A 72089-nucleotide genomic window follows, 5' to 3' on the forward strand; every position below is an offset into this window, starting at 1 on the left:
TACAATTATGTATTCGGAAATTTCTTTTGCCTCGTTGCACCACTCACTCAGAGAAGCGACTCGAAAGCCATTCATAAATTTAGTAAGTTTATCACAGGCATATCATTTTATTACATACAACAGGTCATCAACCCACATCGACAATGAGGATACATTATAAATACTAAAGTTTTCACCACACAACAAATAACAAGCCATGAAATGAACTTCAACTCAACCATTCCTCGGCGTTGGAAACGCTTGCTTTGAACCACAAGTGATTCTCTAGGACGGGCCATCCGTTGTCGATCGGGAGACCAACGCAGGACTGATCATCCAGGCTGAAGCGGCCTACTATATCAGTACCAGGGTAGGGAACCACCCAAATTTCTGAGGTATAGAGACAGTTGCTTCTCATAAATGTGTCAACAGCAGTTGGATCGCCTTTCACCATCATCGGATAGTTTTTTCCAAGGAAGAGCGAGTTTTCTCCAAGACTATCAATTCTATGCCAGGGAGAAGGAGTTGGCGCTAGCACACTAGTATCCATCCTGAATACCATGCAACGGGTGTTGGAATAGGTCCGGAGAGTGCGACCATGGGAGACACCTGCTTCCTTAGCAGTAACATCATCAGTGGGCTATATACACACAAGAAGAGGTGATCCATCGGGATTAGTTGCCAGGCGCCACAGAGTATATGGGCGCTGCTCGTGATCATCACCATCGGCATCTCCCCCTTGGTTATAAAAATTTTCAAGTATAGGTGGTGGGATGTTCACAGGACCTTGGAAACACAAGAAGAAGGTTAATTAGTAAAGGGAAACTTGCTAACCCGCATGCATGTGGATGAAACAATTATAATTATGGTGGAAGACAAACGTACCAAAACTACTAGGATGCCATGCAAAAATAGTGCCACGAGTGGTGGCGGCAAACACAATGCCCTCGTATTGAATTGCATCACAGTACTCATCCATGTACAGAAACTGATTTTTGAGCAATATCCATCGAGTCGAACCATGAAGGATGGCAACAAGCTTGTCGAAGATAGCAACAACTTGATAGTTGTTGTAATTCCAAGAGCGGTTGGGAACTCGACAAATTGCTATCTTCCATAGAAGACAGTCACCATGATTGTATTTGAACGTGCGTACATTACCGGTGTGCTCAACCTCTGGGCAGTGTGCTGAGATTTTTGGAAGTGGAACCCGGTGACGAGTGTACACATTCACAAGTTCCCACTCGCAGTTGGACCCAATGTAAACAACCCAATCTCCATTTGCGCCCGCCCAAGCCTTGCCCTCAAGCGATGGCATCTTAACATCATACGTATCATTATCAAGCGGCACCAACTGGCACAGGGTGAGGCCTCCGTCGTGTCGGCGCTAGTCATCAGGGTCACGGCGAAGAAGATAGGGGAGATCAAACCGCTCCTTGACTCTTGGGTTCTTTGTAATGATGTTATTAGTTGAGTCGAGAATGGGCTTGAACGAACCTGCCATGCTAGTCGAGGTGATGACGTCGCACCGATCAATGAGTTCCTCCACCACGTCATCTTTCAGATCGGGGCAAGAATAACGGGGTCGTTTCCGGCCTGTTCCCTCCATGGAGAAGACAATCCAACAATGGCAGAAGAAAGGGTGAAGGGCTGAAGGAAAATGGAGGAGGGAGAGGAAGAGCGTGCGACAGCAGTTCCAAATCGAGAGGGAAAGGCAAAGAGTCAGTGGATGGTTGCGAGTTTGCCACGGTTCACGAAGAGGCGCCCCGGCCTACACGTCCGTTCGGAAATACTCCTGCTACTCGTCGTCGTCTCACTGATATGTTGGAACGGGACCACATGTCAACGAAACATGGTGTGTAATTTCTCGTGCAAAATGCGATCTGGCCGCGTTGGCCTGAGGTGCCGCATTAGTTATCGACCTTTATTTTTTTAATGGTGTGCCGATCGGTTTTGAAGCACGACTAATTGGTACTATACGCAGAGAAAATGGGTTGTATTTGTCCTCCATGGTTTAGAGGCTGACTTGTGGGCCTAGCAAGTTGACGCGTACACAATCAGGAGATGATTGTACGTGGAGAGGATGACAGCAGGGACCCGCCAAGGTCATGGCAGTATGCAAGCAAGTGCCTCCTTATTTCAAGCCAATAAAAATGGCTCCTCCTAGTGGATTTCTGACATCTAGGTCCCATGCCATTGTCAACGCAGTCAATAAACGAGAGAATTGCACAACGAGCGGCTGACACCAGGGACCCAGCAGATCGCCCAGTTATTTTTGTTTTGGGTTAATTTGATAAATGCCACTCCAAATCTGGTGTATCCGAGAAATGCCACTTCAATTTCCAAACTTTGAAAAATGCCATTTCATGCCATTTCTAGTGGCATTTTTCGAAGTCTGGAGTGGCGTTTTTCAAAGTTTGCAAACTGCAGTGGCGTTTTTCAAAGTTTGCAAAAATTGCAGTGGCATTTTTCAAAGTTTGGAAATTGCATTGGCATTTTTATAAATCACCATAATTGGAGTGGCATTTATCTAATTTGTTTTTGAGACGGAAGCAGGGTGTCAACTGGGCTGTGCGGGACACTCTGGCCTGTCTAGATAGCCTTTTCTTTTATGTTTACCACAGACCAGCCCAGTAGTTTCTTTTTCTTTCTGAAAATGGCTAGCCCAGTTCTTTTGTGATTTGTCAAGTAAGTCGCTTTATCAGGCATGTTGGGCTGCAAATCTTTCAAGACGAGGAGAGCTTCATTCAGCTGGCCGAGAAAATGGCCTATCAGTAATGAGAAATGGGCTGTACATTTTTAAAACACATCAAACCGGCAATTATTTTCAAATATCTTTTTTTCATTTCGAGATTTTAAATTGCATTGATTTTTATGCGTGGACAATTTATTGGATTTTATATTGATATAGATTTATTTTTAAAATCAGTCTGAATGTGACTCGAAATTTCGGGATTAAAAACAGTTCAGACTGCACCGACATATGCAAAATTTCATATTTTTTTTTAACCGTGGCCACAATATGGGCTGTAATGCTAACATAAAGAATATGGGCTCCAAAAAACCCGTAAGAATTAGCAAATGGGCTGTAAATTATTTGAAATAATGGCAGATGGGTTGTATGTTGTTTTCCATAGATTTGAGGCTTTCCACAGATGGCCTGTATACTGTTGGATGTCCATCCAACGGCTGCCATGCTTCTTCAATCTCTGTTCTTCCTGCTCCAGCCGCTCAAACAAGCGCCGGCGGGACTGCCTGCTCCCTCCTGCCCGCGGCCGGCTGTGCTACCGCGCAGGCCTCACCGCCCTACCGTACTCCCATTGCTGGCCTAGCCATCCCTCTACTCACACACACCTGCTGTTATTCTCCGGCGACGGCAGAAACCAGTAAACCCTCGTACAGTTGTACTCCCCTCCGCGTGGGAAACAAAAACAATGGCCGAGTCTTCCCTGCCTCCGTGTCGTTCCCTTCCTAGGCCTCGCCGTCGTCCACCGCCCTGGTGCTCTCGGCGTGGCGTGGTCAGCGTGATCAATGACCGACATGCATCTAAAGTGGACTGTACGTGGAGAGGCTGACAGCTGGGTCCACGGCCGCACGCAAGGAAATGCCTCCTTATTACGCGCAAAATAATGATTTCATCCACCTGGCATCTGGGACCCACCGAAATGGCCTCTGTATTTCGCGAAAAAGCGTTACCGCCGCTGACAGCTCGGACCCACCAGCTATATCTTCACACGCAAGGAAGTGCCTCCTTATTACGCACAAAAAAATGAATACTCCCCCTGATTGGGGCGAAGGGCTTTGTCAACTTAGTCAATATGCACGATTCTAGCTCGACTGACCATACAATGTCCATCCAACGGCCGTAGTGCTTCTTCAACCTCTGATCTTCTTGCTCCAGCCGCCCAAAGCAGCGCCGGTCGTGCCGCCTGCTCCTGCCTCCCGTGGCCGGCTATGCTGTCGCGGAGGCCTCACCGCCCCCATACTACTCCCACCGCTGGCCAGGCCATCCCTCCACTCCACTCACCCACACCCCCTGTTATTCTGCGGCGACGACAGCGCAGCCGAACCAGTGAACCCTCATACTCCTCTCCGCGTGGGCATCCACTGCCGCGTCTTCCCCGGCTCCACGTCGTCCCCTTCCTAGGCCTCGCCGTCGTCCACCGCCGTGGTGCTGTCAGCGCGGCATGGTCAATGTGGTCAATGACCGAATTCCATTGGAAGAATACTGTACGTGGAGAGGCTGACAGCTGGGTCCACGACAGCCGCAAGGAAGTGCCTCCTTATTACGCGGAAAATAATTATTTCTCCACCTGACAGCAGGGACCCACCGGACGCCCACCAGTATATCATGAAAAAAACGTTTGCCCCTGACAGCTGGGACCCACCCGACAGGCCACCGTATTTCGCGAAAAAAACGTTCTCCCTGCTGTCAGCTCAGACCCACCGGAAGTGCCTCCTTATTACGCACAAAAAAATGAATACCCCCTGCTAGCTGGGACCCACCTTGGTGGGAGGCTGACTTGTGGGCCTACTAAGTTGACGGGGATGGAGGGCTTTGTCAACTTAGTCAATATGCACGATTCTAGCTCCAGTGACCGTATGATGTCCATCCAACAGCCGTAGTGCTTCTTCAACCTCTGGTCTTCTTGCTCCAGCCGCCCAAACCAGCGACGGTCGTGCCTCGTGCTCCTGCCTCCCGTAGCCGGCTGCGATGCGGCGGAGGCCTCACCGCCCCCTACTACTCCCACCGCTGGCCAGGCCATCCCTCTACTCACCCACACCCCCTGTATTCTGCGGCGACGGCAGCCTCACACCGCAGCGAACCAGTGAACCCTCGTACTCCTCTACGTGTGGGTATCCACTGCCGCGTCTTCCCTGGCTCCGTGTCGTCCCCTTCCTAGGCCTCACCGTCGTCCACCGCCCTGGTGTTCTCGGCGTGGCGTGGTCAACGTGGTCAAGGAATGGCTTCCATCGAACGTGGACTATGCGTGGAGAGGCTGACAGCTGGGTCCACGGCCACAGCAAGGAAGTGCCTCCTTATTACGTGCAAAATAATTATTCCTCCACCTGACAGCGGGGACCCACCGGACGGGCCACCGTATTTACCGAAAAAAAGTTTGCCCCTGACTGCTGGGATCCACCAGCTACATCTTCCCATGCAAGGAAGTGCCTGACAGTCGGGACCCACCTGGTTGAAGCGTACGTAGCGTTGTCATTCTGGTCGTGAACGTGTACGTACATACTGGTCGATGTAGAGGCGTGCACGTGTCGTAGTAGAGGCGCGCACGTGTCGTAGTAGAGGCGCGCACGTAGCATGTACACATACGTACAGCGGCCAGGGTGCAAGAAAGAGAATACGGCCACGTATGTGTACATACGGGCGGGGTCTCGAACGCCTACTCGCGCATACGTACGGCCAGGGCTCGTGTACATGGCTGGGTCAGAACGGAGAAACAGCGTCGTCGTCGTGTTCATGGGGAGGCAACGGAATGCGTTGTGTTCATGGGGAGGCAACGGAATGCGTCGTGTTCATGGGGAGGCAACGGAACGCGTGGGAGCCAACCGGCTGGGTCGGAACGGAATGCGTGGTCGTGTTCATCGGGAGGGCTTGGATGGAACAGGCAATGGAAACGAGGCCTGGCGTACCGCAAAACGGAGGAAATGGCCTTGCGTTCGACCGGCCACTTCGAAACGGGATCCTGTTCATCGGGAGGGGTCTGGCGTACCACAAAACGGGACTCCACGGGATACTGTTCATCTCCACTGTCGACCCCCTCCAGCCTCCATGAGCTACTGTTCATCCACCGTCGACCTCCTCCAGCCTCCACCTGCGACTGTTCATCCACGGGCTCCTGTTCATCCAGCCTCCACCGCGCGCTACTCCACCGGCTACTGTTCAAACAGCCCTCTCCACGGGCTCCTGTTCAACCACCCCTCCACGGGCTACTGTTCATCCTGCCCTCCACTGTCTACTGTTCATCCTGCCCTCCACGGGGTGGTCCTGTTCATCCAGCCCTCCACGGGGTCCTATTCATCCAGCCCCAACCGGCTCGATCGATCGGGGTCCTGTTCATCCAGAGGCAACACCACGGGGTCCTGTCCATCCACCCTCACCGGGAACTGTTCATCCACCCCCCCACAACGCTCACTGTTCATCCAGAGGCAGCATCAATCGGCTTCAGTTAGCAGCAGTAGCGAAGGAATCGCTCGATCGGGTTCAGTTAACAGCAATCGATCGATCGCTCGGGTTCAGTAACGCGTAGCCTGCAGTGCAATCGCTCGGGTTCAGTTAGAGACCAATGCCTCGCTCGGGTTCAGTTAGAGACAACGCCTCGCACACACGCGCGTACGTGTACGAGAGAAGCGCACATCGCTCGGCCCCCGACCTCCCACCGTAACCGGGAACTCCCCGAAATTTTCCTCCCCCTCGCTTCTACCACGGTTTTTTTCGTCATGGACGGCCCAAAGAATGTCATGCAGCTGCATCTCCGGCCCGCCCAGGACGAAAAGCCCATTTTCTGTCATGATTTTTTGTCATAGAAGTAGGAGCCCACCACATCTATGATGATACCGGTTTTGTCACAATTATCGTCATAGAAGTGTCATATGTATGACAGAAAAAAATTTCGTTTGGCCCAAAATGTCACGGATGTGTCTTTTTTTTGTAGTGTAGTAGCACCCTTTCAACAATCCCTCCAGTAGTGTTATTGAATCTTGTAGTTGAGTAGAATGCATGAGGTAGGAACCCATCTACCTGTTACCAAGCCCGGGACGTTATATAGTTTTGATGCTACTCTATAGTAGACGGGGTTTGGTATGAGTGCACGAGAGTGGTGTGAAGAAGGAGGACTCTATGTCAATAACAACAACTCCATGATGGAATTTGCAAGGACTGCGTCTTCAAGGCCTCAAGACTTCAAGACTCGAGACAAGAATTCAATACACACTACTGGGTGAAGGACGGTTGACGGGCACCCTGGAGCAACCAGTGGATGGCTGATACGTCTCCGTCGCATCTACTTTTCCAAACACTTTTGCCCTTGTTTTGGACTCTAACTTGTATGATTTGAATGGAACTAACCCGGACTGACGCTGTTTTCAGCAGAATTACCATGGTGTTATTTATGTGCAGAAACAAAAGTTCTCGGAATGACCTAAAACTTCATGGAACATCTTTTTGGAAATAATAAAAAATCCTTGCAAAAGATGAAGACCAGGGGCCCCACACCCTAGCCACGAGGGTGGGGGCGCGCCTGCCCCCCTAGGGCGCGCCCCCTACCTCGCGGGCCCCCTGGAGCTCCTCCGACCTCGACTCCAACTCTATATATTTGCTTTCGGGGAGAAAAAAATAAAGGAGAAGGATTCATCGCGTTCTACGATACGGAGCCGCCGCCAAGCCCTAAAACCTCTTGGGAGGGCTGATCTGGAGTCCGTTCGGGGCTCCGGAGAGGGGAATCTGTCGCCATCGTCATCATCAACCATCCTCCATCACCAATTTCATGATGCTCACCGCCGTGCGTGAGTAATTCCATCGTAGGCTTGCTAGATAGTGATGGGTTGGATGAGATTTATCATGTAATCGAGTTAGTTTTGTTAGGGTTTGATCCCTAGTATCCACTATGTTCTGAGATTGATGTTGCTATGACTTTGCTATGCCTAATGCTTGTCACTAGGGCCTGAGTGCCATGATTTCAGATCTGAACCTATTATGTTTTCATCAATACATGAGAGTTCTTGATCCTATCTTACAAGTCTATAGTCACCTATTATGTGTTATGATCTGTTAACCCCGAAGTGACAATAATCGGGATACTTACCGGTGATGACCGTAGTTTGAGGAGTTCATGTATTCACTATGTGTTAATGCTTTGGTCCGGTACTCTATTAAAATGAGGCCTTAATATCCCTTAGTTTCCGCTAGGACCCCGCTGCCATGGGAGGGTAGGACAAAAGATGTCATGCAAGTTCTTTTCCATAAGCATGTATGACTATATTCGGAATACATGCCTACATTACATTAATGAATTGGAGCCAGTTCTGTGTCACCCTAGGTTATAACTGTTACATGATGAACCGCATCTGGCATAATTCTCTATCACCGATCCATTGCCTACGAGCTTTCCATATATTGTTCTTCGCTTATTTACTTTTCCGTTGCTATTGCTATCATCACTACAAAATACCAAAAACACTACTTTTGCCACTGTTACCTTTTGTTACCGTTACCACTACTATCATATTACTTTGCTACTAAACACTTTGCTACAGATATTAAGTTTCCAGGTGTGGTTGAATTGACAACTCAGCTGCTAATACTTGAGAATATTCTTTGGCTCCCCTTGTGTCGAATCAATAAATTTGGGTTGAATACTCTACCCTCAAAAACTGTTGCGATCACCTATACTTGTGGGTTATCAATACTATTTTCTGGTGTCGTTGCCGGGGAGCATAGCTTTATTCTTTGAGTCACTTGGGATTTATATCTGCTTATCATTATGAAGAACTTGAGAGATCCAAAAACTAAGATTTATCCCTCAACTACGAGGGGAGGTAAGGAACTGCCATCTAACTCTACACTTGATTCACCTTCTGTTTTGAGTAAGCCTGCGACACCTAAACCTGCTTCTGCTATTCGTTCTGATATGTCGCATGTTATTGATGATGCCACTTCTGCTATGCATGATACTTATGATGAAACTACTTCTATGCTTGATACTATTGTGCCACTTGGTGAATTTCTCGATGAACAACTTGCCAGGGTTAGAGAGAGTGAAAATATTGAATCTGATAATATTGATGAAAGTGAGGATGAAGAATCTTCCCCTAATAAATATGATTCACATGTTATTCCTGAGGGTTATGTTTTTGAAAAAGAAGTTGCTTTAGCTATTTTAGCTTGCAAAGATAGATGCGAGCTCAAGAGGTTATTAGCTAAATGGAAGCAGCAATCTCTTAATGCTAGAATGAAACCTGGCCCTGCTTTTGCTACTTCACCTATCTGTGTTACTAGTAAGGATTATGAATTCTCTTTTGATCCTGATATAATTACTTTGGTTGAATCTGATCCTTTTCATGGCTATGAATCTGAAACTGTTGTGGCACATCTTACTAAATTAAATGATATAGCCATCCTGTTCACTAATGATGAGAAAACTTGTTACTTTTATATCCTTAAAATATTTCCGTTCTCATTAAAGGGTGATGCTAAGATATGGTTTAATTCTCTAGATCCTGGTTGTGTGCATAGTCCCCAGGATATGATTTATTACTTCTCTACTAAATATTTCCCTGCTCATAAGAAACAAGCTGCTTTGAGGGATATATATAATTTTGTGCAAATCGAAGAAAAGAGTCTCCCACAAGCTTGGGGGAGGCTTCTCCAATTACTTAATGCTTTGCCTGATCATCCTCTTAAGAAAAATGAACTACTTGATATCTTTTAAAATGGACTAACCGATGCTTCCAGAGATTACCTGGATAGTTGTGCTGGTTTTGTTTTCAGGGAAAGAACACCAGATGAAGCTTGAATTCTATTAAATAATATGTTAAAAAATGAAAATAATTGGACACTTCCTGGGCCTATTCCTAAACCAACTCCGAAGAAGAGAGGTGTTCTATTTCTCAGTCCTGAAGATATGCAAGAGGCAAAGAAATCTATGAAAGAAAAAGGTATTAAAGCCGAAGATGTTAAGAATTTACCTCCTATTGAAGAAATACATGGTCTTAATTTACCGCCTGTTGAAGAAACATATGATCTTAATCCATTACCTATTGAAGAAGTACATGGTCTTGATAACCCGACACAGGTAGTAAAGGTAAATTCTCTCTATAGATATGATAAAGCTAAAATCCCATTTACTAAGTTTGCTAGCCCATGCTTAGATGAGTTTGATAAATTTATGGTTAAGCAAGAAGACTTCAATGCTTATTTTGGTAGACAATTGAAATACAATTCAAATATGCTTGAACACTTGGGTGATTATATGGCTAATGTCAAAGGTGAACTTAAACTTATTAGTAAACATGCTTCTATGGTTACCACTCAAGTAGAACAAGTACTTAAGGCTCAAAATGATTTACTCAATGAATTGAATAGTAAGAATGATGATAATGTTGTTAGAGTTATGACTAGAGGTGGTAAAATGACTCAAGAACCTTTGTATCCTAAAGGCCCTCCTAAAAGGATTGAGCAAGATTCTCAGAGAAATAATATAGATGCACCTAGTTCTTCTAAAAGGAAGAAAAAGAAATATGATAGAACTTTGCATGCTTCTAGTGAAACTATTATTGACACACCTGAGAATCCAAATGATATTTCTATTTCTGATGCTGAAACACAACCTAGTAATGAACCTGAAACTAGTGATAATAATAATGTTCATGATGATGCTCAACCTAGTAATTATGATGATATAGAAATTGAACCTGTTGTTGATCTTGATAACCCACAATCAAAGAATCAACGTTATGATAAGAAAGACTTTGTTGCTAGGAAACACGGTAAAGAAAGAGAACCATGGGTTCAGAAACCCATGCCTTTTCCTCCCAAACCATCCAAGAAAAAGCATGATGAGGATTTTGAGCGCTTCACTGAAATGATTAGACCTATCTTTTTGCGTATGCGATTAACTGATATGCTTAAAATGAATCCTTATGCTAAGTATATGAAAGAAATTATTACAAATAAGAGAAAGATACCGGAAGCTGAAATTTCCACCATGCTTGCTAATTATACTTTTAAAGGTGGAATACAAAAGAAACTATGAGATCCCGGAGTACCAACTATACCATGCTCCATTAAAAGAAACTATGTTAAAACTGCTTTATGTGATCTTGGAGCCGGTGTTAGTGTTATGCCTCTCTCTTTATATCGTAGACTCGATTTGAATAAGTTGACACCCACTGAAATATCTTTGCAAATGGCTGATAAATTAACTGCTATACCTGTCGGTATTTGTGAGGATGTGCCTGTTGTAGTTGCAAATGTTACTATTTTAACCGACTTTGTTATTCTTGATATTCCCGAGGACGATAGTATGTCTATTATTCTTGGAAGACCCTTTTTGAATACTGCAGGGGCTGTTATTGATTGCACTAAAGGCAATGTCACTTTTCATGTTAATGCTAATGAGCATACGGTACACTTTCCGAGGAAACAACCTCAAGTTCATAGTAACAACTCTATTGGAAAAATTCCATCGATTATATTTGGAGGTTTTGAATTTCCTCTTCCTACTATCAAGAAGAAATATGATATTCTTATTGTTGGGGATGTGCATATCCCCGTTGAGGTAACATAGTGTTATTCAAAATTTCTCCGGTTTCATGTTATTCGGAATGAGTTCGTTAACAAGACTTGATCAACCTTGTTAGAGGATTCCTTTTGATGATCATGAGATGGATGAAACTAGAAGCCACAACTCTCTGTACCCTCCTTTTACTTTCTGTTATTTATATTAAATAAAATAAAAATAAGTATTTTCCGTTTGTTATCTGAATTATCCGTGCAATATAAAAATACCTCGAAAATAAAAGTTCTCCAAATGCCCTGAAATTTAAATATGATTTTTTCTGGAATATTTGAGAATATTTGGCACCAAGAACACAGCACGGGGGGCATCCACCTGGCCACGAGGGTGGAGGGCGCGCCCTACCCCCTAGGCGTGCCCCCTACCTCGTGGGCCCACGGTGGCCCTCCTCCACTTATTCCTGCACCCACACACTTCTTCTTCCTCCCACAAACACGAATATCCAGCTCAAGCACGAGTTCAAACTCATTTTGCTGCCATTTTCGATCTCCTTGCTCAAAGCACCTCTCACAAAACTGCTTGGGGAGATTGTTCCTTGGTATGTGACTCCTCCATTGGTCCAATTAGTTTTTGTTCTAGTGTTTTATTCATTGCAAATTTGTGCTACCTAGGTGACCATGTTCTTGAGCTTGCATGTCAAATTTATATGGTCAAAAGTAGTTCTAATGCATGATATAGGCTCTAGGCACTTGTAGGAGTTGTTGCTATCAATTTTGTTGAGCTTGGTTCACTTTTGTTTGAAGTTACTAAAAATTTCAGAATTTTTCAGAAAATAATGAAGAGATTTTTGAGGGGCTCTTCGAGCCGAAGCTCGAAGGAAAAGCAAAATGAAAAGGCAGAGAGGCCCAAATATAATATGCCTCGCACCGCGGAGGTTCGGCCGTGTGAATGGCCTTCCGATGATTTCTTGAGAGCAGCCGAGATTTATGATGATTTTTATGAATTGGCTGAGAATGCAGGCCTCACCGCCTTCCTCCACGACCGACGCGAACAGTATCTCTTACTCACCAATATCTTTGCGCAAAACTTTTATTTCCATGCTAGGAGCTCACCACCTACGGTGGAGTTTTATTTATATGATAAGCATAAGGAGATGTCACTCTATGATTTTTGTCGGGTTTGTTTGATCCCTTTCGAGGGCACAATAGAGGAACCACATCACGGCGATGTGGATGGGTTTATTGATACCATTACTGTAGGGGAAACGAGGAAGGTTTCCGACGCACGAATCACTAGCATACATTTTCCTATTTTACGCTACTTTGCAATATTTGCTAGTCGTTGCTTAATTGGTCGTGGAAACTATGGAAACCTTAGCGTTCCTGATATTATTATTTTGTTCCACGATTTATTCAGTGATAACTCTGTTAGTATGGGCGGTATTATTGCTAAACGGTTAAGTCTGAACCGTACAAAGGGCCCCATCTTTGGAGGCATCTATGCTTCACGCCTAGCTGCACATTTTAACATACCTATTAGGCATTATGAGAAGGAAGAAAAATTGCTACCCACTGTTTATTTAGATTATAAGAGTATGGTGGCACACGATTTTATTGTTAAGAATAGGGAAGGGGAGCTTAAATACAAATTGTTCTTTCATAAACATCATCCTGAGACTATTACCATGCCTGCTCCTTCCTTGTTTGATTTATCTTTAGGCCAGTACCTTGTTCCGTTAGAGGCTATTCACGCCTACCGGAACCCTACATCAGCCACAGAGCCAGAGTCGGAACCACAAGTTGATCCTCCACGACAGTCTAATTACCATTGGGATCCGGAGATGATTGCCAACCAGTGGCAATCAGAGTCTTCTTCATCGCAGTACGACCCCAACTATTATTATGGATATCCGCCAGGCCAACCGTGGCCTTAGGCCAAAAGCCTAAACTTGGGGGAGTACGTATTTCTCACTGACATTACATTCATGTTCACACACTCATTGCTATATGTCGGTGCTCATACTTTTTCATTATATCATCCATGCTAGTTTATTTCCTTTTTATGCTTTCTTCTTGTGTGTTTAATAAACCTTAAGAAAAAACAAAAAATAGTTGTAGCTTTTAATTAGTTTACCTTCCATGCTTGTAGTAGTAATTAAAAAGAAAACCCAAAAAGATTTCCTATTCTTATTTTGCTTGTTGGGAGCTTTCCCGTGTAAATAATTTTATTTCTTTTCTTTTCTTTGGGGGTCGATAGGAGAAGACCATAATTAAATTGTTGAAGCGGCTCTTATATGCATTATTGTTGATCTAACAAAAGAGCCCATATTGCCTTGTCTTCTCCTGTTTATTGAATGCTTGCAGATTCCAGCTTAGTCCAATGCACGTGCGCTCTTATTATTATCCACATCATTCGGTCGTGCAAGTGAAAGGCAATAATGATGATTATATGATGGACTGATTGAGATGAGAAAGCTGGTATGAACTCGACCTCTCTTGTGTTTTGTAAATATGATTAGTTCATCGTTCCTGATTCAGCCTATTATGAATAAACATGTTTGCAATGACAACTAGAGATCATAGTTTATTGTGCCATGCTTAATTAGCTAGGAGCTTATAATGGTTTACCTTGCATGCCAACATGCTATTAAAATGGTTGTGATGTGGTGTGATAGGGTGGTATCCTCCTCTGAATGGTTTAAGTGACTTGACTTGGTGCATGTTCACGCATGTAGTTGAAACAAAATCAACATAGCCTTCACGATATTTATGTTCACGGTTGATTATATCCTACTCATGCTTGCATTCGGCGTTGATTAACTTCAATGCATGTTCATGACTGTTGTCGCTCTCTAGTTGGTCGCTTCCCAGTCTTTTGCTATCCTTCACTTGTACTAAGCGGGAATACTGCTTGTGCATCCAACTCCATAAACCCCAAAGTTATTCCATATGAGTCCACCATACCTACCTATATACGGTATCTACCTGCCGTTCCAAGTAAATTTGTATGTGCCAAACTCCAAACCTTCAAATAAATATCCTGTTTTGTATGCTCGAATAGCTCATGTATCAACTAGGGTTGTCTATATCTTCCATGTTAGGTGGGTTATTCTCAAGAGGAGTGGACTCCGCTCCTCACTCATGAGAAAGTGGCTGGTCACCGGGATGCCCAGTCCCATGCTTTATGCAAACTAAAACAAAATAATTGCAAACAAAACTCCCCCTGGGACTCTCATTGTTTCGAGCAAGCCATGGATTGATGCTTGTTGGTGGAGGGGGAGTATAAACTTTACCACTCTGTTTGGGAACCGCCTATAATATATGTAGCATGGAAGATATCGCCATCTCTTGGTTGTTATGTTGACAATGAAAGTATACCGCTCAAAATATTATTCACCTCTATTTCAAAACCGAGCTCTGGCACCTCTACAAATCCCTGCTTCCCTCTACGAAGGGCCTATCTATTTACTTTTATGTTGAGTCATCATCCTCTTATTAAAAAGCACCAGTTGGAGAGCACCGCTGTCATTTGCATTCATTACTGTTAGTTTACATTGAGTATGACTTGACTGGATCTCTTTTACCATGAATTACAATGTCTAGTCAGTCCTTGATCATTAAAGGTGCTTTGCATTTATGTTTTGCGGTCTCAGAAAGGGCTAGCGAGATACCATCTTGTTATATCATATTATGATTGTTTTGAGAAAGTGTTGTCATCCGAGATTTATTATTATTGCTCGCTAGTTGATTATGCCATTGATATGAGTAAACATGAGACCTATGCGTTATTGTGAATATGGTTAGTTCATAATCTTTGCTGAAAACTTGAATGCTGGCTTTACATATTTACAACAACAAGAGCAAACATAGTTTGTAAAAGTTTTCTTTATCACTTTCAGTTTATCAACTGAATTGCTTGAGGACAAGCAAATGTATAAGCTTGGGGGAGTTGATACGTCTCCGTCGTATCTACTTTTCCAAACACTTTTGCCCTTGTTTTGGACTCTAACTTGCATGATTTGAATGGAACTAACTCGGACTGACGTTGTTTTTAGCAGAATTACCATGGTGTTATTTATGTGCAGAAACAAAAGTTCTCGGAATGACCTGAAACTTCACGGAACGTCTTTTCGGAAATAATAAAAAATCCTTGCAAAAGATGAAGACCAGGGGGGCACACCCTAGCCATGAGGGTGGGGGCGCGCCCCCTACCTCGTGGGCCCCCTAGAGCTTCTCCGACCTCGACTCCAACTCTATATATTTTCTTTCAGGGAGAAAAAATAAAGGAGAAGGATTCATCGTGTTTTATGATATAGAGCCACCGCCAAGACCTAAAACCTCTCGGGAGGGCTGATCTGGAGTCCGTTCGGGGCTCCGGAGAGGGGAATCCGTTGCCATCGTCATCATCAACCATCCTCCATCACCAATTTCATGATGCTCACCGCCGTGCGTGAGTAATTCCATCGTAGGCTTGCTGGACGGTGATGGGTTGGATGAGATTTATCATGTAATCGAATTAGTTTTGTTAGGGTTTGATCCCTAGTACCCACTATGTTCTGAGATTGATCTTGCTATGACTTTGCTATGCTTAATGCTTGTCACTAGGGCCCGAGTGCCATGATTTCAGATCTGAACCTATTATGTTTTCATCAATATATGAGAGTTCTTGATCATATCTTGCAAGTCTATAGTCACCTATTATGTGTTATGATCCGTTAACCCCGAAGTGACAATAATCGGGATACTTACCGGTGATGACCGTAGTTTGAGGAGTTCATGTATTCCCTATGTGTTAATGCTTTGGTCCGGTACTCTATTAAAAGGAGGCCTTAATATCTCTTAGTTTCCGCTAGGACCCCGCTGCCACGGGAGGGTAGGACAAAAGATGTCATGCAAGTTCTTTTCCATAAGCACGTATGACTATATTCGGAATACATGCCTACATTACATTGATGAATTGGAGCTAGTTCTGTGTCACCCTAGGTTATGATTGTTACATGATGAACCGCATCCGGCATAATTCTCTATCATCGATCCATTGCCTACGAGCTTTCCATATATTGTTCTTCGCTTATTTACTTTTCCGTTGCTATTGCTATCATCACTACAAAATACCAAAAACACTACTTTTGCCACTGTTACCTTTTGTTACCGTTACCACTACTATCATATTACTTTGCTACTAAACACTTTGCTGCAGATATTAAGTTTCTAGGTGTGGTTGAATTGACAACTCAGCTGCTAATACTTGAGAATATTCTTTGGCTCCCCTTGTGTCGAATCAATAAATTTGGGTTGAATACTCTACCCTCGAAAACTGTGCGATCCCCTATACTTGTGGGTTATCAATGGCCGGGATGCATGGAGAAGCGCCATGACATCTTGCGGAAAAAGCTTCACCCAGGCTCAAAGAGACGGAAGAATACTTCATGCCCGGAAGCTTACCTATGCAACCGCAAGTCACTATGGGCTCTGGCTTGGTTGACCTTAGTGGTGACTCTGGCTGGGACGGTGCTAGCAGATGTAGAACTACGGTAGGACTGGATGAGCATCGGACAGTGGTCAAAGGAACTCTTTGGAAGACCATGTTTCGGTCATCTTGTTCTCAAACACCCTGAAGTGCGAGAATGTAAAGAGAGGGATCGAATCTTGCGGGTAAAGTGTACAAACCTCTATGATATAATGTAGAAAACCCTTTAGGTAAGGGGATAGAAATTTCATGACATTACCCATACAACGGTGTTTGGATAATTGACCAAGAAACATTTAGCATTGGGCTTAAAATGTTCTTGTTGAAAATCGGAGAACCACAGACATGCTTCGAGACAGCATTGACATGGTCTTCAAGCAAGGTCAGACTTTGGATACTCAAAGGATTCATCAGGAACAACTTACAGAATAATTCTTACAATTTCCTCATGGAAGAATGGTTAACTTTGCTAAAAGGGGAGAACTATATCAATAGGTTCTCCGGCCAGGGGTGCTAGGCATGACATCACCTTACTAGGCTATACAAAGACCAATGTTATGGCTTTTGGAAAATGTTCCAACCATCATATTTGACCGAGATTCGGTTCTAATTGGTGTCAAGATACCTCGGACTCAGGATGCCTGAGAAGAAAAAGGTGCGACACAAATTGACGAGATGACATTGTAAGATTCTCGGAAGATGAACTGTGGAAGTGAGTTTCTAAACAAGAGTTCATCATTAAACAAATGAGAGGATGAGGAGGTGGCTGATGATCTCAGCGACAATTCATTGGGATTTCCAAAAGATGGATTTCCACAATTATGTGAACAAGGAGATAACATTTGTCGGATCAAATGATATAATGAGGTATGCTCGAGGAAAACATACACAATTAAACATTGGTTAAAAAGGGCACCCGAAATATGGGCTTAGGTAGTACGATCAATGTTAGAATGGTGATTCGATAACCAATGGCCTAAGAATGTAATGTTGACCATTAACTTCAAAGCAATAGGGTTGCTAGAACTTTTGAATTCGCACATCATAGTTCAATCGTCGGTTTTCTGGTTAGAAACAACACGAGGACCAAGGAATGAACGGAAATGGCAAGAAGTATCACTTGTACCAAGAATTCATAAGAGGTGGTGAAATTCTCACGACATTCTTGACATAAAAGATGGTAATACTCCAAGGTAAAGAAGAACAATTGCTGGATAGCAAGGATCTCCAGGTATAACACAAAACACGAACACCGTCGAAATTTGTGCTCCGGGAAGAAGGAACAGGTAGCACACAGCTAAAAAGTTGCACGATATTGATATAACTGATCAGGCTAGGAATGACTTGAAGGATTATTAAACTCACAAGCAACAAAAAATACTTAGAGTTATTTAATCGGAGTGCGGAATCGATTCACTTATCGGTGTTCTCGAGTGAAATAACTCAGAACCCGGGGGAAATCTGGAATCGGTGAGAAGCAATACTAGATGAAGACTCATAGGAAGCAACACAGTTCTTTGATATTCTCGAGATACTGGAGGGTATTACACGAAGGAAGATCGACATAGGGGTTGCGGAGATGTATTAATCTGCAGAAGACAAGTGTTTTCACTTGCCTGAAAAATGGAATCAGGGAGAAAATATGGTCGGAACCACGATTGCAAAGGATCAGTTCACATATACCAGATGATATTATCACTGGTGCGCGTCGGTCCCAAACAAATGTTTTTAACCCCTTTTTGCGACGACATTTGGAACCGTCGCCAAGTGAGTGTGGGTGATAGGGGGTCCTTCCCACATGACCCAGAAACCGTCGGGGACAGGGCCCCTACAGTACTCCTACTCGTTTCTGCTCGCATTGCCATCGTAGTCGGTATTCTGTGGTGCTACGTTAACGATGCGCGACCCATCACAAACATTTCACTATTATAGAACGTGTATGATGGGCAGCTCATCACAAACGGTTAATCGTTAAGATACCGCGGGGATGCACCTTGAGATACCGCGGGAATCAACTGCACGTAAACATAAAAAATGCCCTGACAAACATACCCAAAACTTCTGGCCCCCGATACTCCAGGGGTAGGGTCCGCGCGTGGTTCCATGAAACTCAAAAGGTTTGCAATTTGTTGCAAACCTTCTGGCAAACCCCAAAACCTTCCTCAAAACTGTTCCAAAACTTGCAGTGTAGAGTCCGGGCAGCTTCGGGGAATTGCTAACCTTATGTAGAACTCGAAACCTACTAGGAACTTTGCCGAAACTTTAGGGGGGGGGTGGAACTTCAGGGCCACGCAGAAAATGTATGATGACGATTGGATTTGGGGGTTGGCTATAAATAGCCTCCTTCCGCGCGAAGAAAGGTGACGACTCCATTCTATCTTCTCCATTGTTCTAGCTTGACTTTCTTGAAGATCTCCCTCCGCTTCCACTCAAACTTCTTAATATTTTGGGAAGTGAGAGGGAAGTTCCCGATCCACACTTCAACCTAAGAAAACATTGATTCCCCATGTTGTTTCCTTGGCGAATCTTGTTATTTTTTGAGGTTGGAGACTCTTAGGCAGTAGGAGTCCTCAGTGAGAAATTGAGTTGTGATTTCCTCATCGTCTGTGAAGGTTTGAAGGCCGCCTCCAGGTTTCTGGGAATCGCCTTGGTGATGATACCTTAAAGAGAACATGTTGATCTTTTGTGGTGTTGGTGTGACTTTGTGGTAACATTCATCTCTCCAACAGTAACTTGGTTCTCTCCAAGGAAGTGAACATCGAAATACATTCTCGTCACTTGTGTATTCATTTATCCCGAACCCTGCTTCTTTATCTGTGGTCTATTTTGATCGTTAACCTAGCAGGCACCATATAGCTTGTGTATCTCACGATGATTCGTCTCATATTTATATTCTGCATTGGCTAAACTTACTGATAATCAAAGTAAATTTTGCAGATAGTGGGCTGACGTGGGTACATGAGTTGCAGCAGAATCTTGCCTGCACAGATCGATTCGGTGTACGCGAGATTCCAGCGAAAACATAATAATAATCTCACGCGGCGGCAGTGATTCAACCAGATAAGGCCATGATATGGCATAGTTCGCAACGGACTCGGAGGCAGCCGACGACAGAAGGAGAGCTCAGAGCAGACGAGTACACGCAGAAGACTAGGGTTTCCAATGAACCACGTCGACAAAGTTGCACATCAGATTGAATGACAACGATGATCGTGTGACCTGACTTTTGATGTCAACGTTGAAAATTGTGGGCTATGCGGTCATAATAAACTCAAAGCGTGCTATGCTAGCAAGGATTTGTGTGTGTGTGTGTGTTTCTTTTGGCTGGAAAAAAAAGACGTGGGAGGAGAACCGTGGGATGAAGAATGAGCGGGCGGGAGCACGGATGGGACATGGGAGCACGTCCAGGGGAGTCAAGCCGCGTCCGCGCAAGTCCTTTCTCCCTCACCTACTTGTCAGGCTGTCGCCCCCGATCTCCGCAATGGCGGATCCCGGCGATACCGCGACACCCGCCGCCGCCGTCTCATCCCCGTGGGACGACGTCCCCGACGACTTCTTCCTCTCCGCCTCCATCTCGCCCCCTACCCCTCCACCAGCCCCTGCTCCCATCCCTTCCACCTCCCCTCCCGCTGCATCGGCTCTCCGCTCAGCATCCCTCCCGGTCACCTCCATCCCTCCTGCATCCGCCTCCGCTTCCTTCTCCGGTTCCCTCCACCGCGCTATTGCCCCTCAGCCCATCCACCCCAGCCACTCCCTCCCGGCCTTCTCGGCCGCTTCTCTCCCCGCGGCAGCCGACGTCTGCCCTCCGCCCACGGGCCCCCACCATTCCAACTCGCTCTCGGAGTTCGCCGCTTCCGCATCCCAATCCCGCGTCCACCGCCCTCCCCCTCGCGCCGCGGTGCGCGCGGACCGCCCGCCCCCGCTGGAGCTGCGCCCGAGGCCATCGAGGGAGTCACAGTCTGGCATCGCCCTCTGTGCTCTCGCCTGCTGTGCTGCTCCTGGTGCCGGGACCTCCACTCACCTCTGGGCGGCGGGCGAGGCTGGCGTCAGGGTTTGGGACCTCGCGGATGCCTTCCGATCACCCACGCCTCCGCGGCGGTGGGGAGACGAGGCGAGCGCGCCCTTTCGGGAGTCGCGCAAGACACCGCCTGCAATCTGCCTCGTGGCTGATCCCGGCCGCGGTTTGGTGTGGAGCGGGCACACCAACGGGCGGATCATGGGTTGGGGTGCTGACCCAGGTCCGGAGGCCGGGGAGCGCATTGGGTGGGATGCACACCGTGGACCAGTATTTGCGATGGCCATCTCTCCCTATGGTAATTCCCCTTGGCTCAGTTTCATGTCAATCAGTATGATTTTCATGCAACTTTCTGACATTGTACATTGCAATTGATCACCGTGGTTAATGACATTCGTGCTTACACTATCACCATCTGTAAACCAGTGGCTGAAACATATCTATTCAAGGTAGTCGAAAATATGAGCAGGAACACACAGTTTATTAATTTATCAACATAGAAGGGACTCTGAATAGCTTAGTTTATTGTAGAATATAGTAGGGTCTATGATGCCCAACACTGCTGTAGTTTATCTTTTACCTGAAATATTGCAGTTAAATCTAGAAATGTTGAAGCAAATAGCTATCCGACTTAAAGCCCTGTCCGAGCAATGCAATGTATCCTGTGAAATCAGTTATCTACATCCAGCTATCTAGCCACAAGGACTGCAGACCTCTCCATGTGGTATACTGTAATAAAGTTATCCACCTAATTGGTTTAGAGAATTGTTTCTATGCTCTCCCACTTAAAATTTGCATGAATCAAGAAGTACCCAGTGTTACTAATCTGTGAGAGCAGACTACTAAGACCCATGGATCCAAGTCCAAACCCATGCCCTCCCTGTGTTGATGCCGTTATCCTCTGACCCACATCACGACCAACCACCACTTCAACATGATCTGCCTCGAGCTCTGACTTCACAACATACTTTTATCACCAGCCCCATGGATCTGTGTGCTGCACGCCACTGCAAGCAGCCTCCAACACATCACTTCTGTTAGGAATATGCAACTTGTATTCCCATGAGGTATCATGGTCTGATTACGAGATTCAACATGGAAGCAAGGTCGAGACAAGAATATGCAGAGATGTAGCTACTTTGCTCCATTGTTAATTAAGATAAGCTTAACAAGAGCAAATAGGGGCCGGACGTCGAACAGAGGCGGCTAGGGTTTAACGCAAAGTGAACAAGATGGTTTCTAGGGTTTTCCTTCCTTGTTTATATAGTCTGGAAAGTAGGTAAAGTGAAAAGTCGGTAAATGCAAGGGATGGTAAAGCAGCTTGTCTGACAGCACGTTCATCCCAGAAGTAGTATTTTTGACGGGAGACGTTGGATCAAAGATAGTGTTGATCAAGATGGGCGCGAAACAGTAAGTGAGTTGCAGATAAAGTAGCTGGCGTTAGATGAGGTATTCAAAGGGAACGCTTTGCGCATGACTAATTCCCCCTACTGAAGTTCAGACCTGTCCCTTAAGTCTGAAATGCTTCCGGATAAATGTGGAGTGCTCCCAGGTTGCCATTTCCAGCAGTATGTTCCTCCTTTTGACGCGCCACTGAATCACGGGAATAACGATGTTGCCCTGGACATGCGGGATGAGTCTGCTCTCCAGTAGTTCTTCTGGTTCCACCAATATCGGGCCATGGACATGCGGGATGAGCTTGCTCTCCAGTAGTTCTTCTGGTTCCAGTGTTCCACCAATATCGGGCCATCAACATTCAGTAAAAGTAAAGTTGGGTTTGGAATTGCTTTGGGACCTAGGTGTTTCCTCAGCTAGCTAACATGAAATGTTGGATGCAACTGGCAGCCCTCAGGAAGTACCAACTTGTAGGAAACAGAGCCCACTTCCGCCAGCACTGAAAATGGCCTATAGTATTTGGAATGCCTGTGGATGCGGCGGCCGGAACTTGAAGGGGAAGAGCGCCTCTAGGCAGCAGCAACGCCGGTGGCAACTCTGCTGACACGGACCATGACAAATGCCGCTACTGCGGCAAGGCGGGCTAGTGGGCCCGCGACTGTCGAGAGAAGAAATGTGAAGAGGCTCACATCGTGCAGGTGGACGACGAAGGTCTTGCGCTGCTGATGATCGAGGAGATGTCGCTTACGTTTATCACTGAGCCGTCCGAAATCCCTGCCATGGCAGGGGTTTTGGGCCAGATCGTTGCCACGGCAACAGAAAATGCTGTCACGGCAGCCCCTTCCACGCCAACAGAATACGCTGCCATGGCAACTGGGAGGAGGGCGTCTACCTTAACGAGGAGCACGCGTGGGTGGTCCTGATGCAATCACCTGAGGATGCTGACGTCGCCTTGTACCTCGACACTGGGGTGGCGGATCACATGAACAGCGACATGGCGACGTGCGGAGCCGAACCAGACGGTGCCCGGCACCTTCAAGTTCGGCAATGGCTCCACCGTTGTGATCAAGGTCGTTGAGGGCAACTCGAGAGTCCAATAAGACATGCAAACAGAGAAGTTCAAGGTCGTGGAGGGCAACTCAAGAGTCCACGACCTTGAACTTTTCTTTGGGAGGGGGTAGGTTAATTCACGAAATTTGTTATGATTTGACTTACTTGGGATTATATTTTCACAACAACTGAAATATTACCTGTCAGTCTGATCCAAATGGACTTGTATTACGCTTGCTGTAAAATGGGATATTTCATTTCTCGCGAAGACATGCAAACAGTACACCTGCCAAAGACAGTTTCACACATTGTTCAGTGCACTAGTTTCTGCACTAGATTCACAGAATTGTTTTCACACAGTTACAGCAGACTAGCTTGCTAACAGCTTACGAGAAGTTTCTTTTTTGTTAAAAGGGGCCTGGCAGCATATTGGCAGCAGTGGGCATGCAACTACTCATGCAAACCAACTCCCAGAGTTCACCCTCTAGTATCAACATCCCCAGGACAATCTGTTCTGGAGAGATTTTAATTTTGGTCAACGAAGTACCAGTACTTGTCCTGACATGCTTCCATTCTTCTTTTTCCGAATTGCTAGAAGATTAACAACAAGTCCTGAACTATATTGCTAGAAGATTAACAACAAGTCCTATACTTATTGTGCTATGCTAATAAAACTCTGCCATCCATCTTAACACAACCAAATATTGATAGTGAAATCTACAAGGCAGATAAGGCATGCAACTATTAGATCCGCAGCATGAGCTGCTGAAATTTGTTGTTCAGGTAGCCTATGGGTGTGTTTAGTTGAGGAACCAAGTGGAACGGAATGGAATGGTTCCATTCCATGGGAACGGGTCCGTTCCATTCCTGTGTTTGGTACCAACAAAAATACGAAACGGGTTGGTTCCGTTCTTGTGTTCGGTTGGATAGATGGAATGAAAAATGGAACCCCATAAAATCTGAAATTTTGGCAGTATTTCATTTGTATTTCGAAGACAAACAACATAACAATATATCCATACATGCATACATGCCAAGTTCACTGCCATACATGAGTTCACAATACCAAATCATCCAGCAACAAGTGCATCTGTACATGCCAAGTTCACTGCTAGCAGCCAATTGCTGCCTTCACTCCTCATTCGCTGCTAGCAGGAAAACCAGACGTACCATCCCTTCACTGCTAGCAGCAGAACCAGACGCAGCAGCCGCACCGGTCGTTCCTTGCACTCCGGCCATCCCGCTGCAAGTCGCCTCGCCGCTGCAAGTCGCCACTCCTGCTAGTTCGCCGCCGCGCCGCCAGTTGCCGCCCCGCTGAAGGTGGCCGCCCCTGCCAGTCCTCCGCCCCGCCGCCAGTTGCCGCCCCGCTGAAGGTCGCCGCCAAGATCCTGATGCGCGCCATGACGGAGGAGAGACGATGGGGACGAGAGGGATTGCGGCGCCGGAGAGGGGGCAGATCGAGATGTGGGGGCGACGCGGGAGGGTTGGCGGCGCTGAGAGAGGGAGTCGCGAGAGGATAGGGCTGGGTGCGTGCGAGGGGCTCGTTCCTTGTCGTCCGCCCGAATCGGAGGTATCCCTCGGTTCCGCATATAGTGCGAATATTCCGTTTTTTGGGATTGGTGGGTTCCGGTCCGTTCGAGTAACTAAACATGGAAATGGGCTATAGGAACCGGACGGACCCATGACGTTCCACCTGATGACAGCAACTGAACACACCCTATATGTTTAAGATGGTGGCTTGCTGCTTGCAACTTTATGATTCTTCTTCATAGCTATACTATTTTCAGCAGTTAGAATTCATATTGTTGAACAAGCTAACTGCAGTTGGACTAGTTCAATTCTGATCTTGTTTGCATCAATCATAGGTGATTTATGGTCTGGATCTGAAGGTGGAATAATTAAAGTATGGAATGGAGAAGCAATTGAGAAATCTCTTGCTTTAGAACGAGAAGAAAAGTGTAAGGCCTCCCTTTTAGTTGAAAGATCATTCATTGACCTTTGGACCATGGTCAGCGACGGAGGGGCCTGCCCCTTACCTTCCGTAGATGTAAAACTTCTATTGTCTGACAATTCCAGATCGAAAGTATGGAGTGCTGGTTACCTCTCATTTGCACTCTGGTACACTTCATGTGTCCATTCACCTGTTACTGTTGCATTTTGCTTACACTAGTCCAGCTGTTCGTATATTTGTGTTTATTCTTGTTCCCTATTTTGCCGTATAGGGATTCTCGCACCAAGGAGCTCCTGAAAGTGGTAAATGTGGATGGCCAAGTTGATACTCGTTTTGACGTCTTATCTGCTCAGGATCCATATGGCTATGAAACAAAACAAAACCTTTTCTCCTCTCCGAAGAAAGAGAAAGCTCGTAGTCCTGTTAATTTTTTCCAGAGATCACGGAATGCTTTGATGGGAGCAGCTGATGCAGTTCGGCGAGTTGCTGCTAAAGCAGGATTTGGAGATGATACTCGAAGAACAGAAGCATTAGTAATGTCAATGGATGGGATGATCTGGACAGGATCTGCAAATGGCTCAGTTGCTCAATGGGATGGTAGTGGTAATCGTTTGCAAGAGTTTCAGCATCATTCATCTTCTGTTCAAAGTATTTTCAACTTTGGCACAAGATTGTGGGTGGGGTACATGGATGGCAACATCCAGCTCTTGGACCTGGATGGCAACTTGCTGGGGGGCTGGATTGCACATAGTAGTCCAATTCTGAGTATGGCTGTCGGAAGTTCATATATATTTACATTAGCTGGTCATGGGGGAGTCCGTGGATGGAATTTATCATCTCCAGGGCCTGCTGACAGCATTTTGCGTTCTGAATTGACGGAGAAAGAGACATCATACAAAAACATTGAATACATGAAGGTGTTAGTATGTTCTTGGAATGTTGGGCAAGAAAAAGCATCTTATGAGTCACTAAGAGCTTGGCTGAAATTCCCAACTCAAGAGGTTGGGGTAGTAGTAGTTGGACTGCAAGAGGTGGAGATGGGCGCTGGTTTTCTTGCAATGTCGGCAGCTAAAGAAACGGTAAAAACGATGAGTTAAAAAATTTAGGTTTTCGTCGTTTATTACATCATTGTTGTTACACATAATTATCTATTATCATGATATGTGCTGTGTTACTGAGGGCTAGTCAGATTGTTGTAACGTGCACAAAACCAGAATGTTGGAGCATTTTGTGATCAACTGGTTAGTTGGCAATTTCTGTGGCATGAATAGTTTTTTTTCTTTGCGGGTAACTGTGGCATGAATAGTTGAATATATTGCCTTGTTGTGCAATCTTTTGAGCTTGAATAAAAATTTACTCGCAATCCTATTTTATGAGCTGCTATTCTATATCAAATGACTTGCTTTCAATTGGAGGCATGCAAGCCCTGTGCCACAAAGCCACTGGGACAAGGTGGCTTGTTTACCACTCCATCTGTTCCAAAATATAGTGTTTTGTGTGTGCCAAAAAGTAACTTCCATCAAGATTTACCAAGTTTATAGAGAAAAATATCAACGTCAATAATACCAAATAAATACAGTATACAAATATATTTCATGATGTATCTGATAATATTTGTTTGGTATTGTAGATGTAGATATTTTTCTCTATAAACTTTGCAAAGCTTGACTTCTGAAAATCTATATGCCGTATATTTTGGAACGGAGGGAGTACCTGTTAAGAGTTAATTCTCATGTTAATTTTTTAGAATATTAATAAACATAAATATAGAAAAAATATATGCTATTTTTTGCTAGCTGTAATCCTGATATATTTTCCACTGGCTTTAGGTAGGGCTAGAGGGAAGCCCAAACGGGGAGTGGTGGTTGGATGCAATTGGGCAAATCTTGAAAGGCCACTCTTTTGAGCGTGTTGGTTCAAGGCAGATGGCTGGGTTACTTACTGCTGTATGGTAATCTGTCTAGGACTATTTTTCGGTATTTATCCTTCTGTTTTTTTTTTCTTCGTAATTGTAGAAGTTATTGAGTTTTTTCTTTCCTCAGGGTAAGAACAAATCTGAAGCATTTTGTCAGTGATATCGACAATGCTGCAGTAGCATGTGGATTAGGACGCGCTATTGGCAACAAGGTACTTTTGTTGTCTTGTTAATGTATTCTTTTTGGCAACAAGGTACTTTTGTTGTCCTATTAATATATTATTTCTTATTCATAGCAGGTAACTTAGACATGTTGTTTGTGACTTGATGTCAAATGTCAATATAGTTTTTATTTCAGCTCACCATTTTGCCATCATACTTCATCAGCCATTTATTTTTAAGTAGTGTTTGATTTAAGTGAACGTTCTCTGCTGGTTGTTATATATGCCCAACTCCTTTGTTGTGTAAATACAACTTGATCTAGATATTAGGCGTGAAGCCCCAAAATCTTGCTGTGAACTATGTGTTCCCTATACCATGTCAAACCCGCCTAATGGGATCACATAGAGATCGTGGCGATTGCTTCACGATGATGAAGAGATTAGGGTGCTAATATAAAGGCTGGTGCAAGCCATTTACTTGCTGTTGACCATTGGGACGCTTAAGCCTTTGCGCTGGATTGGCCCCCGCCGCGTGCTGGCACGAAATTCACGGTGCAGTTGTGGACCATAGCATGTGGTGCAGTGATTGTAGTTTCTGCACCTCCCATGACAGGCGAATTGCCCAGCTTGGCAGCGGGTTGTTTTTCGATGACTATTGCTTACCAGACGGGAGCCCGCTGCAGCAGGCTTGGCAATCAGGTTGACATGTACGGCAGCCTTATGACCATTTCTAAAGTTCTGGTGCTTGTACCTCGATATCTGTTCACAGCGGCTCCTGTGATCTGATGAAGAGTTGGATCTGCTTCTTTTCTGTCAGAGGATCTGCTGTGTAGCAGTGTCAGAAATTGCTCCTGGAACTGACACAGCGAGCCACTTCGTCATAGAGACACCAATGCCATGAGGGAATTGCTAGTAGGGACGGCCTGAAACTGGTGTTGAAAAGCTAGGTGAAGTGCTTCCAGTTTGGACACTGTCATGTCAATCCATGTGGTGCTACCATGTTTGTGCAGCCCCTGTCACGTGATAGGACACTAGCCATACCTTCCTGTCCATCATCTCCTAAAGGTTGTTTGTAGCAGTTCAGCTAGGGTAACAATCTTCCTTGCCATCAAACGTTGAGAAGTACTTGTAGATGCGGTGTCCAGTCTGCAGTGTGTTCTATGGAGGTGGCAGCAGTGGCTGTTATCAGAGAGAAGCCATGCACAGCTTTCGGATCTGCCAGGATGCCCCCAGGGGAACAAGTTTTGAGTGAGAGGACACCACTACGGTGATCTCGGCATGTGCCTTCTATTCAGTTAATAGCAGCTGTGTGGACTGCTGCTGATCCACCCTGCTGATCTTGGTATTGATCTGTTAGTCTGATTCAGCCTCTCCGATAGCAGCCATCTGGCTAGCGAGATTGTCGCTGCCATCCATACCTTGATCTGACAAGGAGCTGCCACGGCTGTATCAGGGGCTGCGCCTGTTACCAAATTGTCATGAGCATAGCTTTTCAGTGATGGAAGAAGGCCGAGGCCGAGGTCCTCTACATGCAGGTGTAACAAGATCTGTGTAGAAGAGATGATAGGGGTATGGAGAGTACTTATAGGCACCTTATATAGAGATGAGGCAGCCCTATTAGCACACTGATTTCATCTCTACTTCTAACAGATGCAATTAACTAAAACTAGGGATATAATCTTGCGATACCTGATGTAAACTTAACTGTAACCAAAGCGAGTCATATATCCTCCTACTGTGATGTATCCCTCCTGGACAGGACTGTGCACATTGCTCATGCTTCCTGGTTGGGCATGGCTGCCTTTGGGCAGTTATTACGGGATGCTGAGTAGGCATGGCACAATTTTGCTTAAATATTCGCGTCATTTAGTTGTGGGGGAGTATAGAAGCAGCATTATGGCTTCATTTTAGTTCAGCTTAGTTTACTAACATTTTGTAATGTACTTCACTGTCTCAGGGAGCAGTCGGATTGAGGATGAGAATACATGATAGAAGCATTTGCTTTGTAAATTGTCATTTCGCTGCACATATGGAAGCTGTGAGCCGGCGAAATGAAGACTTTGACCATGTCTTTAGAACAATGACCTTTGCCACCCCTTCAAGTGGATTATTGACAACATCAAGTAATTGTTCAATCTTCTTGTTAATTTTTCTGCATGATGGCGTTCAAATTTGTAAATGTCTGGCCAACCTTGCTAATCACAATGAAGAATCGTGCCAAGAATTCAGAACTTCTTAATCTTACACACTGTTACTCAACTTCTTTTCATGTTGCAGTTTCTGGTTCTGCCGGTCAGCTTTTTCAAGCAAATGTATGTTGTTGCTTCCCTTCATTTTAATTTTGCAGTGGATAGAGTTGTTTCTAGATCCATTATCTGAGATTGTAAACATTACCAAAATGTTGCTATGATAGGGATCAAGAATGCCTGAGTTGTCAGATACGGACATGATTGTCTTTCTTGGTGACTTCAATTACCGGCTTTACGATATTTCGTATGAAGAGGCGATGGGGCTGGTTTCCCGGAGACGCTTTGACTGGCTGAGGAAGAATGACCAGCTGCGAGCAGAAATGAGATCCGGGAGAGTCTTCCAGGGATTACGTGAAGGAGACTTCCAATTCCCACCTACTTACAAATTTGAGAAACACAAAGCTGGCTTATCAGGTATAGTTATTCTGATGATAGTTGCGTGAGGCCTGCTTCAGTAACCCCCACCCTGCCCTTCTCTAAAAAACTTTGAAAATGCATTTTCGTTCAATAGAAGATTACATGGTATCCTTATTTTTTTGTGCATCCAGTCTTCATGGTTAGAGGTGCTGATTTGCATGGAGAGGATTTCCTTTTGCGACGTTGTAGACAACTTTATGTACTAACTTTATATAACATGTACTCCCTCCGTCTGAAAATACTTGTCATCAAAATGGATAAAAAGAGATGTATCTAGAACTAAATACTTGTCATCAAAATGGATAAAAAGAGATGTATCTAGAACTAAATGTAGATGAATGAGAATGCTAAAGTAAAATTTCTAGAAGGGTATGAGACTGTAATCTGGTAACAACCGGAGGAAGTTGATGTAAAGATAAGAAGTGAGGCTAGCTCACTTGGTTAGGGAGTGAATGTATAACCAAGCCACTGGTGTATCATTGATCTGCATCAAAAGTAGTACACTCTTTGGGGGGTGTACCATGGCAAACCTCTAGTTATATTAGTGTGTGCTTATCACAGCAATAATGTTTCATATGGTACCAATTTGATCCTTATGAGTTGATAATACTCCTGAACTCCTGATTTCTGAACACTTCGTTTGAACAAACTTTTCTCTTATTGTAGGGTATGATTGTAGTGAGAAGAAACGCATTCCTGCCTGGTGTGACCGAGTTCTATACCGTGACAGCCGAGCTAGTTCAGGAACTGAGTGTTCTTTGGATTGTCCTGTGGTTTGTTCAGTATCACTGTAAGTCATTTGTTGTTTGATTATCTCACTGGATAAAGATATTAGTAGGGCACAAATAACGCGCGAACATGTGCTCGATTGTCCTAGAGCACGATGTTTCCTCCACCAGTCCATCTCTCATTTTGCTATTTGCATGCATGTAACTTGAAAGTTAAAACATTCTAACTTTTAAATATAAAGCCGGTTTATGATCTGTCTTCACCGTTGGCTTTGTTTTGACGAGAGCTCAAAAACCAGACCCCATGTTGGTATGTTTCGATGTTACCACCTGACAATTTATAAAGTTGCCACTGGATTAGTCTAAAGTTGCCATGTGGTGACTTGTTACAAAATAGGGTGGCAACTAATGCATTACTGCCTGGCAACAAAAGAGTCCAAATAGGTTTCTCGAAACATAGTCAACTGAGATCTTATTTTAAAGCACTTGTCTTTACGAAATCAGTGGTGAAAACAGATGTCCAATCAGACAGATGGTTTGAACTATACAATATTTTTTATTTCCGAAATCAGGTTTTATTTGTAGTAGTCTTTTTGTCCTGTGTACCTAGCATCCATTTTTCTGTTAGTAGATAGAAACCTTATGGAACTGTATTGTTCTATATTTCAAGGTATGACTCTTGCATGGAAGCAACGGACAGTGATCACAAACCTGTAAAATGCCTGTTCAATTTGGATGTTGCACGTGTCGACAAACAGACAATGAGGCAGAAATATGGGGAGATAATGAGTTCGAATAAGAAAGGTTTGCACTTGCTTCAGGGGCTAAAAGCATTCCCTGAAGCAAATGTGAGCACCAATGACATCATTCTGCAAGACCAAACTCCCTATGTTTTGAAGCTACAAAACAGAAGTCCAGAAGACAGGGCTTGTTTTGAGATAACTGGCCAAGCACCAAGTTCCTCTGGCTCAGATTCTGCTGGTTTCCCTACTTGGCTCAAGGTTGGGTTAATGCCTTGTTCTGACTCTCCTTGTATCGGTTCACTTCATTTTAGAACAGTCTAATTACTGTAAGATGGTTCTGCTTATTGATGCTTATTCAACACCGAGCTTAATGCTTGAGCACTGAGTGAAACATGTCTTCAACACAGGTTTCTCCAGCAGCTGGTATAATCTGCCCTGGACAGACGGTAGAGGTCACTTTGCAGCATGGAGACCTGCGTGGAACATCGTGGAATAATTTGTCTGGGGCTAACCAAGAAAAGGCAGCACAGTTATCGGTGAAAATAACTGGGGCGTGTTCTACCGTTGCCAAATGTTACGGAGTACGTGTGCAATGCCAGAAGGGCCGGAGCACATTTCCTTTCAAAAGGTTCTAAATTTGTTGATTGTTCTTTTTTGTTGTGCGGTCGTGAGTTGTGAGGTTAGCTTTTAGTTTGATTAAAGTGTGCATAGAAAATGTTGTGGCAAATGTTCTTATTTGTGGTACCGAAGTACAAAACCAAGGCTTTTGTACTCTCGATATTCCAGGACATTTTGTACAGGAAATTATTGAAATCATGTAATACCACTGAGAGGAGATCTAATTTTTTACCCCGGGGTTGTGATGCGGGCATGCGGTTACGAAGTTGCGTGTTTACTGTATGCATGATTTTGATTCTAAGTAGGGAAATATGTGTGTGCGTGACATTCTTTGTTTGGAATCTGAAGTGATATACTCCCTCCGTCTCATATAAGAAGTTAGTATATCCCATATACTCACATATTGGATGTAATAATGTTTTACATAAGGTTTCATATAGTTAGCATTTTGGCAGTTTCCAATGTGGTACTCTCGTTTTCTTAAAGCATCTTAAGTTCTTCGTAAACTGGATGTTAGGGTCATTGGCACAAGTCCCGTGCATTGTCACGAAGCCAAGGAGAAAAAAAACAAGGAGTTAGGCCACCACCTAGCCTCCTTCGGTTTGTAGGATATTTATAGGAATTGTATAAGGTAAGAAAAAAAAAAATCTCTGAACCCCTTTGGTTCGTTGGAATTGATTTCCATTGTAAGATAGGAACCAGTTCTACACATTTTCAACAACAACAACAACAACAATAACAACTGTTTCAAATAAGTTAGGGTAGGATATACTTGAAAACCACAAGATCTCAAAACTAACTTATTGCTCTAACACGTGGACATCTAACTTCCACACCTCCCTGTCCATCGCTAGTTTTTTTTTTATGATATTCCAGTCCTAATACCTCTGGAAAATTAAATATATTATTGTGCAACTAGGAGCAAGTTTCACTCAAATATGACATTATCCCTCTCATTTGCCAAAGGCCATTGTGCTAGCTTTTTGAAAAGAAAAGAAAGACATGCCAGGACAGGTTTTAGAAGAAAAGAAAATGCATACACATCAGCCGTGAGGCTACTACTGCCAACATACAGTAGTATTGATTCTTTACTTCAATTGATTGATAGCGGAATACAAGAAAACCAAAACTAAGAAAAGAAAGCCCCAACCAATCTCCTTGTCTTCTCAAAATAAACTCCAAAAAATTACATGTATGCTTTGTTCGTTGTTCCTGGCCATCCTACCGGCTACCGGGGTACCACCCAGACTTATTTATCACCCACCATCAAACAGGCCAAGGACGCGCCAAAACTCCAATTCGGTGAGCGCGCGCGAGAGGCTCAGAGCAGCACCGGGACGAAGCAGGCCTTGACGTCGTCGCTCGCCCACTGCAGCCCGTTCCACCAGTGCTTGTCGCCCTCCACCCTCACCCTGCCCTGCCCGCCGGCCACCGGCCGCATCGGTATGCGCCTCAGCCGCGAGCACCCCCTGGTCTGCAGCCTCCGCAGCTCCGGGAACGCGCACTCCCCGCCGCCGCCGCGGATGTCCTCCAGCCTCGGCAGCCCCAGCAGCGCCAGCAGCCTCAGCCGCGGGAACGTCACCACCTCCTCCGCCTCGCTGCCCCCCTCCGCGGCGCCGCCGACCAGCCTCGTCATCCCGTTGCAGCCGCTGAGGTTGAGCGACTCGAGGCACGGGAGGTGCTGCACCCAGGTCATGTGCGTCAGCGCGTGGCACGCGCCGATGGCCACCTCCCGGAGGTTGGACGCCGCGCCGTGGGACCACTCCATGACGCGGAGCCTCGCGAGGAACCCGAACTTGACCACCTCCAGCCTCGGCGCGTGCGCGTCCGCCACGATCTCCTCGATGTCGGACGAGTACACCGCCAGCTCCCGCAGGCCCTCCTGCACGCCCCCCAGCTCCGCCGCGTGCTGCGCCGACAGCAGCTCCAGGGTCCGCGCCCCGTCCAGCTTCCGCAGGTGGATCGACCGGGCGCGCACGCCCGGCGCCAGGCGCGCCAGCCTCCGCGCGTCGCCGGTGTTGTCCATCCAGATGCCGAGCCACGGCATGCGCGCGCCGCTGCTCTCGAGGTCGTCGATGACCGGCGCCACGTAGTCGTCCGCGACGGAGACGATGCTCGCGGTGAACAGGTCCAGCACCTGCAGCCTCGCGAGCCGCGAGATCAGGCCCGGAGGCACCGTGATCTGGATGTAGTAGTTGTCGCGCAGGTGGAGGTACTTGAGCCGGCTCAGGTTGCCCAGCTCCATGGGCAGCGACAGGATCCTGTTCCTGGACAGGTTGAGGAACTCCAGGTTGACGAGGCAGCAGATCTCCATCGGGAACGCGTCCAGTATGCCGGTGTCCTCCAGGTCCAGGTACGTCAGCCTGGTGAACTGCTGGATCGCCTGCAGCATCCTCCGCGGCAGGGCGCGGTTGCACTGCAGCATCAGCGACGCCGGCTGCGCGTCCGAGAGCGCGCCGCCGGCCTTGGCGGGGGCCTCCTCGATGGCGTTGTGCATCAGCGAGACGCGCTCCGCGTCGCGCCACAGCGCCTCGTCGCGGGGCGGCTCCCGGAGCCCGACGCCCGCGCGGACCAGCCACTTGCCGGGCGCGAGCTGGAGCGCCGCGTCGCGGACGGCGTCGTGGAGCCGGACGTGCGTGTCGGACGGGCACATGTTGTGCCGGTGGTTGTCGCCCTGCTCCAGGAGGCGCGCGGCCTCCAGGATGGTGACTACCGTGTGCCCGAACCGGAGCGACTCGTCGACGTCGTCGTACTTGGGGAGGAGGCCCAGGCCGACCCAGCACTGCACGAGCTCGTCCCTGGAGATGTTGTGGTCCTCCGGCCAGAGCGCGCAGGTCAGGAGGCACTCCCTCACCGTGTCGCTCTCGAGGCTGTCGAAGCAGAACTTGACGAGAGCGTGCGCGTGCTTGTCCTGGCCGGGCGCGGTGCTCGTGAGCTGCGGCGTCTTGAGCTTGTCGAGTGCATCGCCCCACTCCTCTGCTGTACGTTTGTTGGACATGGCACGGCCGACAGTGGCGAGGAAGAGAGGCAGGCCCTTGCATTCTGCAGCCACCTGTTTAGCAGTAGAGCAAAGCTATTAGAGATTTAAGTAAAAATGTTTATGAAGAAATCAAATGCTCATCTGAACATCTCAGACGCAAGAAATTACATGTAGTATTTAGCAAGGTGCAGAACGATTGACAAGGTCACGATTTTGTAGATTGTGTCACTACAATTGTCATTCGGGAGTCATAGAATAGTTTTATCTTAGCCACCCACACATCATCTTTTTCTACTCGCACCAGCAATATCCATGAAATATCATATATGTTCTGAGAACTTCTTAAACACCAAAGGCAAATCCGAAACCTCGGCCCATGCCGTTCCTTGGCATAACCTCGCAGCTAGAGGTGCAATCGCCATTCTTGATGCAAATTCAGAGCTTATGATAAGAGCTAAGTCATACAGTCACTCCAGCTCAGATATGGATTCCATTTGTATCTGATATTTTTGTTCGTGCTATCTGATTATCTTGTAATCATATTCATCGTACACTAGTGCTTGGTACATTCAACGATAGCCCAGGAGCCGCCCTACCAAATTATTTGCTAACATGATAGCCCAGGAGCCGCCCTACCAAATTATTGGCTAACCTGGGGTTTGATCCTTGGTGCCGTCCTAACCATCCAACCACAAGTTGGTTTTCTGCTACCGATAGGTTGGAGATACATTTGGACAACAACCAATTTTGTGTTGGCATGCTGTTGATCCCTTGGTGACGGAGGAAATTCCTCTGTCACTAATGCGCGGCCATGTTTGGTAGGGCTGGTGCAGACGCAATCTAAACAACCTCCATAACTTCAGCCAGTTCCCCTCTGCCTAACACACAAGGGTCGGGTGATGAATTCCTTTGTTCCTTCCTTGGGAGTTCTTGACTTTTGGATGTGTTTCTTTGGAGGTCTTTTGGAGCCAAGACTTTGCAATGAAGATGGCAATGTGTTTTGGAGCATTATTACTTTGTTGGAAAATAAAATGTGTGCACGCGCCCTTATCAAGCTTCTACATATTTTCATGTTGATTGTTGGGGAATTTGTATACTAATCCTTGAGTAATCCCTATCGGGAATAAGCTCGTTCGCCACCAAGTAATTCTCAAGGTATTATCAAAATGGATTCATATAACTAATATTTCAAAGTAATAAAGCTAGCTAACAACACCGAAATCCGTTGGATAAGGTCTGTTCATGTTATTCCTTTTGGGGTGAATTTCTAACTTAGAACCAGCATCACTATTGGTTGATAAAGTGGAGGGAAAGCATGACGCACATCGATAAATTGGTGTATAAAGTATGGATCTGTACATTTTGGTCAAAATTCACAACTAACTCTTCATCTGACAATTTTTCATCGAAATTTTGTTTGAAAATTTCAGGACATTTTAAACTGCCTTTTTGAATTTCTCAAATCAAACGAGTGTGCGTGCCCCACGTCCATGACCACAAAATCTGCACTGCTGTTTCAGGAGAAAGCCGCTAACAGACAGAAAAAAAAGAGAGCAAATCCGAGTTTTCCAAAGTAGGCAAAGATGGATCGAGTGACTGATTACCTGTCTTGCAAGTGTGGAAATTTGGGCGTCGCCGCGGATGGCCTCCTCGCCGGCGTTCGCTTCGAACAGGCTCCACGCATCGTCTTCGTTCAAGCTCTCCATCTTGATCTTCTTGCGGCAGCCCATGTCCGCGCACACCGCCTCGCTCCTGGACGCCACGACCACCTTCCTCACCCGGCCGGCCACCACCCCCAAGGGCTGCGGGATGCCGACCCTCTCCAGGTCCAGCCGCTCCCACACGCCGTCCAGCAGGAGCAGGAAGCTCTTGTCCCTCAGGAAGCTCAGGATCCCGGCGGCCTGCGCCTGCTCGGTTGGCGCGTCGCGGAGGCCGAGCACGGCCACGACCTCCTTCTGGAGTTTCGCCACCGTGCAGTCCCTGGAGGCCGCCAGCAGGAGGACGTGGTCGAAGAATGGCGCGACGCGGCCGCACACGTCGCGCACCCGCCTCAGCACCGTGGTCTTGCCCACGCCGCCGGCGCCCCAGACGCCGAGCGCCGCGTCGCAGTCGCCGAGGAAGCGGAGCGCCTCGTTGAGGTAGGGCCTGGCGGACCCCGTCTCGGGCGGGAGCTCCAGCTCCTCGGGCTGGAGGAGCAGCGGCGGCGGCGCCTGCGGCGCGGCCAGCGCGGCTTCCAGCAGCGCCGCGCCCTGCTCCTGGATGGCGCGCACGATCTTGAGCTGCTTCTCGGCCAGCCCGGCGACGGGGCCCGTGGTGAGGAAGTAGTGCAGGAGGCGGACGACGTAGAGCTGCCCCGCGTCGTGCCGCGCCTTGACGGACGCCACCTCGTCCTGCGCGTCCTGCACGCGCCGCAGCCACGCGCGCGGCTGCTCCGGCTCCGGCGCGCCGTCCAGCTGCCTGAGCACGTCGGCCCGCAGCTGCAGCAGGGCCTCGACGGCGTCGTCGAGCTCCTTGACGCGCTTGTCGCCGTCGGCCAGCGGCTGCCACCACTTGCCGAAGAAGAGCACGACGAGCGCGCCGCCGAGAGCGAGCGTGGCGAGCACGGCCGCGAGCTGCATCTCCATCGCCGATCAGCAAAGGCCAAGCGCGAGCGCGGTCCGGTCGATCTTCTCCGGCACGTTGCGGATCTAGGTAAGAAGGTCGTGGAAGGCTGCTGGCTAGGCTGGCAACGGCACCGGTGCGCGGTGGGAGGGACGGGGATGAGGGGAGGCCGGAGGGGGGTTTAAGTGGGGGAGCGGGGAGTGAGTGAGCGAGTGAGTAGTTGAGGTGGTGAGGCGTAGTTAATGGCGCAATGAAGGCGTGAGAGAAATCGGTTGGAAGAGCTGTGCTGCAGCTTCGTTTCGCCGGTTGGACTCGGTCACGGAAAAGGTCTCCACGCCCACGCTGGCCATGCAGCCGCGTTGCACCCTCCACATGGCATTCACGGCGCCATGGCCGCATATCCGCTGCCCGCTCAGCTGCTCTCATCAGTGAGGGAAGACAAACGGGGGGCGCGCCCATTGATTTTGCTGTCTCTTGTAGGGAGGGGTCGCCTGGCTAGGGGTTGGGTTAGGGTTAGGGACAGGAAGCATACAAGTGGCGTGCGATAACCACTCATCGCGTTCACACATTTTTCTCTTCGTTCGATCGCTGGCGTCGATTGTATCAACTCCGAGTGGGCACCGGTGAAAGCAGGGCCACCGTGCGGGAAGAAGAAGAAGAATGGAGGGTGATTCAAGGATTGAGAAACTGATGGTTCGTTGGTTGGGAAATTGACGAGGCTACGATCGTTTCCCAATCCCATTTTCTCTTGTTCTGTATTAATACCATGTAGCCTTATATTTTAGGGCGTCGACCAGCAACGTGAAGATCCAAATACGAAGAGTCTAGTATGAAAACGACGAGTCAAAATGTGTACTCGCTGCATCCACAGTGCAGTGATATCGACCGTAAGTGAAGATGATCCAACTGCCGACTGAGATGAAAATTTATTTAGAGAAAGTAGCACTCCTGATTTCATCTTGAAACACATGTACTCGGTGAGGGAGTCTTGGATTAAGTGGTCTTCGGACGTCCGGTCTGTTATTCATGGGCCGGACTGATGAGCTGTGAAGACATAAAGGCCGAAGACTGTACATGTGTCCGGATTGGACCCTCCTTGCGTGGAAGGCAAACTTGGCGACCGAAGATGAAGATCCCTTCTTATGTAACCGACTCTATGTAAACCCTAGATCCCCCGATGTCTATATAAACCGGAGGGGTTACTCTGTAAAGCATATACTCATTACTATAGTCATACATGCTAGGCTTCTAGGGTTTAGCCATTACGATCTCATGGTAGATCAACTCTTATAATACTCATATTCATCAAGATCAATCAAGTAGGAAGTAGGGTATTATCTTCATAGAGATGGCCCGAACCTGGGTAAACATCGTGTCCCCCGTCTCCTGTTACCATCGATCCTAAACGCACAGTTCGGGACTCCCTACCCGAGATTCGTCGGTTTTGACACCAACATTGGTGCTTTCATTAAGAGTTTCACTGTGCTGTCAACGAAAGGTTCGATGGCCCCTTCAATCGTTTATAGTGACGCTGTCCAAGGAGAAACCGTCCTCCCCGGATAGATTTTCGTGTTCGGCGGCTTCGCACTGTGGGCCAACTCGCTTGGCCATCTGGAGCAGATCGATAGTTACGCCTCTGGCCACCAGGTCAGATTCGGAAGCTTGAACTACATCATGGATATTCGTGGAGACTTGATCTTCAATGGATTTGGGACCGCAGCGATCGCCCCCCCTCACCCCGATGAACATGACTTAAATCTGTCATCGGACCACATCCAGGAGATGGTCCCTGTTGCTGCAACGGCCTTAGAACCGGAGCAGACCGTGCCATCCGGGGCCACCGAGTCCGCGGCGTTGGAGCCGCACACGGACTCGGCACCCCACAATATTTGCGTCAATGGAACTCCGGACTCGTCTCCGGCTATAAGTCCCGGACCGGGTACGCATGCGGACACCGAGATGGATCGGTTATCGATTTTCGAATTTAGTGCCGCAGACATCTTCTAGCACCCACCTTTGGGTGATGTGCTAAACTCTTTAAAGAACTTGTCCTTGGAGAAGGACTCACAGCCGAACTATGTTCGGTTCGAGCCAGAGGCTGATGATGGGAAATTTCGCTTCCCACCCGCCACCCACTTCATAGCCACCATTGATGACTTAACCGACGTGCTTGATTACGGCTCCGAAGACATCGACGGTATGGACGACGATGCCGACCAGGAGCAAAGCCAAGACCCGCCATTTACTGGACGTTGGACGGCCACCTCTTCGTACGATGTGTACATGGTCGACACACCTAAAAAAGCTAGCGACGATGACAAAGGAGATCCAGTTGCGAATAAACCTTCTGAGACATAGTCCAAGCGCCGGTGCCCTAAACACCGCTATAAGCCTCGTCGCTCAAAAGATGACGACACTGGCACCGGAGAAAATAGTACTCCGGGCGACGCCGAAAACAATGAAGACCCTGTCGGGGCTGCATCCGAACAGGAGGAATAAGACAACGGGCAAGATAACCCTGATAAACATGCCATGCCCAATGATCCAGATGATGATAGTTATCGTCCAGTCTCCGAGGATGATGAGAGCCTCGGCAATGAGGACTTCATCGTGCCTGAGGCACCCCTCGAGCAGGAGCTCTTCAAGCGCCAGCTAATAGTCACTGCAAGAAGCCTGAAGAAAAAGCAACAGCAACTCCAATCTGATCAAGACCTGCTCATTGGCAGGTGGTCTGATGTCCTGGCAACCGAAGAATACGGCCTCGAGCGCCCAGCCAAGAGTTACCCAAAGCGCAGACTGCTACCTCAGTCCAATGAGGAAGCACCAGATCTCATACCTCCCTCACGCAATGCGGACCGACCACCACGTGGTCGGGATAGTGCGGCAGACGGACCACCCCGCGGTCGGGATAAAACGGCAACTCAGGCTGAACAACAGCCTGCCCCACTGCCTTGCAAAAACAGGGACAGAACAGCTCGGGACCATACATATGACCTTCGGCAGGATCTGGACAGTAGAGCATGACACACCAGATCAATCTACGGATCGTGAGGACGCTTCCCGACTCGGGATGACGGCTACCTATTCGGACATGACAAACCTAGTCACACCCGAGCCGATAACCGCAGACGGACTTCATCGGAGGTGCACCGTGACGCGGCCCGATATAGAGGCGCCACACACCCTCTCTGCTTCACAGATGAGGTGCTAGATCACGAATTCCCCGAGGGGTTCAAGCCCATCAATATTGAATCATACGATGGAAAAACCGATCCCGCAGTATGGATTGAGGACTTTATTCTCCACATCCACATGGCCCGTGGAGGCGACCTCCACGCCATCAAATACCTCTCACTGAAACTCAAAGGGCCAGCTCGACACTGGCTAAATAGCCTGCCCGAGAATTCCATCGGTAGCTGGGAGGACTTGGAAGAGGCCTTCCTTGACAACTTCCAAGGTACATATGTCCGGCCACCCGATGCCGATGACTTACATAGTTCAACAACCTGGAGAATCAGCTAGAAAATTCTGGACTAGGTTCCTAACCAGAAAGAACCAGATCGTTGACTGTCCGGATGCCGAAGCCCTAGCGGCCTTTAAACACAGCATCCATGACGAATGGCCAGCACGCCCCCTTGGCCAAGAAAAGCCAAAGTCCATGGCAGCCCTTACGGCACTCATGACCCGCTTTTGCGTGGCTGAGGACAGCTGGCTGGCTCGTAGAAAAAACACAGCCAGCAAGACAGGCCCCTTTGAGGCCAAGAACAGCTCCGGCAAGCTCCGGCGCAACAGACACAAATGCCGAAGCAATGGCGACAACACCGATGACACCACCGTTAACGCCGGATTCAGTGGCTCCAGGATCGGCCAGTGAAAGAAGCCCTACAAAGGAACAGTGAGGGACCATCCAACCTGGATCCCATACTCGATCGTCCGTGCCAGATACATGGTACCCCAGATAAACAAGCCAATCACACCAACAGAGACTGCTGGGTTTTCAAACAAGCTGGCAAGTTAAATGCTGAAAATAAAGAAAAGGGATCACAAAGTGAGGACGAGGACGAAGAGCCCCGGCAGCCGAACACTGGGGGGGCAGAAGAAATTTCCCCTTCAAGTCAACATGGTGAACATGATATACGCTACACACATCCCCAAAAGGGAGCGCAAGTGAGCACTTAGGGACGTCTACGCGGTAGAGCCAGTCCCCAAATTCAATCCGTGGTCGTCATTCCCGATCACCTTCGAATCGTCGAGATCACCCAACTAGTATCCGCCATGGCGGTTCAGCCGCACTAGTCCTCGACCCAATTATCGACGGGTTTCACCTAACACGTGTCTTGATGGACGGTGGTAGCAACCCTCAACCTGCTTTATCAGGACACAGTGCAGAAGATGGGCATTAACCCCTCACGAATCAAAACCAACAAAGACTACCTTTAAAGGAGTCATACAGGCGTAGAGGCCCGCTGTACGGGCTCAATCACGCCTGGAGGTGGTCTTCGGTTCTCCGGACAACTTCCAAAGAGGAGAGTTAATCTTCCGATATCGTCCTTCCACAGCGGTTTACCACGCACTGCTCGATCGAACCGGCGTTTGGCTAGATTTTCAACGCAGTACCACGCTATGCTATCTCAAGCTCAAGATGCCCGTCCACGCGGTGTCATAACAGTCAATGGCAATACTGAACGCTCCTCCGACAGAGGAGCACACCAACCGGCCCTAGCAGCAGAGGTACAGAGCGGCCTCTCAGCAGCACCATAGTATCGGCTGCCGAGCCCCTGGACATCATTAAGAGGTTCCGGACAACACTGCACAGGATAGCGTGGGCTCGTCAAGAGCTTGGATTAGCAGTTCGGCCCTCCATCCCATTCCCAGGATGAAGTAGTGGCATTCGTATCACACGGTACATAATTACGCACTTCAAAATTCATGGGCATCGGACGGAGGCACAGCCAGCCCGGGATCTACAGTTCGGTTTAGACATCCCGGACACACATATAACTTTAACTATCTTCCTTGTCCCTTTTTTCAGGTTTCTCATTGCGGGCCTCCTTCCTGATTAATGGTCCTGTCAAAGGATAAACACACCGGATTGACACAGAGCACAGGCGTACATGGGAAGCCCTAGAGGCTAACTAAATGATTACTCTATCCGTTTTCAGGACCCACACGCAGCTCGCCTTTGGTCACGGCATGTCAAATAGCCGGTTTCTTATTGCATTATTTTGTACCAATGTGCTTGGACGCATTAACCCAACTATAATGAAAACAATTCATGATCCAAGTTTAAGGGCCCCAGATCCTATATCTGTTCTCCCTCTATTTTCCTTTAAAATTACTTATTTCCTAGCAACCGTACACTCTGGTACGTTTCATATTTGCCAGGGGCTCCCCATCGCCCAACGATATGGCAACAAAGTCCGAACAATCCTTAAAGATAAGTTCGGCACCCCGAACTTAGCATTATATGCATTGGCTCCGAATCATGTCTTTGGTCAATAGTTGGGTTGCCCGGCTCCTGTGCTTGCTACACTACGTTCCGCTAAATCGGCTAGGGTAGTAAAGGGAGAACTACTGCGATTGTGCCCTGCCTTGACCAGATGAGCACCTCAGTAGAGAAAGCCGAAAACTGACTGTCATGATACGACGAGAGCCGGTTAGCTGTTCGAGGGTTACAAATCGTTGGAGATTTTTTCCGCATTATGTGAAAGATCGGCACTTCCCGATCAGATGCTGACAGCACTCTGGTTCGAACCAGGGGCTGCACCCACGCTTTATTATAAAATTCCTATGGCTAAGTGAGGGCGTTTAATCCATACAGTCTGATTGCCTTGTTCGTTGTGCTAAACAACTCTTTCAAGGACCATATAATTGGATCAAGATTGTTTAGATTCCATCCCGAACACCTCCGTACTACCTACGTGAGGGCAGAAGCGGACGACTGGCCAACCCTCAGATTACATACAAGATACAACATGGCCGCACAGGAGGAAACAATTAAAAGCATAACAAACTTACATTACAAAACAGGCTTTGTTTTCATAATACAAGGCAAAGGCAACATGAATACATTTATTCAAATACAATGTCCTGCGAACATTGTGCTGCCGCAAGGCGAGCCCCCTCCAGGACATCCGCAAAATACCGTTCAGGTGTGCGGTGCTCCTTGCCCTCCGGTGGCCCTCTATTCACCTCGACGGCGTCCATCTTCGCTCACCACATCTTGCAACGGGTGAAGGCCATGCACGCACCTTCAATGCAGGCCGAGCACTTGACGACATCCAGCCGAGGACATGCGTTCACCATCCGCCTCATGAGTCCGAAGTAGCTGCCTGGCATAGCTTCGGCTGGCCATAGCCGGATTATCAAATCCTTAATGGCTAGTTCGACCACCCTATGCAGCTCCACCAACTGTTTCAGCTGATCGGTGAAGGACACAGGATGCTCTGGCACTGCATACTGCGACCAGAATAGCTTCTCCGTAGAACCCCCTCCTTCGGCTCGATAGAACTCCACGACGTATGATACACTGCGTGGTAAATCCACAAAAGCCCCTGGGGAACTCCGAACCCGGGTTAGTAAAAGGTACTGCTTCTTCGCATACTTGCTTTGCATCTTAAATGCCTTACCCACCGTGATCTTCTTGGCCTCCTGGATCTCCTGGAGGGCGGCCTGGGCCTCATTCCGTGCGGTCTCCATGCTCTGACGAGCCTTGGCGAGTTCGATCCCTTGAACCGACGCATCATGCTCCAAGGCTTCGCATTTCTTGACCGCATCCTGGAGCTCCTGCTGGACTTCTTTGACCCGGGCCTTGAGCTTCTTATGGGCGGCTTGCTGCTGGACAGCCTTCTCCTCGGCCTCGCCCAGGGCCTTCCTTAGGGCCTCAACCTCGGCCGCGGCTCCTGCACATATCACGACACCGCGGTCAATATGCAGCGCCTATCCTTTCTGAACACACAACAAGTCGTCACTCACCTTGCTTCTCCTGGAGCCGAACCTTAACCTTGCCGAGCTCGTTCTCGGTCCGCTCCAGCCTCTGCCTCAGTTCAGAGACTTAGGCAGCATGCGAGGTTGCGGCCAACAACGACGCCTACTTATTCATACATATTACGTTAGTCTCCTATAACAAAAGATTGATCCTCTGTTCGGTTCTTCTTGCCAAACATCGGACAGTGTCTCAGGGGCTACTGTCTACATGGTTTTTTTTCTCTTTCTTACCTCGAAACCCGTCAACAGGCTGCTACAGGCTTCATTCAGTCCACTCTTGGCGGACTGAACCTTCTCGATCACCGCACCCATAAGGACACAGTGCTCGTCCACGACGGAGGCGCCTCGTAGCACCTCCATCAGGTTATCCGGCGCCCCTGGATGAACAGGGGCCACCGGTGGAAGCGGCGCACCCCCCTCCTTCAAAAGGGGCTACTCGCCCGACTCCGGAGCCATATGAGTCTTCGGAATCGTATTCGGCCGAGGGCCGAACTGGATGCGGCCCTCTTCTCCAGTCTCCATGGGGATCGGCTCCCTCATGTGTCCGACAGTGGAGGTCTCGCCTTGTGGCGCCTCCCGGACAGCGTCGTGGGTTCCTTCCCGGTTCGGAGCGGTCCTCCGGGATAACACTTCGGTGTCGTCCCTGGCCCCGGGGGAATAAGCAGGCAGTGGCGACATGCTCGCCATCTTCGACGGAGCCAACGAACCTCCAGATGAGGATCGCTGGATAAGGTCGCAGGCCGGACTGCAATAGTACCATTAACTATGTCAAGATAATGAAGAGAAAGGGCTGGATGCACGCATGAGCGAGCCATGTCACTTACGATGCGGCCTGGGGCTTAGTGCGGGGCGTCATTCCGGACTGCTGTCGATGTCCCACACGGTGTTGACCGCTGGGACGCCCTTCCCCTTCTTGGGCATTTCCGCCTCCGGATGCGCCGAAGCCGCCCTCTTCTTCTTCCTCTCCTCAGGGGGAGGGTTGTTTTCCTCCTCCTCCCCCTCCTCTTCCTCGCCATTGTCCTCAGGGACAGAGGAATGAGCTTCGTCGTCTTCGGACGTCACGTCCGAAGTGCCCTTGCGATTGGGACTACTCTTGGCCCCCTTGGCCTTCTTCTTGGCCTTCTTCTCCGGCGCCTTATAAGGCGCCGGCACCAGCATCTTCGCTAGACACAGGATGACCAGTTCTTCAGGCAGCGGAGCCGGACACTGGATCCGCTTCGCCCTCTCCATCCAGTCCTGAAAAAGCAACAATAAAAGCTCAGGCATCATCCTTAAAAAAAACAAGTGGAGAATGCATCAAAAAAGACATACCTCACTAGCGAGGTGTTTAGCGTTGTGCCCGCGATCTGAATCTGCGGCCGGCGGTTTCTCGTTGCCCTTAAAGAGAAACTTCCACGCACCTTCATGAGTAGTCTCAAAGAGCCTCACCAGGGTCTGGTGCTTCTTCGGGTTGAACTCCCACAGAGGGTGGCTTCGGCGCTGGCACGGAAGGATCCGGCGAACTAGCATCACCTGGATCACATCAACGAGCTTGACGTTCTTGGTTACCATGCTTTGAACGCGCGTCTGCAGCGCTATCAGCTCGTCAGGTGAACCAGGAGGTGAGTCGCATGGGAGCGCCGGAGCGGAATTCGGCAGCTGCGGCCCAGGTGGTGCCATGAGGTTCTGTGATGTAGAACCACTGCTTCTGCCACTCCTTTACCGTGTCCACAAAAGTACCTTTGGGCCAGGAGACAGTGGACAGCTTGCTCACCATGGCTCCTCCGCACTCCGCATGCTGTCCATCCACCACCTTCGGCTTCACATTAAAGACTTTGAGCCATAGCCTGAAATGGGGTTTGATGCGGAGGAAGGCCTCACACACGACAATAAACGCCGAGATGTTGAGGAAGGAATTCGGGGACAGGTCATGGAAATCTATCCCGTAATAATACATCAGCCCGCAGACGAAAGGGTGGAGTGGAAACCCTAGCCCGCGAAAGAAATGGGAGATGAACACTACCCTCTCGGTGGGCTTCGGTGTGGGGACGACTTGTCCCTCGGTCGGCAGGCGGTGAGTGATCTCCTTCGCCAAGTATCCGGCCGCTCGAAGCTCAGTAATGTCCTCCTCCTTGACGGAGGAGACCATCCACTTGCCTTGACCTCCGGATTTGGACATGGTTGCTTGAGTGGAAAGGAGATGAGAACTTGGGCGCTGGATCTCGAGATTGGAAAGGCGGAGACAGAGAGAGGGCGTGAGAGAGGAAGAGGGAATCCTTATCCCCTTATAAAGGGAACAAATATTAAACGCCTCCACACTCGCCTTAAGATTTGCCTATTCCCAAGGGTTGTATAAATGGCACGGTTGGGTTACCCATGCCCGCATTGATGAGAATCCCACGATAAGGGGACACGATCTCTGCAACCGTGTCTCGGGATGTGGGGCGTCGAAACATGAAAGCGGTTTGGAATTATGGCCGGTCAGACGTAATATCGTGCTGCGAAAAAGTTGTCAGTGGACAGAACTCGTGTAAGAATATATTCTCTCTGCGGTTGTGTATGGTGTGTGTGACAGATCCGGATACTATCATCGCATCCGAAGACTATCTTGAAGTTCGGATAGAAGGGAACCCGCCTTGCAATGCCGAAGACAATCTGCGCGCCGGACTCCTCGTCATTGAAGCCAGGTTAGGGGCTACTGAGGGAGTCCTGGACTAAGGGGTCCTCGGGCGTCCGGCCTGTTATCCATGGGCCGGACTGATGGGTTGTGAAGACATGAAGGCTGAAGACTGTACCCGTGTCCATATTGGACTCTCCTTGGCGTGGAAGGCAAGCTTGGCGACCGAAGATGAAGATCCCTTCTTATGTAACCGACTCTATGTAAACCCTAGACCCTCCGGTGTCTATATAAACCGGAGGGGTTAGTTCGGAAAGCATATACTCATTACCATAGTCATACATGCTAGGCTTCTAGGGTTTAGCCATTACGATCTCGTGGTAGATCAACTCTTGTAATATTCATATTCATCAAGATCAATCAAGAAGGAAGTAGGGTATTACCTCCATAGAGAGGGCCCGAACCTGGGTAAACATCGTGTCCCCCGTCTCCTGTTACCATCGATCCTAGACGCACAGTTCGGGACCCCCTACCCGAGATCCGCCGGTTTTGACACCGACACTCGGTGCAATCCAAGATGAGTTTTCTGGTTTCTAAGTGTTGGGATATCCTACATGTCTGGTGAGGCAGTCCTGGATTAGGGGGTGTTCGGGTAGCCGGACTATACCTTCAGCCGGACTCCAGGACTATGAAGATATAAGATTGAAGACTTCGTCCCGTGTCCGGATGGGACTTTCCTTGGCGTGGAAGGCAAGCTTGGCGATGCGGATATTCAAGATCTCCTACCATTGTAACCGACTTTGTGTAACCCTAACCCTCTCTGGTGTCTATATAAACCGGAGGGTTTTAGTCCGTAGGACAACTTCATCATACAACAATCATACCATAGGCTAGCTTCTAGGGTTTAGCCTCCTTGATCTCGTGGTAGATCTACTCTTGTACTACCCATATCATTAATATTAATCAAGCAGGACGTAGGGTTTTACCTCCATCAAGAGGGCTCGAACCTGGGTAAAACATTGTGTCCCTTGTCTCCTGTTACCATCCGCCTAGACGCACAGTTCGGGACCCCCTACCCGAGATCCGCCGGTTTTGACACCGACATTGGTGCTTTCATTAAGAGTTCCTCTGTGTCGTCGCTTTTAGGCCCGATGGCTCCTTCGATCATCAACAATGATGCAGTCCAGGGTGAGACTTTTCTCCCCAGACAGATCTTCGTCTTCGGCGGCTTCGCACTGTGGGCCAATTCGCTTGGCCACCTTGAGCAGATCGAAAGCTACACCCCTGGCCATCAGGTCAGGTTTGGAAGCCTAAACTACACGACTGACATCCGCGGGGACTTGATCTTCGACGGATTCGAGCCACAGCCAAGCGCGCCGCACTGTCTCGATGGGCATGATATAGCTTTGCCGCCGAACAGTGCCTTGGAGGCCGCACACGCATCGGTTCCGACCATTGATTCGGAGCCTGCTGCGCCGATTGAGGATCAGCGGTTGGACGCTGCCTCAGGGGCTACGATCTCAGAGGCGATCGAGCCGAACTCCAGCCGCATGGCCCGTGACTCCGAGGAGCCAGATTCCTCTCCGAACTCCGAGCCCCCCGCGCCCCTGCCGATCGAATCCGATTGGGCGCCGATAATGGAGTTCACCGCCGCGGACATCTTTCAGCACTCGCCCTTTGGTGACATCCTGAATTCTCTAAAGTCTCTCTCTTTATCAGGAGAGCCCTGGCCGGACTACGGTCAGCAAGGTTGGGATACGGACGATGAAGAAATTCAAAACCCACCCACCACCCACTTCGTAGCCACTGTCGACGACTTAACCGACATGCTTGACTTCGACTCCGAAGACATCGACGACATGGACGACGATGCAGGAGACGAACAAGAACCAGCACCTGTAGGGCACTGGAAGGCCACCTCGTCATATGACATATATATGGTGGACACTCCAAAGGATGGAGATGGCGATGGAACAGCGGGGGACGACACCTCTAAGAAACAGCCCAAGCGCCGGCGTCAGCGGCGCCGCTCTAAATTCCGCCAAAGCAAAAACGGTGATTCCGGCATGGGAGATAATACCACTCTGGATAGCGCCGAAGAACACCCCCTCCAGCAAGATTCAGCACAGGAGGACAGAGAAGCCAGCCCTCACGAGAGGGTGGCGGACCAAGAGGTTGAGGACGATAATTATACGCCTCCCTCCGAAGACGAGGCAAGCCTCGACGACGACGAGTTCGTCATGCCAGAGGATCTCGCCGAACAAGAGCGTTTTAAACGCAGGCTTATGGCCACGGCAAGCAACCTCAAGAAAAAGCAGCAACAGCTTAGAGCTGATCAGGATTTGCTAGCTGACAGATGGACTGAAGTCCTTGCGGCCGAAGAGTATGAACTCGAACGCCCCTCCAAGAGTTACCCAAAGCGCAGGCTGCTACCCCGACTAGAGGAGGAAGCACCTACATCACCAGCGCATGACATGGCCGACCGGCCACCTCATGGCCACGACAGAGAGGCCTCTTGGCCCTCCACTCAAGCCATGCCCCGACGCCGCGTCAAGCATACTAAGGCACGGGAAAATGCGCCCGACCTGCGCGACATACTGGAGGACAAGGCAAGGCAAACAAGATCGATCTACGGATCGCGCAGGCGCCCCACGGCACGTGACGGTGATCGTCACTCCGGATGCAATAAATCCGGCCGGGCCGAACTCAACAGACAAAGCTCCTTCGAGCTGCGTCGTGATATAGCCCAATACAGAGGCGCCGCACACCCACTATGCTTCACAGATGAAGTAATGGATCATAAAATCCCTGAGGGCTTCAAACCCGTAAACATCAAATCGTACGATGGCACAACAGATCCTGCGGTATGGATCGAGGATTATCTCCTTCATACCCACATGGCCCGCGGTGATGATCTACACGCCATCAAATACCTCCCACTCAAACTTAAGGGCCCGGCCCGGCATTGGCTTAACAGCTTGCCAGCAGACTCAATCGGTTCTTGGGAGGACCTGGAAGCCGCATTCCTTGACAACTTCCAGGGCACTTATGTGCGACCACCGGACGCCGATGACCTAAGCCACATAATTCAGCAGCCAGAGGAATCGGCCAGGCAATTCTGGACACGGTTCCTAACAAAGAAAAACCAGATAGTCGACTGTCCGGACGCAGAGGCCTTAGCGGCCTTCAAGCATAATATCCATGACGAGTGGCTCGCCCGGCACCTGGGACAGGAAAAGCCAAAATCTATGGCAGCCCTCACGACACTCATGACCCACTTTTGTGCGGGAGAAGACAGCTGGCTAGCTCGCAACAACAATTTAACCAAGAACCCTAGTAATTCGAATACCAAGGACAAAAGTGACAGGTCGCGTTGGAACAAACAAAAGCGCCGCGTTAACAGCGATAGCAACGAGGATACGACAGTTAATGCCGGATTCCGAGGCTACAAATCCGGTCAACGGAAAAAGCCATTCAAAAGAAATACTCAGGGCCCGTCTAGTTTGGACCGAATACTCGACCGCTTGTGCCAGATACATGGCACCCCCGAAAAGCCAGCCAATCACACCAACAGGGATTGTTGGGTGTTCAAGCAGGCAGGCAAGTTAAGAGCCAAAAACAAAGACAAGGGGCTACATAGCGACGACGAGGAGGAGCCCAGGCTGCCGAACAACAATGGACAGAGGGGATTTCCCCCGCAAGTGCGGACGATGAACATGATATACGCAACCCACATCCCCAAGAGGGAGCGGAAGCATGCGTTACGGGACGTATATGCGATAGAGCCAGTCGCCCCAAAGTTCAACCCATGGCCCTCCTGCCCGATCGCCTTTGATCGAAGGGACCACCCCACTAGCATCCGCCACGGCGGCTTCGCCGCGTTGGTTCTAGACCCAATCATTGACGGATTTCATCTCACAAGAGTCCTCATGGACGGCGGCAGCAGCCTGAACCTGCTTTACCAGGATACAGTGCGAAAAATGGGCATAGATCCCTCGAGGATCAAGCCCACCAAAACGACCTTTAAAGGCGTCATACCAGGTGTATAAGCCAACTGTACAGGCTCAGTCACACTGGAAGTGGTCTTCGGATCTCCGGATAACTTCCGAAGCGAGGAGTTAATCTTCGACATAGTCCCGTTCCGTAGTGGCTATCACGCACTGCTCGGGCGAACCGCATTCGCAAAATTCAACGCGGTACCGCACTATGCATACCTCAAGCTCAAGATGCCAGGCCCTAGAGGAGTAATCACGGTCAAATGGGAACACTGAACGCTCCCTCCGAACGGAGGAGCACACGGCAGCGCTCGCAGCAGAAGTACAAAGCAACCTCTCTAGGCAGTTCTCCAGTGCGGCCTTCAAAAAGCCAGACACTGTCAAGCGCGCCCGGAGTACCCTACAACAAGACCGCCTGGCACGTTCTGAGCTAGCGTAGCAATGCGGCCTCAACCCTAGCCCTCGCGATATAGCGAAACCAGTGCTTCGCGTACATAACTACGCTCTTGAAATACCATGGGCACAGGGGAAGGGGCACTATTACGGCATGCCCGAAATACGGCTTAAACCGCACCAGGGGCTGCCGGATTCCTTTTTTTTTCTTACTCTCAGGACTCCATACTTCGGATGACCCGTTCGGCAATTCAACTGCCGCACAAACGATGCAAGATCCAGGAACGCAGACAAGCCACGCCGCATTATGGAACTTCCAGGTGGTCTCTATTGTGAGCAGTATACCTGTTTTTTAATACAATTCCACGGCCTGCCCCTGGCCAGGGCATGTTAAATAGTCCAATTTCTTTTGCTTATCGCACTATTTGTATCGTTCCGCTTTCATATCAGCCTTTCTATAAACAATGCATAGCTTTTTGTCTATTTTTTGCATTATCCTCTTTTTATATATATGTTTATCAATAACATGTTGCATCCGTACACTGTGGTACGGCAAAAATATGCCAGGGGCTTCAGTACCCATCAATATGGCGTGATAAGTCCGTACACTTTCACAAGTGCGGCACCCCGAACTTATAGCACTATATGCATCGGCTCCGAATCATGATTTGGGTCAATAGTTGGGTTTGCCCGGCTCCTATGTTTTGGTGCCTTACGTTCCGCTATATCGGCTAAGGTAACACTAGGAGAACTACTGTGATTGTGCCCCAGTTGAGCTGGGCTGAGCACCTCAATAGAGAAAGCTAAAACTAACTGTCATGATGAGGCGAGAGACCAGTCGCTGTTCGAGAGGTTTTTTGAGTCCTTAAAGACTTATGCCGCTTCGAGCAAGGAACCGGCTTTGTCTGGCCAAGGCATGGATAGCGCCCCGAACTCGGTCTTCCGAATACTAGGGGCTTCGCCGAAATTTAAAATTATAGAGTTCTATGGCTAAGTGAGAGTGTTCAAGAATTATAGTCCGATTTCCTTGTTCGTTGTGCTGAGCGCCTCCCTCGACGGACCCAATCATGGGAAAAAGAGCGCTCAGGTTTATCCCGAACACCCCAGCACTAGTGGCATGGGGGCAGAAGCCGATGACTGGCCATCTCTCAATTTTTTGATAAACGGCCGCACAGAAAGTAATATTTTAAATTCAAGCATTGCTTAGCGCATATGAACAAGTTTTCAGCGCACAGGATAACACGAGCGAGTTCATTCAAAAATTACATCCTTGGTGCATTCATCCGCTATAAGGCAGGCACTGACCAGAACATCCTTGTAATAGTTCTCGAGCTTGCGATGCTCCTTTCCCGGCGGCGGCCCGTCCCTCACTAGCTTCTCACCGTCCACTTACCCCAGTGCACCTTTGCATGGGCAAGGGCCCTACGGGCTCCTTCCATGCAGACGGGGCGCTTGATGACCTCGAGCCTGGGACAAGCCTCCACCAGCCGCCACACCAGTCTGAAGTAGCTCCCAGGCAGGGCCTCTCCAGGCCACAGCCGAACTATGAAGCCCTTCAGGGCCTGTCCGGCCGCCTTGTGGAGCTCGACCAGCTGCTTCAGCTGGTCGCTCAAGGGCACAGGGTGTCCGGCCTCAGCGTACTGAGACCAGAACACCTTCTCCGTCGAGCTGCCTTCCTTGGCTCGGTAGAATGCGGCGGCATCGAATACGCTGCGGGGAAGATCTGCGAATGCCCCTAGAGAGCTCTGGATTCGGGTAAGTAACAAGTAGTTTACTTTTATATGTCTGCTTTGCATAGAGAATGCCTTACCCGCCGCTATCTTTTTCACCGCATCCAATTCCTGGAGGGCCTTCTGGGCTTCGGCCTTGGCAGACTTGGCAGTTTTAAGGGTCGCAGCAAGCTCGGACGCTCGCGTCTTCGAGTCAAGCTCAAACTCTCATGTTTTTTCATGAGAGCCTGAAGCTCTTGCTGCACCTCGCCGACCCGCGCCTCAAATTTCTCCCGCTCGGTGCGCTCCGTGGCCGCTTTCTTCTCGGCCTCGGACAGCGCCTGCTTGAGGGTCGCCACCTCAATTGTGGCCCCTACAAATAAGCAGTATACTCCTGTCATTTTTTGCAATTGCGTCTTCTTATAGGCATTTTTTCTATAAGGTATCTCTTACCTTCTTTCTCCTCAAGCTGCCGTTTGGCAAGGCCGAGCTCTTGCTCGGTCCGCTCGAGGCCCTGCTTCAGGGCACCCACCTCCGCAGTCAGTGTGGCGGTGGCCAGCAGCGAAGCCTGCATACGTATATTGACTCCTTTTTAGTTAGACTCCTGCGATATTTAATAGATCCTCTATTCGGCTTTTCTTTCCGAACGCCAAACAGAGCATCAGGGGCTACTGTCTATGCGGTAATATTTTTACTTACCTCGAAGCCTGTTAGAAGGCTAGCACAAGCTTCAGTAAGTCCTCTTTTGGCGGACCGAACCTTCTGGACCACCGTACTCATAATGGTACGGTGCTCCTCGTCGATGGAGGCGCCCTTAAGCACCTCCAGCAGATTGTCCGGCGCCTCTGGTTGGGCGGAGGACGCCGGCTCAATAGGCTTGCTCCTCTTGGCAAGAGTTCGCCTACCGCGGTCCGGAACCGTTGATGATTCCGGCGCGGTGTCCGGCTTAAAGCCGGACTTGGAGCCCTGGGGGGTCTTGTCCCCTTTACTCCTGGAGTCCGGGAGGTCGCCTCGCGGCTCCTCCTAGACCACCTCCTCTTGCCCCGAAGCTTGTCGCGACGCCACTTCGGCGTCATCCGCAGCACAGGGGGAGGCAGCAGGCAGAACTGAATTCACGTCCGATTAATCCAGGGAGCCGCTCGACGACTCGTCGAGCCCGTCCTTGGGCGGGCTGCATGATTATATTCGACATTAGGGAAAGCTGTGCAACAAAAGGAATATCATGAGTTACTCTGGTATTCGAACACTTACGATTTCGCCGGACGCTTGGCCCTGTCCGGCCACTCCTCTTCGTCCTTGTCGGCGTTGGGGGCATAGTCCGGCGGAGGGGTTTTCCTCTTCTTGGACCCCTCGGCCTCCCCTACTGGGGTGGCCTTCCTCTTCTTTCCTCCCCCCGCTGGAGGGGGAGAGGTTTCTTCTTCCTCCTCCTCGTCTTCATGGGAGGAGTGCGTCTCGGACTCGTCGGACGACGAGTCTGACACCACCATATGCCGGGAACTCTTTCGAGTCCCCGTGGCCTTCTTCTCCGGCACCACATAAGGTGCCGGAACCAGCAGCTTCATTAGGAGAGCAGGGGCTGGGTCTTCGGTCAAGGGGGCCGGACAGTTAATCAGTCCGGACTTCGCCTTCCAATCCTGTCAAAGGTGAGGGAGTTTAGATCCCGCATAGAGTCAAACTATGAAAAAAACTCAACATCCTATAAAAGATGAAAATATCTTACCTCGCCAGCAGGACGCTGCGAGCTGAATCCGCGGTCTTCGGAGGCGGATGTGGGAGCCTCGGCGCCTTTGGTTAGCCCCTTCCAGGCATCTTCGTACGTCGTGTCGAAGAGCCTTCTCAGAGTTCGGTGCTGCGCCAGGTTGAACTCCCACAAATTGAAGTCCCGTTCTTAACACGGAAGGATCCGGCGGACGAGCATGACCTGGACTACGTTGACAAGCTTGAGCTGCTTGTTCACCAGGGACTGGATGCATTTTTGCAGTCCGGTCACCTCTTCTTCGTTGCCCCACGACAAGCCCGTCTCCTTCCAGGACGTGAGCCGCGTAGGGGGTCCGGATTGGAATCCAGGGGCTGTGATCCACTTCGGATCGCGTGGCTCGGTGATGTAAAACCACCCTGACTGCCACCCCTTCAAGGTCTCCACAAAGGAGCCCTCGAGCCATAGGACGTTGGCTATTTTGCCCGCCATGGCACCTCCGCACTCCGCCTGGTTGCCGCGCACCACCTTTGGCTTGACGTTGAAGGTCTTGAGCCAGAGGCCGAAATGGGGGCGGATGCAGAGGAAAGCCTCGCACACGACGATAAACGCCGAGATATTGAGGATGAAGTTCGGGGCCAGATCGTGGAAATCTAGGCCATAATAGAACATGAGCCCGCGGACAAAGGGGTGGAGAGGAAAACCAAGTCCGCGGAGGAAGTGGGGAAGAAATACTTCGTCCCGTGTCCGGATGGGACTTTCCTTGGCGTGGAAGGCAAGCTTGGCGATGTGGATATTCAAGATCTCCTACCATTGTAATCGACTTTGTGTAACCCTAACCCTCTCTGGTGTCTATATAAACCGGAGGGTTTTAGTCCGTAGGACAACTTCATCATACAACAATCATACCATAGGCTAGCTTCTAGGGTTTAGCCTCCTTGATCTCGTGGTAGATCTACTCTTGTACTACCCATATCATTAATATTAATCAAGAGGACGTAGGGTTTTACCTCCATCAAGAGGGCCCGAACCTGGGTAAAACATTGTGTCCCTTGTCTCCTGTTACCATCCGCCTAGACGCACAGTTCGGGACCCCCTACACGAGATCCGCCGGTTTTGACACCGACATCTGGGTTATAAGGAAATGTAACGAAGCCATCTTTCAACGCCGACCTCAAACCGTCCACATCCGTCTGAACCACGCTGTCTGAACAACGGAAGCCATCCAACGCGGACCTGTATCGGTCCGCAGGATGGTCCGAAACGTTTTCTCCTGCAAACCGGAGACAAATGTGGGGGGCTTTGAGGAAGTCCGGACCGCTGCCACGGCCGCTTCTGACCCACCCAACCCCCCCTCACCCGCGCACATTCCTGCCCAGCGCCAGCTGCCCGCATTCATATCGCTGTAGAGCGCGCCGCTCCACATTGAAGATGGCTCAGGGCGGACGCGACCTCTCACTGCCTCCGCCATTGAAGCGGTGCACCAACCAAGGGCGCGCATGCTGCATGCCTAACTGAACACGCCTCCTCGCCGCATTCAAACGTCTCCATTAAACCCACATGGAAGCTGAGGAACCTACTCCGGCCACACGTCCATTCACGAGTGGACCGACATTAAACACAATGCCGGGCAAGCTCCTCCCGTCCATCCTTTATTTAAAGGAGGCCAAACACCGGGCAAGAACCGCACCACTCCGCTGCTCCCCATCTCCTCCTTCCACCATTTTATCCACCTTTCGATGGCATCCGATGAGCAGGAAGAGCAGTTCTCCTCATAAAAGCTGGTTTGGGTGGCCCGCTGAGCTCGCAGATATGACCAAGGCAACTCGCTGTTCCACCTCCCTCGCCTAGCCCGATGGAGCAAGTTGCTGCCCAAGGCGGCGCGTGGTTCAGCAACTCACCGCTGCAAGCCAGATCGGGGAGGAGTGGCGAGTTGCTCCGGGATGGCACAACGGGCGTCAACACACGCGTAACCACGCCCTGCCGACAGAGAAAGAACCGACTGCACGAAGATCGATGAGTCGGTGGCCAACGCGTCTGCCTCCGCCGCCAACATCAAGGAGAAGTGAAACACAGGAGGCCACCACCGCTTGGGTCCCAGGAAGGCCACCGCCGAGCCTACTCTAGCACACACAGTCGTGTCAGCCGCAGCCTTCCCGGATGGGAATGACTATTTTGGACACAAGGTCTAGCCAATGGCTAACCAACATATTCTCAGTGGTCGAATTTTGAGCACAACGGTAACATCACTTGAGGAACAAGTGATGCTAACTCCTTGGTCCGAATGAAATCTCTCATAGCGAAGAAGAACTTTCTCTGGCTAGCGAGTATTCGTTTGGAACACAAAGAGATTTCTCTCAACTCACATGGAATTTGGGTTTGGCATCAAAGAATCATAAGCTTTGAACACTATACCCCTCTTAATAATACGATGGTCCTATGTGTAAGTGCAACTAATCCCCGGGTGGTTTTGGTAATTAATAACAACATATAAGTCATTGATCTAATGCTTATTGATAATAGATTTTCAGAGAAGATCAATGATTGGCATGGCAAAGACTAGTGAGTGTGGACCCCTCAAAATACTAAGGATAAGGATTGGCAAAGCTCCAAGACTCTTCATTTTTGGTTAAGTGATCCAAGATAAGATTGAGTCCATAGGAAAGCCAATACTATTAAAAGGGATGATGTTTTGATCATGACTCAATTGCTCAAATGCTTAGTGGTATTGCTCTAAAACCATCGAACACTTCTCCACATCACTTTCATCCAAAAACCTAAAAGTCCATCTCGATCCCACCGAGTAGTTCCCATTTAGACCGACCGAGATGACCTATAAATTGCCACATGCCAAACCCTAACGTTTTGGTATAGCCGAAATGGATCTTGGTCTCACCAAGATGGCATGACCAAGTTTTTGTGATGAAGTCGCTTCATTTCGGAATCACCGAGATGAACCGATCGTAATTTCCGAAATGAGGTCTTGCCCTAGCCATTGCACTTCGATCACAGCGAGTCATTATGTTCGGTCTCACCGAAAAGCATAACAGTCAAGTCTTTTACACTAGTCGGTCTCACCGAGATTTTCATATTGGTGTCACCGAGTTTGGTTAAAGATTTGTAACAGTTGGATTTTTGGTGTTTCCTATATATAACCCTTCACTACCACCTACTCTCTAAGAGAGCCATCAGAACGAATCACCACTCCTACTACTCATTTTCTGAGAGAGGACCACCTACTCATGTGTTGAGATCAAGAGATTCGAATCCTACCATTTGAATCTTGATTTCTAGCCTTCCCCAAGTTGCTTTCCATTCAATCCCCTCTTCCACCAAAGCCAAATCTATGAGAGAGTGATTGATTGTTGGGGAGACTATCATTTGAAGCGCAAGAGCAAGGAGTTCATCATCAACGTCTATTACCTTTTGGAGAGTGGCGTCTCCTAGATTGGTTAGGTGTCACTTGGGAGCCTCCAAGATTGTGGAGTTGAACCAAGGAGTTTGTAAGGGCAAGGAGATCGCCTACTTCGTGAAGATCTACCCGAGTGAGGCTAGTCCTTCATGGATGTAGGCCATGGTGGAATAGGCAAGCACTACTTCAAGATGTTGGTAACACGACACTATAATCAGAGACCCTTCGACAAAACTGTGTGCGATGCATTAATCATAGACATTGTCCTAATAAACCATATCAAACATCCGCAAGCTTAATTCCCATCGTCATCGAGTAGGTAAATGATAAAAACAGAATTTTTGATGTGGAATGCTGATACGTCTCCAACGTATCTATAATTTTTGATTGTTCCATGCTATTATATTATCTATTTTGGATGTTTAATGGGTTTTATTATGCATTTTTATATAATTTTTGGGACTAACCTATTAACCGAAGGCCCAGTGCAAATTGCTATTTTTTTTTGCCTATTTTAGTGTTTCGCAGAAAAGGAATATCAAACGGAATCCAAACGGAATGAAACCTTCGCGAGGATCTTTTTTTGAAACAAATGTGATCCAGGAGACTTGGAGTGGACGTCAAGGAAGCAGCAAGGTGGCCACGAGGTAGGAGGGCACGCCCAGGGGGGCCAGGCGCGCCCCCCACCCTCGTGGGCCCCTCGCAGCTCCACGGACCTACTTCTTTCGCCTATATATACTCATATACCCTGAAAACATCCAGGAGCACCACGAAACCCTATTTCCACCGCCGAAACCTTCTGTTCCCGTGAGATCCCATCTTGGGGCCTTTTCCGGCGCTCCACCGGAGGGGGAATCGATCACGAAGGGCTTCTACATTAGCACCATAGCCTCTCCGATGATGTGTGAGTAGTTTACCACAGACCTTCGGGGTCCATAGTTATTATCTAGATGGCTTCTTCTCTCTCTTTGGATCTCAATACAAAGTTCTCCCCGATTCTCTTGGAGATCTATTCGATGTAATTATTTTTGCGTTGTGTTTGTCGAGAACCGATGAATTGTGGGTTTATGATCAAGATTATCTATGGACAATATTTGGTTCTTCTCTAAATTCTTATATGCATGATTTAAATATCTTTGCAAGTCTCTTCGAATTATCAGTTTGGTTTAGACTACTAGATTGATCTTTCTTGCAACGGGAGAAGTGCTTAGCTTTGGGCTCAATCTTGCAGTGTCCTTTCCCAGTGACAGCAGGGGCAACAAGGCACGTATTGTATTGTTTCCATCGGGGATAAAAAGATAGGGTTTATATCATATTGCTTGAGTTTACCCCTCTACATCATGTCATCTTACCTAATGCATTACTCTGTTCTTATGAACTTAATACTCTAGATGCATGCTGGATAGCGGTCAATGTGTGGAGTAATAGTAGTAGATGCAGAATCGTTTTGGTCTACTTGTCACAGACGTGATGCCTATATACATGATCATGCCTAGATATTCTCATAACTATTCGCTTTTCTATCAATTGCTCGATAGTAATTTGTTTACCCACTGTAGATTATGCTATCTTGAGAGAAGCCACCAGTGAAACCTATGGCCCTTGGGTCTATTCTCCATTATATTATTTTCCTGTCAACTAGTTATTTCTGTCGCCGTTTATTTTGCAATCTTTACTTTCAATCTATACAAAAAAATACCAAAAATACTTATCTTATTATATTTATCAGATCTCACTTTTGCAAGTGGCCGTGAAGGGATTGACAACCCCTTTATCATGTTGGTTGCAAGGTTCTTGATTGTTTGTGCAGGTACGAGGGACTTGCGTGTAGTCTCCTACTGGATTGATACCTTGGTGATAACCCACAAGTATAGGGGATCGCAACAGTTTTCGAGGGTAGAGTATTCAACCCAAATTTATTGATTCGACACAAGTGGAGCCAAAGAATATTCTCAAGTATTAGCAGCTGAGTTGTCAATTCAACCACACCTGGAAACTTAATATCTGCAGCAAAGTGTTCAGTAGCAAAGTAATATGATAGTGGTGATAACGGTAGCAAAAGGTAACAGTAGTAAAAGTAATGTTTTTTGGTATTTTGTAGTGATGATAGCAATAGCAACGGGAAAGTAAATAAGCGAAGAACAATATATGGAAAGCTCGTAGGCAATGGATCGGTGATGGAGAATTATGCCAGATGCGGTTCATCATGTAACAGTCATAACCTAGGGTGACACAGAACTAGCTCTAGTTCATTGATATAATGTTGGCATGTATTCCGAATATAGTCATACGTGCTTATAGAAAAGAACTTGCATGACATCTTTTGTCCTACCCTCCCGTGGCAGCGAGGTCCTTACGGAAACTAAGGGATATTAAGGCCTCCTTTTAATAGAGAACTGGAACAAAGCATTAACACATAGTGAATACATGAACTCCTCAAACTACGGTCATCACCGGTAAGTATCCCGATTATTGTCACTTCAGGGTTAATGGATCATAACACATAATAGGTGACTATAGACTTGCAAGATAGGATCAAGAACACTCATATATTGATGAAAACATAATAGGTTCAGATCTGAAATCATGGCACTCGGGCCCTAGTGACAAGCATTAAGCATAGCAAAGTCATAGCAACATCAATCTCAGAACATAGTGGATACTAGGGATCAAACCCTAACAAAACTAACTCGATTACATGATAGATCCCATCCAACCCATCACCGTCCAGCAAGCCTACGATGAAATTACTCACGCACGGTGGTGAGCATCATGAAATTGGTGATGGAGGATGGTTGATGATGATGATGGCGATGGATTCCCCTCTCCGGAGCCCCGAATGGACTCCAGATCAGCCCTCCCGAGAGGTTTTAGGGCTTGGCGGCGGCTCTGTATCGTAAAGCGCGATGATTTCTTTTCTCTGATTTTTCTCTCCCCGAAACTCAATATATGAAGGTGGAGTTGGAGTCGGAGAGGCAACAGGGGCCCCACGAGGTTGGGGGCGCGCCCCCACCCTCGTGGGGAGGTGGTGGGCCCCCTGGCCTTCATCTTTTGCAGGTATTTTTCTTATTTTCTCAAAAGTGGCTCCGTGAAGTTTCAGGTCATTCCGAGAACATTTGCTCCTGCACATAAATAACACCAAGGTAATTCTGCTGAAAACAGCGTCAGTCCGGGTTAGTTCCATTCAAATCATGCAAGTTAGGGTCCAAAACAAGGGCAAAAGTGTTTGGAAAAGTAGATATGTTGGAGACGTATCAACTCCCCCAAGCTTAAACCTTTGCTTGTCCTCAAGCAATTCAGTTGATAAACTGAAAGTGGTAAAGAAAAACTTTTACAAACTCCGTTTGCTCTTGTTGTTGTAAATATGTAAAGCCAGCATTCAAGTTTTCAGCAAAGATTATAACTAATCACATTCACAATAACGCATAGTTCTCAAGTTTACTCATATCAATGGCATAATCAACTAGCGAGCCATAATAATAAATCTCAAATGACAACACTTTCTCAAAACAATCATAATATGATATAACAAGATGGTATCTCGCTAGCCCTTTCTGAGACTGCAAAACATAAATGTAGAGCACCTTTAAAGACCAAGGACTGACTAGATATTGTAATTCATGGTAAAAGAGATCCAGTCAAGTCATACTCAATGTAAACTAACAGTAATGAATGCAAATGACAGCGGTGCTCTCCAACTGGTGCTTTTTAATAAGAGATGACGACTCAGCATAAAAGTAAATAGATAGGCCCTTCGCAGAGGGAAGCAGGGATTTGTAGAGGTGCCAGAGCTCGGTTTTGAAACAGGGGTGAATAATATTTTGAGCGGTATGCTTTCATTGTCAACATAACAACCGATAGATGGCGATATCTTCCATGCTACACACATTATAGGCGGTTCCCAAACAGAATGGTAAAGTTTATACTCCCCCTTTCCACCAACAAGCATCAATCCATGGCTTGCTCGAAACAACGAGTGCCTCCAACTAACAAGAGTCCCAGGGGGAGTTTTGTTTGCAATTATTTTGATTTAGTTTGCATAAAGCATGGGACTGGGCATCCCGGTGACCAGCCATTTATCTCGTGAGTGAGGAGCGGAGTCCACTCCTCTTGAGAATAACCCGCCTAACATGGAAGATACAGATAGCACTAGTTGATACATGAGCTATTCGAGCATACAAAACAGGATATTTATTTGAAGGTTTAGAGTTTGGCACATACAAATTTACTTGGGACGGCAGGTAGATACCATATATAGGTAGGTATAGTGGACTCATGTGGAATAACTTTGGGGTTTAAGGGATTTGGATGCACAAGCAGTATTCCCTCTTAGTACAGGTGAAGGCTAGCAAAAGACTGGGAAGCGACCAGCTAGAGAGCGACAATAGTCATGAACATGCATTAAAATTAATCAACACCGAATGCAAGCATGAGTAGGATATAATCCACCATGAACATAAATATCGTGAAGGCTATGTTAATTTTCTTTCAACTACATGCGTGAACATGTGCCAAGTCAAGTCTCTTAAATCATTCAGAGGAGGATACCACCATATCATACCACATCATAACCATTTTAATAGCATGTTGCCACGCAAGGTAAACCATTATAACCCATAGCTAATCAAGCATGGCACAAGAAACTATGATCTCTAGTTGTCATTGCAAACATGTTTATTCATAATAGGCTGAATCAGGAACGATGAACTAATCATATTTACAAAAACAAAAGAGGTCGAGTTCATACCAGCTTTTCTCATCTCAGCCAGTCCATCATATAACATCATAATTGCCTTTCACTTGCACGACCGAACAATGTGAATAATAATAATAGTGTGAGTGCATTGGACTAAGCTGTAATCTGCAAGCATTCAATAAACAGGAGAAGACAAGGAAATATGGGATCTTTTGTCAGATCAACAATAATGCATATAAGAGCCACTTCAACAATTTAATTATGGTATTCTCCTATCGACCCCCAAAGAAAAGAAAAGAAATAAAACTATTTACACGGGAGAGCTCCCAACAAGCAGAAGAAGAACAAGAAATATTTTTGGGTTTTATTTTTAATTACTACTACAAGCATGGAAAGTAAATTAATTAAAAGCTACAACTATTTTTTTTGGTTTTTCTTAAGGTTTATTAAACACACAAGAAGAAAGCATAAAAAGGAAAGTAAACTAGCATGGATGATACAATGAAAAAGTATGGCACCGACATCTAGCAATGAGTGTGTGAACATAAATGTAATGTCGGTGGGAAATACGTACTCCCCCAAGCTTAGGCTTTTGGCCTAAGTTGGTCTATGGCCACGGCTGGCCTGGCGGATATCCATAATAGTAGTTGGGGTCGTACTGCGATGCAGCGGCTATCGCCTGCTGAGTTGCAGCATGACGACGAGCGGCCTCCTCTCTCCTCTCGTACTCATCTGCCTCCTCTCTGGTAATAGTATATCCTCCTCTTGCCTGATAATCAAAGAAGGCAGGAGCAGGGAGAGTAATATGGACAGCACGGTGTCTGTCAAAGAATAGTCGATACTGGAGAGGTGATTCGTTCCTCTCGACAAACTGGTGGTGGACCATAGCATTAAAATCTAGATAAGCAGGAGGTAATTCAATATCATTTTCGCGTATGGCTATACCAAGAAAATTAGCTATGCGGGTTGCATAAATTCCACCAAAGAAATCTCCATTAAGTCTATTAAGATGCAACCTACGTGCAACAATGGCTCCCAAATTATATGATTTGTCTCCTAACACATCGCTCCTAAGAATACTAAGATCGGGGACACACATGTGACATGCCTCATCTTTACCATTAATGCATCTACCTATGAAGAGAGCAAAATAATGTATGGCAGGAAAGTGAATGCTCCCTATGGTAGCTTGTGTAATATCTCTAGATTCTCCCACAGTTATTCTAGTAAGAAAATCTCTAAATTAAGATTTGCGAGGATCCCTTATACTACCCCATTGTGGAAGTTTGCAAGTAGTGGTAAAATCATCTAAGTCCATAGTGTAAGATTTATCATAAAGATCAAACATGACAGTTGGAGAATTATGTGAAGTTGAAAATTCAAACCTCCTCACAAAGGTACTGGTGAGATAGTGATACTGGCTGCACTTCTCTTCCTCGAAGCTCACAAGATCAACGTTACACAAATATGCGTTGAATTCTTCCTTAATTCCCGCTCGACCCATAAAGTTCTCAGAAGGCCATTCACAAGGACACACTGGAGCGTCTCTTGGTGGCTCTTCATCAGCATCACGTATTGCAAGTCTGGGTCCTTGCTTCCTTGAAGAACCACCTTGGAACATTTTCCTAAGCATATTTCTTCCTCTGAAAAATTCTGAATTTTTTTAGTAACTTCAAAATAAAAGTAAACCAAACTCAATAATATTGATAGCAACTACTCCTACAAGTGCCTAGAGCCTATATCATGCATCAAAACTACTTGGAACCATATAAATTTGACATGCAAGCTGTAGCGACCTAACCTCAAACGGTCCAATCTCTGTGCTCAGGTGTCATCCCTGGATCAGTAATGCTGACACCACACAGTACGCGAAGGATTTATAACAGAGTAGCAATCACACACTTATTACATTGAGTGTCTCAAAAAGAGAACTTATTACAATAAATATGGCTTAAGGCCATCTAATAGCGATAACAGCGGAAGGCTTGGAAGATAAGTGAGTCCATCAAATCCAACGGCATCACTGAGTATAGAACCACGACCTAAAGGCACCTTACTCGTCGTCTGAAAAGTCTGCAACGTGAACGTTGCAGCCCGAAACGGGTCAGCACATGGAATATGCTGGCAATGTAACACATAGAGAGCAATGAAAGAATAAGACTATACTATATGCATATTTGGCTGGTGGAAAGCTCTATGGTTACAGTTTTGCATAAAGCCAATTTTTCCCTACTGCAAAGGAATAAATTTTATTTAACTATCATGGTAGTTGTTAAACATTGAGAATGGTTGACAGCATTCTCAATCCCAATTAAGAAACATCATTAAAACCCAACAAAATTATTAGAGTAACATGATGAGATTCACATGATAATCCAAGTACTAGATACTCAAGATGTCCATAATCGGGGACACGGCTAACCATGATTAGTTTATACACTCTGCAGAGGTTTGCGCACTTTTCCCCACAAGACTCGATCTCCTCTGTTGGGATTCTCGCACTACATGGTGTTTGAGAAACGGATGACCGAGACATAGTTTTTCAGAAGCGCTACCACCTTACGATCGGGTAGACCGTTACACCTACTTTCCCCTACATCTGCTAGTCTACCACTGTAAGAGTTCGCACGACTTACTCAACTATGCTAGAGCCCATAGTAGCTTGTGGCTGCACACAGAAGTTTCTAGCATGAATAATCTCATGATCCCTTTGAGCCTAGGTGGCGGTCCAAAAGAAAAACAATAGGCAATCGCTGGAATACCCAGGTGCCTCAATCCACCCAGATGTGTATTTAAGTTGCCACCTTAGATAAACCATTAATTTAACAATCTCACATCTGTCATGGATACACTCACCCAATCCACGTTCACTAGCATAGCATGGCATAACAAGCAAACGTAGAAGTAACTCCCAAAGGTTTGACAATAAAACAGGTGATAGGTACTACCTCATCTACTTCCCAGAACCCACAATTTAATTAGATCCTAAACATGCAATGTGTGAGGATTGATCTAATGCAATAAAAACTGGGTAAAAGGAAGTATGATCAAAGTGTTACTTGCCTTGCTGATGATCCGGGAAACCTAGCGATTCGAAGTAGCAAGCGGCGCACTCCGGGTACTCTATCGCAAACAAACAAGCATACAATAAGTACTCAACTAATGCACAAGTAAAACTCAAATAAGAGATCTAACCAGAAAGTTCAACTTAAGAACTCCGGTTGGCAAAAAGAACCAAATCGAATGAAGCAACGAAAGACAAACGACAAAAGAAACAGGCTTCGTTTACTATTCTGGATCTAGGGCAATTTTTACAGAGGCAAAAACTTGTTTGAGTTGGTTAAACGGAAATAGGGTTTCGAGGCGAAACTCCATGCGCTTGAATCGCCTGATTCTGATAAACGAGCGAAAAGTTATACTAGAACGAAAATCGGATCAGGAATCGCGATCGGAAAAATCGCGGATTTAATCCGAGAAAAAGAAAAACGATGAACAGATTAACGAATGAACGTTCGTTATCTGGATCTAAACGATGAACGCGTTCGTTAAAACAAACGAGCGAGCGAACACTCGCTAATTAACTAAACCAAAAAAACGATCTGACGAAAAAAACAGATCTAAGTTTTTTTTAAACCGATCGGTTTTCTTTGCGAAAACCGAGGCAACAGCGGCTACCTCGGTGGCTCCGGCGAATGACGGCCGCGGCGGGGGCGGGTGGCGGCGGCGGGTGGCGCGGAGGCGGCACGGGGTGGCGGCGGTGGCGCGGGGCGGCTAGGGTTAGGGTTTGGGGCGGGGCGCGGTTGGGCTGTTCGGGCCTCGGGGCGGCGCTATTTAAAGGCCTCGGCCAGGGAGTCCTGGCCGGATACGGCCCGTAGGTCGGTTCAGACTTTTTTTTAAAATATTTACGCTCAGAAAAAAAGGAATAATAAACGAACACCAAAAATCCCAAAATAAATTTTCCCCGGCTTCTAAAATCAAGCCGCATAGGATGAACATTTATTTGGGGCCTAAATGCAATTTTGAAAAACGCGCATTTTTCCTAAATTCAAATAAAATAGCAAATAAAACCAAAATAAAATCTTATTTGATTTTATTATTAAATCCTCAATATTTCTTTATTTTGGGAAATTCATTTTATTCCCTCTCTCATACTTTTATAATAGAAATAATGGAAGATAAAATAAATAAAATCAAATGATCCTATTTTCAAAATTTGAGAAAACTCAAATATGAAAATAACGAAATCCCCAACTCTCTCAGAGGGTCCTTGAGTTGCGTGAAATTTCTAGGATCAACCAAAATGCAATAAAATATGATATGCAATGATGATCTATTGTATAACATTCCAAATTGAAAATTTGGGATCTTACACAAGCTCAAGAACAGGGTCACCTAAGCAACAAAAAATTGCAATGAATAAAGCACTAGAACAAAAACTAATTGGACCAATGGAGGAGTCACATACCAAGGAACAATCTCCCCAAGCAGTTTTGTGAGAGGTGGTTTGAGCAAAGAGATCGAAAATGGCAGCAAGATGAGCTAGAACTCGTGCTTGAGCTGGATATTCGTGTTTGTGGGAGGAACATGAAGTGTGTGGGTGCAGGAATAAGTGGAGGAGGGCCACCGCGGGCCCACGAGGCAGGGGGCGCACCCTAGAGGGGTGGGCGCGCCCTCCACCCTCGTGGGCAGGTGGTTGGCCCCCTAGTGTTCTCAGTTCCATAAATCCTCAAATATTCTAGAAAAATCATATTTAAATTTCAGGGCATTTGGAGAACTTTTATTTTCGAGGTATTTTTATATTGCATGGATAATCAGATAACAGACAGAAAAATATTTATATTTATTTTATTTAATATAAATAACAGAAAGTAAAAGGAGGGTACAGAAGGTTGTGCCTTCTAGTTTCATCCATCTCATGATCATCAAAAGTAATCCACTAACAAGGTTGATCAAGTCTTGTTAACGAACTCATTCGGAATAACATGGAACCGGAGAAATTTTGAATAACACTATGTTACCTCAACGGGGATATGCACACCCCCAATAATAAGAATATCATATTTCTTCTTGACAGTAGGAAGAGGAAATTCAAAACCTCCAAATATAATTGATGGCATTTTTCCAATATAGTAGATATTATGAACTTGAGGTTGTTTCCTCGGAAAGTGTACCGTGTGCTCATTACCATTAACATGAAAAGTGACATTGCCTTTAGTGCAATCAATAGCAGCCCCTACAGTATTCAAAAAGGGTCTTCCAAGAATAATAGACATAGTATCGTCCTCGGGAATATCAAGAATAACAAAGTCCGTTAAAATAGTAACGTTTGCAACTACAACAGGCACATCCTCACAAATACCGACATATATAGCAGTTGATTTATCAGCCATTTGCAAAGATATTTCAGTAGGTGTCAACTTATTCAAATCAAGTCTACGATATAAAGAGAGAGGCATAACACTAACACCGGCTCCAGGATCACATAAAGCAGTTTTAACATAGTTTCTTTTAATGGAGCATGGTATAGTGGGTACTCCTGGATCTCCAAGTTTCTTTGGTATTCTACCCTTAAAAGTATAATTAACAAGCATGGTGAAAATTTCAGCTTCCGATATCTTTGTTTTATTTGTAATAATATCTTTCATGTACTTAGCATAAGGATTGGTTTTGAGCATATCAGTTAATCGCATACGCAAAAAGATAGGTCTAATCATTTCAGCAAAGCGCTCAAAATCCTCATCATCCTTTTTCTTGGATGGTTTGGGAGGAAAAGGCATGGGTTTCTGAACCCGTGGTTCTCTTTCTTTACCATGTTTCCTAGCAACAAAGTCTTTTTTATCATAACGTTGATTCTTTGATTGTGGGTTATCAAGATCAATAGCAGGTTCAATTTCTATGTCATTATCATTATTAGGTTGAGCATCATTATGAACATTATCATTAATATTATTACTAGTTTCAGGTTCATTACCAGATTGAGTTTCAGCATCAGAAATAGAAATATCATTTGGATTCTCAGGTGTTTCAACAATAGGATCACTAGAAGCATGCAAAGTCCTATCATTTTTCTTTTTTCTTCTTTTTAGAAGAACTAGGTACATATATTTTATTTCTCTGAGAATCTTGCTCAACTCTCTTAGGGTGGCCTTCAGGATACAAAGGTTTCTGAGTCATTCTACCAGTTCTAGTAGCCACTCTAACAGCATAATCATTATCTTTACTATTTAATTCATTGAGCAAATCATTTTGAGCTTTAAGTACTTGTTCTACTTGAGTGGTAACCATAGAAGCATGTTTACTAATAAGTTTAAGTTCACCTTTAACATTAGCCATATAATCACGCAAGTGTTCAAGCATATTTGAATTTTTTTTCAATTGTCTACCAAAATAAGCATTAAAATCTTCTTGCTTAGCCATAAATTTATCAAACTCATCTAAGCATGGGCTAGCAAATTTAGTAAATGGGATTACAGCTTTATCATATCTATAGAGAGAATTTACCTTTACTACCCGTGTCGGGTTATCAAGACCATGAGTTTATTCAACAGGTAAAGGATTAAGATTATACGTTTCTTCAACAGGCGGTAATTAAGACCATGTATTTCTTCAATAGGAGGAAAATTCTTAATATCTTCAGCTTTAATACCTTTCTCTTTCATAGATTTCTTTGCCTCTTGCATATCTTCAGAACTGAGAAATAGAATACTGTCGGGGGACTGATCCACGAACACCTATGGGACCGGCGGGCCGAGTCCCTTTCGGTTCGGCGGGGGCGGAGGTCGTGCAAAGAGCGGATAGAGGCGAAACACACGAGCAGTTACCCAGGTTCGGGCCGCACGGATGCGTAAAACCCTACTCCTGCTTTGTGGTTTGTATTGAGTTCTTGCTTGGGAGCGCGGAGTGCTACAGTACACACCAGCAGCTAACTAGACCGAGCATGAGTGTTCCCAACCCCCTCTATGTTGCGCATGGGTCTCCTTTTATATGCTCAAGGGGTCACCGACAGGTGGCAACGTAGACAAGGGCAAAAAGGGAAAGGTGCTGCGGTTGGTACAGCTACCGGCTACAGTGTATCATACCTAACCCTGACGGCAGGGGACAAGGGCCTTAAATGCCCGTCTGCGTCGCCTAAACAGTGTAAAAGGGACCGTCAGGAACGCCACCGCTCGCCACGACGGCAATCTTGTCAACGCCGCTTGCCACCGCTCACCGCTGGCTGCACAGCCTCCCGCCACGTACGCTGGGAAGGGTCCCAGAGCGACACGTTGGTGGATGTGCTGGAGCGCGGGCACGGAGTGGTGGCTTGCCACGGCAAGCGCCTTGCCGCGGTCGTTGTCTTGTCATGTCCGGGAGTTTGTCGCTCACCGGGCCTTGCCGGGACGCGTAGCGCGCCGCGGCAAGTTCCTTGAGATGCCTTGGGTGGCCTTCCCGGCAAGCTCCTCTTGTCGGGGTCTTGAAGTGCCTTGGTTGGCCTTCTCGGCAAGCTCCTCTTGCCGGGGTCTTGACTTGGATGCTTTGTTCTTGAACGGCTCCAAAGGAACCACGGAGGATCTTGGCGGTCACCCGGCAAGCCTTGCCGCGGGATGCTGCGACTGCCCGTGCACAAGTTCGGGATACTAGGGTACCCCTACTCTAGTACACCGACAGGAGCCCCCGGGCCTGGGCCATACACGGTGCCGAGCCCTGTTGGGCCAGGCCCAAAACAGGGCACGGGCACGCGCGGCCTAGGTTACGCCGTATCTCACTCCGTATCCACCGCGCCCTCCCCGAACGGCACACGTTGAATGCGGCGTCGTGGGAGAGATCGTGGGTGGTTACTTTATTCAGAAATGTGGAACGTCCGCCCCCTCCCTCTTTATAAGCAGGGGAAACAGGGGCAGTCTGTCCATTCGCCCGTTGCTGCTTCCAATCTCAGAAATCTCCGCCGCTCCCTCGTCCTCCCAAAGCCGAAAGAGAGCAGCGCTCCGCCCCCCATCGCCACCAGCATCACCAACGCCGTCGACCTCCTCCACTACTTCCGCCATGGCTCCAAAAGCCGATAAGGGGAAGGTCGTGAAGTCGACCGAGGCGCAGCGGCTTGCAGCGCTGCGGAAGGAGCGGGCAGTCTTCCCCCCCAAGCTTGCCGCGAAAGAGCTGAGGGAGAACTACTACCTCTTCTGGTCGGCGGAGACGCGAGCGCATCCGCGCACGAAGGTACTCCCCGCCGCCGCTTGGAAGAAGGCTCCAAATGGATACCCTTTCTTCGCTTTGTTCTTCTACTGCGGGCTCTGCCCGCCTTTCTCTGAATTCTTCTGCGACATCATGAATACCTACGGATTCCACCTCCTTGACTTCACCCCCAATGCCGTTCTGACCATGGCAGTTTTCGCACATCTCTGCGAAAACTTTGTCGGAGTCCATCCCAACGTAGCCCTCTTTCGCCACTTCTTCATACCCCGAGTAGAGAGAGGAGAGCCTCTATTCGGCGGAATCGCCTGGATCTCAAGGGCCGGCAAGAAGGAAACCTATCTGGAGGGAGAATTCCGCGGCAAGTGGGAGGAGTGAAGAGCAGACTGGTGCTGGATTGACGAGGAGAACCCGCAGCCATTCACCGCTCGGAGCCAAACCCCAGTAGCACGCGGCAGCGATTGGAGTGACGTGGCCCCGGAAGACGACAGGCTGAAGATTGCTGTCACCCGGATCCTGCGCCTCAGGCTTGCCGGGCTCACTGTAGGCGCCGTTGGCGCAGATTTTCTTTGCCGCCGCATCGCCCCCCTGCAGGAACGGGGGAGACCCACTTGGGAGTTCAAGAATGCGGCGGATATCATGAGGCTGTGGCCGGGCCTCAACTACAACTTTACTGTTCTGGAGCTCAACGCGATGCTCCAAGAACTGTTCAAGTATGACCCCCAACATCCCGAAGTGTTCAGGTTGCCGGGGGGTGTCGTTCCGTTGTGCAACAATTCCTCGCTCGACCGCATCCGTGCAATGATGCCGGAGTGCGACTCGCATGGAATTGTGCCAACTTGGCAGGACCCTGCAGACGATGTCGTGCAGCAGTTCTTCAATGACTTGGTAGAAGTGCCGATCCGCTCCAACGAGA

General features: G+C 47.7%; 2 protein-coding genes across 2 annotated transcripts; one reads left to right on the top strand and one right to left on the bottom strand.

Annotated features, from left to right (window-relative positions):
- The first annotated feature begins 20099 nt into the window (after positions 1-20099).
- Positions 20100-32203, top strand: LOC125552256 (type II inositol polyphosphate 5-phosphatase 15-like). The gene is made up of 11 exons (XM_048715750.1): positions 20100-21013; positions 25026-25278; positions 25383-26190; positions 26941-27062; positions 27154-27238; positions 29145-29310; positions 29465-29499; positions 29601-29850; positions 30520-30643; positions 31252-31582; positions 31732-32203. Exons 1-11 carry the CDS (start codon positions 20182-20184, stop codon positions 31957-31959), a joined length of 3234 nt encoding a protein of 1077 aa, XP_048571707.1. The 5' UTR covers positions 20100-20181; the 3' UTR covers positions 31960-32203.
- A 789-nt stretch (positions 32204-32992) lies between these two features.
- On the bottom strand, positions 32993-37690 carry LOC125552257 (probable disease resistance protein At1g61300). Its single transcript, XM_048715751.1, has 2 exons — positions 36527-37690; positions 32993-34994 (listed from the first exon to the last, which is right to left on the bottom strand). Exons 1-2 carry the CDS (start codon positions 37544-37546, stop codon positions 33264-33266), a joined length of 2751 nt encoding a protein of 916 aa, XP_048571708.1. The 5' UTR covers positions 37547-37690; the 3' UTR covers positions 32993-33263.
- Between the last annotated feature and the right edge of the window lie 34399 nt (positions 37691-72089).

Source organism: Triticum urartu, chromosome 4 (assembly GCF_003073215.2).
Source record: "Triticum urartu cultivar G1812 chromosome 4, Tu2.1, whole genome shotgun sequence".
Lineage (NCBI taxonomy): Eukaryota > Viridiplantae > Streptophyta > Magnoliopsida > Poales > Poaceae > Triticum > Triticum urartu.

Coding starts and splice junctions, on each gene's coding strand:
- LOC125552256 (XM_048715750.1), top strand. CDS start 20,182: ATGGCGGATCCCGGCGATACCGCGACACCCGCCGCCGCCGTCTCATCC. Junction 29,851..30,519: donor ACACAAAGCTGGCTTATCAG/GTATAGTTATTC, acceptor CTCTTATTGTAG/GGTATGATTGTAGTGAGAAG. Junction 30,644..31,251: donor GTGGTTTGTTCAGTATCACT/GTAAGTCATTTG, acceptor CTATATTTCAAG/GTATGACTCTTGCATGGAAG.
- LOC125552257 (XM_048715751.1), bottom strand. CDS start 37,546: ATGGAGATGCAGCTCGCGGCCGTGCTCGCCACGCTCGCTCTCGGCGGC. Junction 34,995..36,526: donor TTTCCACACTTGCAAGACAG/GTAATCAGTCAC, acceptor ACTGCTAAACAG/GTGGCTGCAGAATGCAAGGG.